Source organism: Tympanuchus pallidicinctus, unplaced genomic scaffold (genome assembly GCF_026119805.1).
Source record: "Tympanuchus pallidicinctus isolate F22 unplaced genomic scaffold, pur_lepc_1.0 scaffold4, whole genome shotgun sequence".
NCBI classification, from domain to species: domain Eukaryota; kingdom Metazoa; phylum Chordata; class Aves; order Galliformes; family Phasianidae; genus Tympanuchus; species Tympanuchus pallidicinctus.
In genome coordinates this window covers 5,365,242-5,437,330 of record NW_026294758.1, presented here as the reverse complement: position 1 = coordinate 5,437,330, position 72,089 = coordinate 5,365,242, and positions in this window count along the sequence as shown.

Sequence of the window (72,089 nt, the reverse complement as noted above, 5' to 3'; positions counted from 1 at the left end):
CAATAGAGAACATAGGGTACAAAATACAATCCATGTTCTCCATGCTCTTCAACATTGCTAAATACCACCTGCTTCCTAGACAACGTTATGTTTTCGTGTGCATGTATGAGAAAGATCTCCTACTTTCTGTGGCTGTAATTGCCAACTTTTAAGTAGCTATGTCAATAAACATTGCTTTTGGTCAGTGGATGCGGACATTGTTATGTTCCACAAAAACTGCATGAAGCTGGGCCACGTGATAACATGCATATGTTTGCTTCTTCTGAAAAGTGAAAAGGGGCACACTGTCTCTTCTCTAATGAAAGCAACTAGACGTGGACGTGGTGAACAAAAATATTTGCAGTGGATAAATGCATGTTCTACTGAAGGCATTAAAATAAGTTTCATATTGCTATCAGTCACCCATCCATGATGAAGATCAACTTGATTGACTCTTACAGACAACAGTACTAAAGGATACAAATTTTCTCCTTGTCTGATCCTTCTTTTCAGCTTTCTGTGACTCTTTATTACTTTTTTTTCTTTCCTCTCTCACTGATGTCATGATTAGGATTTACTGTTCAGGTACATATTTATCTGAAATAACATGACAAAATGTATCTTAACTTCCAAAATGCAGAACTGGTGTTTTTATGAAGAGTTACAGAAAACCTAGGATATTTTTAATTAAAAAAAATGCTAAGTGGGTTAGAGAGACCATTAGTTCAAGGAGCCTGCAGTATGTCCAAGCTTCTAATGGTAGGTAAGACCTTTGCAATTAAATGCAGTCTCTCAATCTTTGTATGAACAGACTTGCTTAAAGGCTGCTCTGGAATTAATTCCCATGTGATAACTGCATTATGGATTTATTGTGGTTTATGATTAAGTTCCAGTTTGAAAAGTGATTATTTGATTGCTTGTGTGAAATACAAGTAATGATACTGTGTGTAGCAGAGAGGTGGGGTAGAGCAGGAAGGAAATCATGAGGGGAAATGTATTTGGAAAAGTACCATTTTTCTGTGGTCATACATACTCTCCTATAGTGAAGATTAAAAAGGCATTTGTATTTTACTATCTCAGCACATGGTACATTTAGAAGTATGAGCCATCAGAGGACTTGGGGCGGTGTGGCTGGAGGACTGCGTAGAGGAAATGGACCTGGGGGTATTGATTGATGCTCGGCTGAACATGAGCCGACAGTGTGCCCAGGTGGCCAAGAAGGCCAATGGCATCCTGGCCTGCATCAGAAACAGTGTTGCAAGCAGGAGCAGAGAGGTGATTGTTCCCCTGTATTCAGCACTGGTGAGGCCGCACCTCGAGTACTGTGTCCAGTTTTGGGCCCCTCACTGCAAGAAAGATATTGAGGCCCTGGAACGTGTTCAAAGGAGGCAACAAAGCTGGTGAGGGGTCTGGAACACAGGGCTGATGAGGAGAGGCTGAAGGAGCTGGGGTTGTTCAGCCTGGAGAAGAGGAGGCTCAGGGGAGACCTCATTGCTCTCTATAACTTCCTGAAGGGAGGCTGTAGTGAGCTGGGGGTCGGCCTCTTCTCTCGTGTCATCAGTGATAGGACCAGGGGGAATGGCTTCAAGCTACGGCAGGGGAGATTCAGGCTGGACATGAGGAAGTGTTACTTTTCAGAAAGGGTGGTCAGGCACTGGAATGGATGCCCAGGGAGGTGGTGGAGTCACCGACCCTGGGGGTGTTCAAGGAAAGGCTGAATGTTGTGTTGAGGGACATGGTTTAGTGGGAGCTATTGGGAATAGGTGAACGGTTGGACTGGGTGATCTTTTAGGTCTTTTCCAACCTTGGTGATTCGATGATTCTATGATTCTATGATTCTATGATTCTATGACTCATTAGATGAAATCCTGAGCGAGGCAAGTGTGTGTGGAAGATTCCCTGCAGGTGTATGCCTCAAACATGGCACTACTAGTGCCCAGCACACCGCTCTGCTATCTCATTCTGCCAGTGCTGCAGTGACTTGCACCCAGAAATGAGTCTGAAACTTCAGACAAAGGAGTGCAGCTTAGAAAACTCTGGAGATGAGACAAACCTTCAGGAAATCCACAATGTGGGCCAAAACAGTTTGAGTGGTGGAGTCTGACTTGCCAAAGCTTCACTGTTGCTTGCTGTGTAAAGCCTTTGTAACTCCAGAGAACACAGCATCATCACTACAAGGCCTTTCTATGCAAAAGACAAATTTAATTTGACTCCTCACAATTCCTACATTACGACTCGGGCAAAAAAAGCCCACAAACAGTCAGGAGATTATTTTGTGTCATAAATAGCTAATAAGATACCTCCTTGTTTCCAGAATAGGAGACATTCTTGCATTTTAAAAATACCCTTCCTCACAGCTGTCCAAATAGAGGCAACATAAATATAAACAAAGCAATGTTTCCTACCTCTGCTCTCACCTTTGACAAATTCTTCATTCTGTTTTCTGATGAAAGAGTAATATTTCTCATGTGTGGCCTTCTGAACCAGTGAAATCTTGCTGCCTGTAAGGTTTCACATTACTAGAATGATAAAAAGGACTTAAAGATCTTAAAATGCACACACATTCCTTTTCTTTCCCCAGTTTTCTTTATTTTGTGATTTCAGTTTCACAAATTGCAGTTCAGCCCATCCCACTTTCTCTGAGGGACAGATACCTGGCCTTCCTCCTTCCTCCTCCTCTTAGGCATAGGACCAATAGCCGTGTCTAAAACTAAAATGAATCCAGAGGAACCACGCTCCAGGAGGGCATGTCTGGGGCTCCGTCTGCAGCAGGCAGGGCCTGGCCAAGCCTGGCTGCTCCTCTCATCTGCACCAGAGTGATGCTTCACTCAAGAAAGAGATTAAAAGTCAAAATGTAGATAGCTTAAGGAGTATGGTCTATTTAACAAGCAACAGCCACTTGTTTCAGGCTGATCAGCGGCTTCAGTCCATACATGTGAGGTAGAACTGGAAGAAGTGAGTCCACTCTAATCCACATCAGGCATTTACTGATGAAACATGAGTAAACTGTGTCCTCACAGAAGGCCTGTAGCGTGCTGGATTAATGTGAGTAATGATGTCTGGTATATAAAAACTGGAACACGTGAAAGGATGAAGTGTGGTTGATTATTAATCAGAAGTCAGGAAGTTCAATCCAAGGTCAATCTCGAGACAAACAGAAAGGGAATTAAGCACCATTTGATGCACTGTCACAAAAGCTATTCTTTTTGAAAGCCAGTTATGTCAATTAGCAAGTACTGTATGTTCATCTCTGAGAAAATATGATGGGAGATAAAATAACAGCCTTGAGTGGCTTCAGAAAAGTGTATCCCAGGGAGCTGCTGAGTGAATGCAAGAGAGTAAATATCCTTTCCCATAAAGACAGAAATTCACATCCTGATTACGTAAACTGTCCTAACCGATGACAAAAAAATAAGAGAGAAAGAAAGCGAAGGTATAATGGAGGCAAAGTGGTTATACTGCTTGTCTACTGGCCAAAAGGTGTTTTGAGGGAGAAACCAGGTACTCCTTGACCGTTATGTGATAATGCAACAAAAATGCTCTCCCTCTGAGTCTAAAACGCTCTGCACATGTATATCAAAAGTATACTCACTAAACTTCCACCAAGAGGAGGTTTACATTAAGTCATAGAAGTGGTTAAAATTTATGTTCAAGTGACCTAAATTCAACCCATTATCTGTGGTCAGCTGTAGCACCTACAACTGGCCAACAGTGCTGTGTAGGTTTTTAGGCACTGATCTGGTGTCTTGTAGAAGATCCAAGTGCTGGTATTAACCCTCTCTTGGACAGGTAGGAGCAGACCTCTTGTCAAGCAGCAAAGGAAGGGGCTGAAAGCCTGCCTTGGATGCTGTGGAAAACTCTACTGGAAAGAAAAGCACAATGTGGACATCCTTTGTGACACAATGTTATATTTTATTCCCATACTAAAACAAGAATGGATTTCTTTTTAAATCTTATAAGATAGTGTTCATGAAAATTATTCCTCCTTCGTTTTCAGTAAATAAGCTTCCATCTTCGTGACATTTTCCCTGATTCAGTTTAAATGTCAGGCTAATAAATAGTATGTGATGGCCTATGCCCTGTTGCTGCAATGGGATAATACTTTCTTAACTCTAGGATTTGAAACCCTGTGATTTCTTTTGGTCTCTGATTCACTTAATCACAACAGCTGTAATTAATGAAAATCTTTCTGTGAGTCTGAATTGAATCAAGCTTCTGAATATTTTTGAAATAACAGTGAAATCTGGGTTCAAGTCTTTACAGGGTGTTTAAGTCTTTGTTTAGATCTTCTTGGTAAAATATTTCCTAGGCACAAAAGCCATAACTGTTATCTGGTCACAAGAAACAGCATTGTCCTCAGTAGAAAAAGTGCAACTTTTATTGTAATTATACAAGAACCATGTACAAGGTAACACAATAGAAAAATGGAACAGTCCTGTAATGAAGACTTGTCTTTGCTGTTTGCCAGTGAAAACATGCTCTCCTATTGCTTCTGCTTAAATTCCCACAGAGGCTGTTACCCCCAGAATCTCATGGTGATAACTGGCACATTTAGCAGCCTAATCCAGGGCAGCCAAATGCAAACAGCTGCAGAATTTCGGCAGAGGGCACAGTGTTTCCCCTGCCATGCTGTGTTTCTGCAGGAGTGGGTCAGGCAGGTGCATGTCAGCGATAGAGGGGGAAGCTCATCAGGGTCTGTTCTGCATCGTGCAGATGCCTGAGTGGAGCACAGAAATAGCTTCATTAGGATTTCAAAATCTTCCAGGGAAGAGGATAAAAAGGCACTGCTACTGCTGCATATAACTGCTTAAAGTAACCTAATGGACTTGACAGGTTCTTTGCAAGAGTGATGCTGAAATAATGTGCCAATTTATAAATGCTTGCTGGAAGGAGAAATGTCATGTCAGAAGGTACTGAGGGATCTTCCCTTTCTTTGCTATCTGCAGTGCAGATATTTCTGCTCTGCCTTTTCATGCCTCATTTTTTTTCAAGCTAGAAAATGCAAGGAGAAAATCAACAAACCTGGAAGAGGCTGAGGAATGTTATCCACTGGGTAAGAGTAAAGATCAAATACTCAGCAAATAAGCACTCGTGTTGGGTCTGTACCCAGTGGAAATGAGCAGAAACCCCATCTAATTTTGCTGTCCCATGACTGCATGTCCCCGTCTGTGCATCAGCAAGCATATGCTGAGCCAGCAGCACAACTACATCGGGTGGGGACTCTGCAAAGCATCTTTTCTAAATAGAAGTGTTATGTCTACACAGGTGAAGAGATAAGCATCAGTAATGAAGAACTGTTTTTTAGAGTACTAAAAGGAAATAATATTAGGGCAGAAGGCCAGATGAAGTAGGTTTACCACATCTTTCATGGTGTGCTTTTTCCAAAAAAAATGAATGATCTTTGTAAATCAATTTTGTATTGCATGAAAAACTTAAACCTTCTGCAGATGAATTACTGCAGTACTACAAGGAGCCATTCTTGGTTAAAAAAAGAAGGGACAAACGAACTAATACCCCTTTTTATCATTTTTTGGTTGCATAAGGTATCCACTGCGCTTCTCCCCTGCAGAATTCATGCAATCACTGTGCTGAACCTTACTTTCCTCTATAAAGCAGTTGCAAAGCTGCAGAAGAAAATCACTGTGTAAAAGATTTGGATGGTGTAATTTATCAGAGTGAAATTGCTTTCATGTGAATTGGAAAGCAGTAGATAGGAGCTGGAGGAAGTCAGGGGCGAGAAAATGAAATGTTAAAAATGAAATATTCGTAAACAGAAAATCGTAAATGCTTTTGAAAGCAAACTGGCAGGCAAGGCTATCAAGGACAGGATTTGAGTCCTAGAAACATCTCTGTTTTTTCTCTTTTTTGTTTTTTATTCTTCCCCTTCTCCCTTATCCCCCCCCCCCCCCGCTTTTCACAGAATTAACTTATTATGGAAAATGTCAGGACAGGCACAACCCCTGCCCCCTTCCCCCCCCACCAGACCTGCTTCAGTTTTTTTTCCCATTACTGTTGTTCAGCGAAATGACATGACTGCTGTGCAACTGTAGTCAAACAGGGATAGGATTTTGCTTAGATTCCATTTCAACAACACTGAGCAGGCTATCTTGTTTCCAATCTTGAGCCCAACTTAGGGAGCTGACCTTAAAGAAACCCTTCAGATCAGACTATTAGTGCAGATTCTTCCCTTAAAAAGTTCATTTAAGAATAAGAAATGGGCTTATGTGGAAATTTCTACTCATTGAAAAATGCAGTGCCACACAACTAGGAAGAGTGACATTAGTAATTATGTGATTGTGATAGTAGAAGAGATTGTGGTCTGAAGAGCCTTTAAAGGATGTATTTTTTACCCTCAGAGGTTTCTGCTGTGATGATCTGGTGAAAGAGGTAGTTTGCTGCACAGTGGTTGGCAGTGCAAGCTTTGGTAGGTTCACATTACATCGTGAAAAATGAAGGATTCCTACTTTCCCTGGTTGGTAATTTCTGTTAAGTCCTGACCCAAATGCACACCTCAGCCTAGGCTTGTGGTTAATCATAGATTGGTCAGTTGGTATTGTACAGATTCCCCTTTACCAGGCTTCCTGCAAACAGAATGTCCATCTATGCTGAGAAACACCTCTTGCAGAAGAAAACAATGATCAGAAGAGAAATAGGGATAATTTTTTACCATTCTCTTTCTTCATTGGTATGGTGATTTATGAGAGAAGTCAACAAAACTCTACCTTGCAGGGGTTTACAGTCATTTCCTTACAGGCCTTACAGACATTTCTTATCTGCAGACTAAACAAACAGAGGAAAGGAGAAATATATTTATATATATATGTTTGCTAGCAAAGGCAAGACAAAAATATCTATGAATTAAAATTAAAATTGGGAAAAAATTAATTTTCCCAGACTCTGAAGACAGGCTGTTCTTTGTTGGATATGGAAGAAGAGTGAAAAAAAAGATCAGAGTTGGAAAAGATATTTCAAAAATTCTCAGGAAGAGAAGGTAGAAAAATCTGAGAAAACTCCCAACTGAAAAAGGAAAATTCAGCAAGGAATCTGCTGCGTGGTGAGGTACTGCCACATTACTTGGTTGAAGAAACTTTCGAGAAACGAATTCAGACTGGTTGGAGAAATAACTGTTTGAGATCTATGATGCTTTAATGAAAGGGAGTTTCCTTTAAACGAAAACAAAATAATGCATATGATGCTTAATGCAGAACTGTATGTGTGCTGTTCTGTAAATACATAGCTCAAAATCCTTCCAAGCTTCCACATCATAGAAGGATAGAACGGCCTGGTTTGAAAAGGACCTCAGAGGTCATCTAGTTTCCAGTGCCGCCAACCTCTAGACCAGGCTGCCCAGAGCCAAAATAAGTTAGTGACAATTAAGTGAATAAGCCCAGCCAACTTGGATTTCAAAAGAAATAATGACTGTGGAGGAAAATAGATATCTCACATGAAAAAGAATTTTTTGCTACTTGGTCCTGTACTTATATATTATATGCTTTTCTTTATGTTGCAGAATTAATATTTTATAACACAAATTGCTTCTCATCCAGATTTTACAAATTAGATACACTAGCCATGCAATTCTTCTGTGAGCTAGGAGATATTTTATCTGAAACTCAACATTCCCAGAGATTTTTTTTTAACTAATATTATCACTGCTTGGTATTAAATTTGAGACACCTTAAAGATACTGTCCCTAGAGGACAGTGTCTTACCAAAACCTCAGTGTGATAAAGCTCGAATTGAAGCTCCAAAATTGCAGCATTCAATTCTGAAACCTTCATTCTGGAAAAGACGAGAGCAAATTTATTCCATAGTCTTTCCAGAGTAGAAGCTGATCTCCTAACATCCCAGTTCTGAGACGTCTGCCTTGTCTGCATTTCCCTCCTGCCACTCACTCTCAGGATCAGTTTTATCCATTTTTCAAATTAAACACTATTATTTTTTAAAAATTTTCAACTAGAAACATGATGGAAGTAGGATATAAAATGCCTTCATCTGAATATTCTGCTACAACCAGCTCACAAGTAGAATAGACTCCTCAAAAATAGGAAGGTAGAAAAATGTCTTTTTAACTATGATATGCCACACACATTCATTTTTCTTCCCACTGAATATCTCAGCTCAGATCCATCTTGAGCTTGTTGATGATTTTTGTGAAACATCTGTACTTAAAATATTCAGACTACATCTTTACTGAGTGGAGCGCAGAGTTCAAGACATTTCTGATGAAGCCTTGTGAGCAAGAATATGGTAAAGTTGCACGTGGTGTTCTCCTCCAAGAAATGATTCTGGTTCATTCTTTTTCTCCTTATGAAGTTAGCAGATGACAAGAAGAATCAAAAGGTAATGGACTGAGAGAATGAGGAGCTTCACCTGCTCATAGCAAAACCTAATGTGTACGGGTATAATGATATCATCACCAGGAGTTCCTTTAATCAGAAATTCAGTGTAATGCTTGCTTTGTTCTTGTTAGTATCAAGTCAAAGGGAACTTAATGATTTGAGGTCTGAAACCACCCACCAGCCTCTGATTTACTCTGAGGAACAGGCGGGCTGTTACAAAGTGACCTACCAGGGAATGATCAGAATTTGCATGTCATGTTCTGCCAGTGCATCAGAATGTTTTGCAAGATGATGATGACTCATGAACTGACCAAGGTTTTACTCCAGCTTGTAAAAGGTCCTGTTAGTCCCACTGATTGTTGCTGTTACTAGCCCTATTTACAGCTGTAGATTCCAGACACTTTTTAACACCATTTTAAGCAATTTTCTTAACCTTGATCTTCCAAGCTTTGAAAGTAATGCTTGCATTCTTTATCAGGTCTTAAAGTACCAACAAAGATAGTGAGATGCATTACAGCTGTCAAAGTCATCCCAGAATTAATATTTGGAATATGAATATGAATATTTGGGGAATGATACTGTCCCCCACGACATCCTCATAACAAAGCTGAGAAGTGTGAGATAGATGAGTGGACAGTGAGGTGGGTTAAGAACTGGCTGACTGACAGAGCACAGAGGGTTGTTGTTGGTGGTGCAGAGTCCGGTTGGAGGCCTGTAGCCAGTGGTGTCCCCCAGGGGTCTGTGCTGGGTCCGATCTTGTTCAACATCTTCATCAATGACCTTGATGAGGGGATAGTGGCCACCCTCAGCAAGTTTGCTGATGATACGAAGTTGGGAGGATTGGCTGACAAGCTGTGCTGCCATTCAGCAAGATCTGGATAGGCTGGAGAGCTGGGCAGAAAAAAAACAGATGAGGTTTAACAAAAGCAAGTGTAGAGTCTTGCATCTGCGGAGGAATAATTGCATGCACCAGTACAGGTTGGGGGATGAGCTGCTGGAGGGGAGCTCTGCGGAAAGGGACCTGGGTGTCCTGTTGGATGACAGGTCGGCCATGAGCCAGCAGTGTGCCCTTGTGGCCAAAAAGGCCAATGGCATCCTGGGGTGCATTAAAAAGAGCGTGGCCAGCAGGTCGAGGGAGGTGATCCTCCCCCTCTGCTCTGCCCTGGTAAGACCTCATCTGGAGCACTGCGTCCAGTTCTGGGCTCCCCAGTACAAAACAGACAGGGATCTCTTGGAAAGAGTCCAGCGGAGGGCCACAAAGATGGAGAAGGGCCTGGAGCATCTCTCCTATGAGGAAAGGCTGAGTGAACTGGGTCTGTTCAGCCTTGAGAAAAGAAGACTGAGAGGGGACCTGATCCAGGTCTATAAATATCTGAGGTGTGGGGGGCAGAATGGCGAGGCCAGACTGTTTTCAGTGGTGAGTGGAGACAGGACAAGGGGAAATGGCTGGAAACTGCAGCATAGGAAGTTCTGCACCAATGTGCGCAAGAACTTCTTTACAGTGAGGTGACGGAGCACTGGAACAGGCTGCCCAGGGAGGTGGTGGAGTCTCCTTCTCTGGAGATGTTCAAGACCTGCCTGGATGCCGACCTGTGTGACCTGCTGTAGGGAACCTGCTTTGGCAGGGGGTTGGACTCGATGATCTCTGGAGGTCCCTTCCAGCCCCTACGATTCTGTGATTCTGTGATTCTGTGATTTTACAGTGAAAACTGTCCACCTCAGCTGCAGCTATTTAAGTGAAAAGCATCAAAGAGACATGATCAAAATGCAGTGTCACACTCATAACAGTTCAGAAGTGATTCTCCACTAGCACCTTTTCTTGTCCATTTGAATGCATTCAAATTTTCTTTTAGATTGCTTCTCTAATGATCTTTTTATCATTGAAGTACTGCTTTTTTATATCCTGTTGAGTTGCTACTGTAATTTGCAAATCTCAAATTTTGACTTACCTTTTTGTCTGTGAGCCCAACTTACCTTCTTTTATTAAGCTCTCATGAATGTAAGGCTTATAGTTAATTGTAGCATATAACAGTATCATTTTCTAAAACCTAGATTTCCATTTTCAAGAGTACTAAATAGAAATTGAAGAAACAAAGGAATATATACTGATCAATACAACAGCATAGATCTTCTTTATGGACAGCAAAGAAATTTGTCTTGAGGCCTGCAGCTGACATCACATTAAGGCTGTCTACAACAAACATCTATTTCTGGTTTTCTAATTCTCATCAAGATCTCTACTGTGCCACTCCCTGAAATCTGTGCAGCTGCACTGACTGAGGCTATGACCATGAATAATTTTGCCAGCAAGATGTTAAATAATGTTGTTTAAATCCTAATCAATCCTACCGACCCTAACCTTAAATATAAAAGGAAAGTTTGAAAGAGGCCATGTAGCACAGAGACAAGAAGTTCTCTATTGATATTTAGATGCTGAGAATATTAATAGCAACATGCAGCCTGTTTCTTCTTCAGTCTCAAAAAGAATCATTCCCTTTGAGCATTAAATAACTTGCATTTATATGGGCTGCAGTGGATAATAAGCACACATTTTGATAACATCTGTAGGTAGACATAAGAGTTGTGTACTTCTGCCCTGATACTTTTTAGAGGAAATGCTTAACTTCAATTCTTTTCAGAGTAACACTTTAATATATGCTCAACTTAAAGAAGCCAAAGCACGATGAATACAATGGGATAGGGGGACAATATCTTGGAAATAGGGAATAAAAGTGTCCTGTCAAATGCAGAGCACTGAAGAAGTAATAATCTGTATGAAAGGCAAAAGGATCAGTTCTTTTAGGCATTGTTTTTAAGTGTACTGTCAAATGGCAAGGTGCTTATTGTAGCCACCTGAGAAAGACTCTTGGCTTATGTCTGTAAATAAATAAATAAATATAAGGGGAATACAGAATGAGAAGTGTCAGTTACTCATTACATTTACAAAAAAAATATAAAAAATCAGCTGTGAGTTCATATTGTAAATTTTTAACATTTGCTTTACCCCGTTTAATGGAAATAGACAAGTCTAAACTACATCACTTAATTAATATTTAGGCCTAATCTGTGTAAAGAATAATTGGCTTATTTAAAAGCTGATTAGATTAATGCTATTATGGTGACAGAAGAACAGTTCTAAGCACAAACCATTTAAAGAAAGAATGGGAATGCTGGTACGAGAAGTAAGTTGAGTTTGATCTAGGATGCAGCAGAAAAAGAATGGAAGGATTAAGCCAAGTGAAAGTAATTACTCATTAAAATCCATTTAGATCTATAGAATGTAAACAAGTAAAAAAAAAAAAAAAAAAAAGGTAAATAACATGAAATAAAAATAAAGGCAAAGTGACTCAACCCATTGCCTTTTATGCAAGAAGAACCACTCCAGTACCTGCTGCCACCACACAGGGTCTCCCTTTGTCCTAGCCAGGGCATTCCACCTACCTGAGCCTTTGCTTTTACATCTTCAGCACATGCCAGCAAACCACTTATTTCAGACACTGATTTCATTTCATGAGTGCAAGAGGATAGATGTTAACCTCTGTCTTGTTATGACTGCTGCACATCTTCCAGTTGATTTTCCCACTGACCAGAAGGAACTCCCTCAAGTTGAACAGATATCCTGCCTCTGAGATGAATTCAGTAAGTATGTCTGTCTGTGTGGGTGGTGCTCTCTTGCCAGTGTTTTCGTTGGCTCACACTGTTGTTTTTTGTTCATGTTTGCATCATTCAAAAAATCCTGTGGCTGGTTACCTTTGGAGTGGTTGAAGCACTTAATGGTTAGAAAGATTTCTATGAGAACTAGCAAGTGCTAAAGAAATAAAACAGAAGGGGAAAAATAAAGTGCACAAAATCAGCCTATTCCAGCACATGCTTCTGAAACAATTTCTATCTTTCTATTCTCAACCAGCTACCAAGCACAGAAATACTATGAGCAGGCTGATGAAAGATGCCCAAATAAACCCATTTCTTTAATTTTTTTTAAAATAAAATATATCTAATTAATTTGTCGTCTGAAAATAGGCAGCAGCATTTCACCTCCTGTCAGTTACTTGTAGCAGCTGTAAGCTGTACTAAATGTTCTGTCCTGAGTATGACTTTTTAGATATTTGTGAGTTTTATGTGCACACATATGGAGAAAATGGTGTGCATTTGGTGTGTATACACCAAATCCAGCAAAAGATTGTTATCACGCTGTTGGCAAGAGTTAGAAAGAACTGTTTCCAGTTCTCAACCCATGCAGTGTAGCATGAATTAACTAAACATACTCTAAATGTGCAAGGTGTCTGAAAGACAAAACTTGAATTTCACAACGTACAATTACAGGACATGAGCATTCAAATCAATAATGGAAGTAACAAGCTAAGTATTTCCATGTATGTGAGGGATTGTATACAATCTATAGAAATATTTTCTTCTGGTTTAAGAGGATTGTTAAAAGAAGGAAGAAATCTCTTAGGAGAGCAATCAGTCCAAGTGCGAATTCTGATGTGGTTTATGTATGTGATTCAAACAGCAGGTTTCCTCTGTGAAAGGGCAAAACTGGAAACTCAGAGACTCTGAACTGGAAAAAAAAGAAAAAAAAAGAAAGAAAGAGAGAAAAAAAAAAAGATGTGCTATACTTAATCTACACTGCAGCTGTCAGCTGTCATGTTTCTGGTGACAAAAAGAATATAGTACCTTGGTTGTCATTTGCTTCTTGAGGGAATGTAGTGTGATCACTGGAAATCTCTGTAGCAGTGTTCACTGACTCTCAGAAGAGAAAAACAAACTGTCTTTTGGCTGTTTAAGGCCAGGTTGAATAGGACCCTAGGAAATCTTATCTAGCCTTGATCTAGCAGTTGGCAACTCTGCTACTGTCAGGGGGGATGGAACTTGGGGTCCCTTCCAACCCAAGCCATTCTATGATTCCATGATTCTATGATTCTTTGTTTATAAGGCTTGTTGAGGCATAGCTGAGCTTAAGAAGGCAAATGTTTAAGAAATAAAATTTCAAATACATATGTATTTGTAAAAACAAAGCCACAAAACCACCATTCTCTAATTGAACACTCACTACAAACAAAATTTCTGCATTTTGAAATTTCATATGATTCTTCTCTGTTTTGCTAGGCCTAAAATGTCCAACAGAATCCCAAGGGCATGAAAACCAAATATATGTATATCTGATATTCATGATAAACAGAAAGTCAAAACCCAGAAATAAAAATGAACACAGTGCAGTGCCTTGCTTCTAACCACACCACTGCCTTCCCTCAATTCTGTACAGGCAGGTAAAAAAAATCTACCCACAAAACAAATCAAAGAACAATAAGGATAACATGTGAAAATCCTTATATTCTTCCTCTGCATTTTCTCTTCATCATATTGCAATGAGTTCAGAATATAGTAACAGCTATGAAAATTGCCAATAAGGAGCCCACAAAACTTAAAGTCAGATACAATCATGGTTTGGTTTTGATCATTTAACTGACTGTTGCCCTTCATATGGCCTCTTTGGAGACACCATTAACCAGGAGAAGATTTGCCATCTTTATGTAAGAACATTCCAAGGTAAAAATACAACACAGATGCTTAAGCTCCAAATGGAGCCCTTGCTCTCTGCTCTTACTGAATGGGAAGACAAGTCTTCTCCAATAGCCATGCTTTTTTCTTTGCTTCATTGACTATTTCAGATTCATACCGGAAGTGACACTAGGCAGACAGCTCTGTATATCTGCTGAGATGTTGCCATGTTTCTGAGAATCTTAGCTTTAGTTTCTGCACTGCATTTTTTCTATAATGTGATGACTTGACTGAATACTTTGAGAACCACTGTTTTGGCCCAACCAGATGCCATTACAAATTATGGAAGACTTTCTACTTCAGCACAGTAGTAACGTGAGTGATTGCGTTTTCTGAGCCATGGCTTTTTCTCTGTAAATCAGGATATTCCCTTAGCATCTCCTTCATTCTTGCAAGTGCAGACACAGTCTGAGAGTCACAAGGGACACCTTGTTATCCCTGTGTTACCACTAGTCCATATCTTAATGCACTGTTCAGACATGCGTAGAGATTCTGACTTACCCTCACCATGCTGTTCTCAGCTATCTCACCGTGACTGGTGAGTTTTGGCTGGTTTATCTTCAGTGTCAAAACTCAGCTTCCCACAGAAGAAACAAAAGAGCAAGAAGAGACTGTATGTGGCCAGTGGCAGCAAGGGTAAGAACAGAGCCTGCTCCTGTGTGAGATCTTCTGCATGCAAACGGAGCAGCAGGATTGCCCTCAGCCACACGGGAGTCTGGCTCTTTTAGTATGTGACCTATTAAATGTGCTCTGTGACAAAAGGAAGAAGACACAAAAAGCAATTATGTCAGTAATAGTTCAGTGCTTAAAAGCAAAGCAAGAACTATAAAAATATTTTTGGGTAGGAGGCAGGAAATATTGAAACACTATTGTAACTCTCTATGTGCTACAATAAGCTTCCAGACAGAAAGCTGACAAGGATGTGCACTCCTCCTTATGAAGTGAGCAAAATCAGATCTTTATCCAGTTGAAAGAACAGGATCAAATGATTTTAAAATAAGTCTGTGCTCCAAGAGCTAATTTCTGTCAAGAAGAGTTTGTGTGTAATGTTTCGGCTTCAGCTTCTCTGCATTAGCCTGGGTAATTGCTTGCCCGAGTCTCTGGATAACTAATTGAGTGAGAAAATGGCAGAGAAAACATGTCCATTGCACACCTCTTCTGTGTTTCTGAGAAAAAGGTCTAACTGCTCTTCAGACCCTGGTTTCTATATGATCCCATTTTATTGTGGAATCACTCCGCTGACCCAAGCAGAGAAATTCCCGGTTTACACTTGTATAATTAACCCAGGATGCATCTTATGTTTTGTCATACCTTAAAAAAAGGGGATGAATATTTCCTCCTTGTAAGGCAGAATTAAAAGGACAGAAGAGCAGTTTGGAGAAAGGTCGTGGTTTTCTTCTTATCAGAAAGATTCATAGCCCAGTGATAATTATAATTGTATTAAATACTGGTTTGCTGTGGAGCCGTGCAGACACTAAGCTGTTATTTATATCTGGCTATTAGCCAACTGAAAATTCTAAAAGGGAATAAAAACCTTTTGTTATTTTATTATGTATCTAATCAGACACTAAGACTACAACAGCATTTTAATGAAAGGATACATTTACAAGGTGTTTTTAGAATTGCATGGTAGCAACCATGCAATTGTTCTGTGTAGTTTTCTACAGAAGCCTTTTAGCATTAGGATTTTTTGGCTTTAGAAAGTGCCAAAAATTATTTCCTTATCTAGGAAACTGCAAGCACGCGCTGTGCTGTGAGCCATGAGGAAGCAGGAGTAGACATGGAACTGTATTAGAAGGAAGGTGTGCAGTGAACATGCATTATTAAACTTGCAAGCTAAGCTGCACACAGGACCCTGTCAGTAAGTAGCAAGAAGGGGTGGTGGAGACAGTTCAAGTTAAGCCTGGATATTCTAATGTAATTTGGAAGGGAAAGCATAGTAGTTTAAATTATAATGGTTTTTGACAGTTTGATATGTATTTATAGCTGTTGCCAGCTCTGCCTGAATATTATATAGGATTATCTGGGATTTTCTGGGTTTATCACCACAGGCATGCAGGATTAACAACCTGATGAAGTCAAAAAGAATTACTCAGCCAATCCAATCCCTTTACTTACCTAGTGTCCTTCACACAATGTCCCAGTACGCAGTGAGAGAAACAACTGCCAGAAAGGACAGCCAAATAAAAATCTATTGAGGCTCAAAATCATCTGTGGAACTGGGCTAAGGGATATCTCCTAGTGAAAACGTTCGAAGGGCCATTGCCTAGAAAAGCAAGGAGTGAGGACTGCTTGTCAGCAACATCGTTGTTATCATTAAATACACCTATGACTTTGTGGGTGCTTGGAGCTTACATAGTGAGAGTACAAAGCATGGCACAGAGTCCCTGAGGAAGATGGAAGACAGGTGAAGGGAGCTTCAAGAGAAGCCTGATACCCGTTACATAGGATTTTCCTGTGAGACAGAACAACTTGTTGGCTGTACATGCAACTCCTGTCTTGTGTTGTTCAATCCCTGTTAATTTTTTTTCATATACAATGTTTCTAATTATTTTATGTTCATACTGTGCTATGACACCCATAATGAACATTCAGGAGATTCACATGACTTTGTTACTGTAAACCCAGCTCTCCTTTGTTAAAAAATTTGCTAACCCTTCAAATGAACCTAATTTCTAAAAAAGTAAAAAGCAAAAAATGCATGCAAGAAAAGTGCAAATAAATTTTGTATTAAAGTACAGCTCAGAAGCTTATCATAGTTACAGGACAGTAGTGGAGATCTCCTCAACACAGGTCAGATAGAAATCTTGTGTTTCACCCTAGACCAGCAGGAAGATCTTTAGTGTATTTCCATATTTCCTCTTGGAATTTCTCCAACTCCCAGCTCAGACAGCCTCTTCAAGGCTTAATTATTCCCAAATATTTTCTTTGCTGTAATCACTGGAGAGGTTTACCAGAGCCTGGCTGTCACACTGTAGTCACGTGTCAGACTTGTCTTAGACTTGTCCTGTCTAAGTTGGTGCTTCTGAAACTCTTGGTCACAAACTGTAAGCCTTAGAAGAATGGTAAAGGGCTACTTACACTGCAGGTTAAGGCAGGGGATGCCTGAAAGCCAGAAGTTGGTTTCTGCTGATACTGACTTAAAATTGATTGGGGACCATCTGTACAGATTTCAGCCACACAAAGAGCAAATGGAGAGAGAGCTTCAGGCAGCCTGGGGTGAAAAGGAGAAGGCTTCAAAAAGACAGTGAGACACTGAATGGTATTTGAGGGAATGTCTAGGACATAATCCAAAGAGTATCCATGAAATGTGATGAAAATGTGCATTTATGTAATGTCTTTAATTTTTCCATGCACACCTACCCCAAATAGCTGCATAAAGTCTAGCTGGCTACAAGGCTGAGGACAAAAGTGTTAAAAAAGTGATGTCAGATCTATAGCCAGAAGATATGTTTTACAATAGAACTGTGATAATAGCTTCTTTACCAAAAATGAAAAAGCTAAAATACAGTGCTCATTAGCATTACCCTTGCCAGCTTAGTCCAGCTTAGGCTTTTCCACACTTTTCGTGGCTTGATATGTTTTAAGTTAGTAGTACAGAAAACAAGAAGATGAGACAGTGGTTGTAAATAATCTGTGTGTTATGGGGTAGACCACAGAAGTCGCAGTAGATTCACTGCTTGAGAAAAGCTGTCAACGGTGGCATTATGGCTGGCACAGGAAAGCTAATTATTTGCTGCTTAGTAGTCATTGTGAGCCATAGTCTGCATTTGGAAGAAAAACTGCTTGGCCATTTTTTTCTTGTAAAATCAAATTTTTAACATGCAGGTTTTGACATACTCTTAAAAATAGCAATGGATTACTTGTGTTCCTTGCAATTTATTTTTGACAGCTTTCAAAGAAGTTTTTTCTTTCAGTTGTGTTTTAATGGCTAATAACCAAACACCGTTACAAAAACTTTCGCTGACAAGAAGAGATTCAAGAAGTGCATTTCCAAGGCTGCTGGATAATGACGTTTTGAGAGTTCAGAATGATTGTCCTGACTCATGGAGATGTGAAAGGGCTTTTTCTATCCACCCTCATCTGGAAGACTGCTTTGGATTATTATCTTTAGTATCTTTCCACCTGCCCTGCATGCTGTGTGAATTTGTAACACTTTCTGACAGCCAGCAGAAGGACAATAACTTGGGATCCATATTCAATTGGTTTTCTGTAGATCCCAGATTAGGAACATTATTTCTAGGTGTACATCTGGAAGAAAGTGATGGCTTGTTAATGGCACAGTACTTGTTCTACTTGCAAAAGGTAAGAATAGCTACAAAACTGTGTGGTTGAGAAATTCCTGTAAAAGGAAGCAGTAGGAAAAATAGCACCTTTATCACAATGCTTCCTTTAAGTAATATCAAAACTTTGTCTAACTTCATAAATCATGTGAAACAAAAATGACCCAAACTTCCCATTCAGACATATTTAGTCTTTTCCAGTTTTCTCATGAAACAGAAAGATGTCAAAATTGATATATTTTTTTTGCAGCAGGATGTTTTACTTTTAGCAGTTCACCATTTCTCATTGAAAAATACTAGTTAGATACTGACCAGGTCATCCACTCTCTACATGAGAGCAAAGAGGCATCAGAACTATTTTTGCAAAGTTTTCAATACCTGGAGTATTTTCAGATGATTTTTCTCCAGTAGCAATTCTGACTTGGCCACACTGTGATGGTTTTACTGTACACATCCCAAAGAGGAGCCCCCAGCAATATCTGCCATACATTTCTCTTTCATCCACTGCAGGAAAGCATTTGTCGGATTTGTTCCCACATCTACGCTAGAGTGAGCAAAGATAAGTAGGTGGCTTCTGTGCTTTGAATGGGACGGTCTGGAGCTGAGTTTATCCTTAGAGTCAGCCCCTGAGAAAATGTGTTTCATACAGAGGAACTTCACCATTGAGGTCCTCATCACTGATGTGCGCATTGTGAGTGAGCTCTTATGTTCATAACATGGTTTTGTATATACACAATGCAATGAATGTGAATGGGTGCACAGCCTTGGTTTTCAACCAAGAACCCATACACAATTACAGAATCACAGAATACCCCAAACTGAAAGGGACCCACAAGAATCATTCAGTCCAACTCATTGAATCAAAACATACACCAGCATACACGAACACAGGAGTAAGCACATGCATACGCAGGCACAGAGTCCCCCAGTGCCTCATGAAAGAAGAAAAAAGTATTATCCTCATTTTTATGAGGCTGACTATAAGGTTACCAGGCTAATAAATGAAGCATGAATTATTCATCAATCTGCACTTTGAATCTTTTAAATTACAGCCAATGAAATGGTAGAGCTGTAAGCTTCTTCCATTCTTAGAAAACCAATTTAATTGCAAACACACAATAAAGTTTCTCCTTGTCTTTTAACCATTTTCGATTTTAATGAAACTAGAGGTAGAAGCTTAGGTAAATTTCCATAATATGCAGCTAATGAGATACAAAATACATTAATAATTTAAAGGCCTGAAGCACACTGGACCATCAGGAAAGAGCATATTGCAAAGAATTATTGCACACACTATATTTGCTGCACACTTTATTTAACAGATGCCTGTATTAATGAATTTCCTACACTAACAGATGGAAGTTGAAAATATTCTGGAACCTACTAAGTGGAAACTAGGAAATACTTTTGTAATACTTCTTGAAAACAACTCTATTTTATTCACGGTGAATAAAGTGATAAAGAAGAAGCACATTTGGTGGTATGAGTTTGTTTTAGAAAGAAAGGATTTGGAAGAGTCTGATGGCACTTGTATTTCTCTTTCAAGATATGCATTTTCCTTAATTTTATTGAAATTGTTTATACATTTGCATAACAGTGCAAATAACTGTTTATGCAGTTGTTTATTTCAGTGTATGTAGTAAATAGCGAATGACTTCCTACTTTTTTTAATATGCAAAAAAAAAAACATCTAAGAGCAAGGCTAAATTGAAAATGAAAATAAGTGAGCCAGATCTCAAATGAGGTAAACAGGTCTTCTTTCATAATGGTGTAGGAAAAATATGTTTGTTTACTTCAACAGAGCTTTGCACTTTTGTAATGAGGGAACAAATAATTAGGGCACAAGGATGGTATAAATAGATGTTCTACTCTGCTCTCTTTCCTCATTCTATGAAAGCGTATAAAGGTTTGTATTTGTCCTATCACCTCTGCTTTATCAGAGATATGAAAATATTCTTAATGAATGGATGTACAGGGAACTAGTAAGAAACAGTACAGAGCAGAAAAGCTTCCCTTGCATCACTCTGGAAATACAATTCTCATATTTGGGCAGAAATGATGCTGCCATTTTAAACAAATGAGTGTCAGCCTACCCTTTATGCAGAGCTCAGAGCTGCTGCTGGTTAACTCCTGCTACCTCTCCATAAAACCAGCCAAACCCATTTCAATGCCAAAGCACACTGTTTTAGGAACCATTCTTTCTCTGGTTTACTGCTTTTTGTTTGTTTGTTTTAAAGGCTGCTTTGCTTATGCTTTTAAGCTTTTGAAACACAAGGTGGCCTTTCCATATGGAAACACCAACCTGTGTTTTCTCCCTGAATTAATCCACCTTTATCCTGTATCTAGCACAACAAAAAGTACTCCACTAGCACTGGTGTTAATTAATGAAAACCAAATATTTTGCCTGTTTTGCCATTTTTAAATCATTCTCTAGCTCCCAGCCGTAAAGAACTTGAAATAAATATCTGAAATTCCCAAGCAGTAGGATGTATCCTCTCACTGTAGGATATTGTACTGTTGTGCATACAACTTGAGGTGACCAAAAATGGTATTTGAGATGATCATTTGCTGATCAGAACTAGCGTAAATTACATTTAAATTGTTTGCAAGGGGGTTGGTTGTTCACGTTGCCTTTGTGGATGGACACCTGAAGAAGGTGCCAAAGCCTTCAGCATGCACAGTAAAGCAAAAGATGTATAGGGAAGAATGAGCGCAAGCAGTATGACTTCAAGAGCCACTGTGATATTACACCTCTGAAAGCACAAAGCATCAATACCTCCATGCTGTTGTTGCTTTCACAGTGATTTGCTTGCATCTAAGCACTCAAACTAAAAAGATATTCACCAGTCAGAGTAAACTCATTAACATAGGAAGCTGTCATGGGAAGCCGCCAGTTTAGGTTAAACAGAAGAAAAACTGCATTTTCATATCTACCTCTTCAGTTTTCTAGTGAAAAAAAAATCGCCAGAAGAACAAACTAACGAGCCCACCTTACACATCATCAGCCAAGTTGTCAGCTGAGTTCAAGCTGCCAAGTATTTGTAGTGGCAGACAACTCAAGAGGCGAAAAGATCGCAGCTTGATTTTTCAGCTCCCTGGCTGAGCTTGCTGTCTGGCAGCAGGAAAATGCATCTTCTAGCTTTTAAATTGAGCAAATTAGATATGAAGGAACACTGAAGTAGAACAAATATGGAAGCTGTCACACACAATAATTTCTTAGGACTTATTTCAGTGACAGTTACTGAACTTAAATCGAGGCTGAAAATACCATAAAACCATCACTCTTTCAGTTTATGTGTTTTTTGAAGTTGCATGTCTCTGGAAAAGATAAGGAAGCTATTCTAAGGCCTGCAGAAATCCACAGGGATGTGTTAAAAGGCAGCACATTGCTGCAGTGCACGCAGCTGATTGTGAAACAGATCACAGGGGAGGTCTGCGTGCTCAATTTCTGCCTCCTTGAATGAGAATTAGTAATAGACTCATCAATGATGCCTACTCCTTTTTTGTTACTTATTTTTCTTGGGATGTGTCTTCAGCAGAGGGGACGAATCAAAAAGCCTTCTTCGTTTGCTTTGCATCCCCTCACTTTGGGACTACAACAAGAGTTGTAGCTCTTGAGTGTTATCTAAACAGAACACATACTTTTGTGCTGTCATGGAGCACAATGTGTTTGCCGGGGGGGTAGTGCTCTCTATAGTCACTAAGTCAGATAGATCTCTTAGTTATAACCTCTAGAATGATGAGTACTGGGACATTAGACGAATCCTGGTACAACTTGGATATGTCAGCAGTGCCGCAGATATATCTTTCTTTATATCTTTCACCTATAGCAGTGGCAAGGGCTGTGGCACATCTCAGAAACTGTTATTTGTGTATGTTTACCATCCTTGGGGAGTCTGCTGGCTGGTGGTTGACATAAGGTCATGTGCTGGCATTTTCACTGCTTTTGTTATCTTTCCATATTAAATCGAGGGTTGCTAGGCTTATATTTTCTGTAACTTTGCCTTACCTTCTCTGTGTAGGCATGTATAACAGGCTTTTTTATCAAATACACTCATCTCATGTACAGGCTGTACATCTGGAGGATCAGTATCAAAGCTGGCATGCAGAGGTAATAAGCATAATGCCATTTGTTGCATTGTCTTCCTTGTCAAGTACTCCTTTTTCCACATTTTAGAAGCCATTAAAATAAATAAAATAAAATAAAATAAAATAAAATAAAATAAAATAAAATAAAATAAAATAAAAGCTTTGAAAATGTACTGATGTGGCTTTTATTCAAGATGGGCAGTTCTTGCTGCAGTTCAGTTGGAAAGGGGAGTACTGGAGCCCTTTCACTAACAGCCAGTATTTGCATTTGTCCTCTAAAATAACGCATGTTTTCTCTGTACAGAGATGATTTCCCTGCACAGCTGAAGGGAACTTACTCCTAGGCATCAGTTTTGGGAAGGAAAGATTTGTCTTTTGAGAAAGAAAGATGTGGGAGAAGATTGCAATGGAAATACATAAAGATTAAGTGAAAATTATCTTTGTGTTAACACAATATTTTTAATAAAATGCTTCAGTAGGATTAGAGCTTATCTCCCAATACGTAATTCAAACTTTTATTTCACTGTAAATTTTGTTAATTACAAAATAGATCACACTTTCTGTTTTGAGCTCCTCTGCTGCATCATTCTTCCCTTTCCCTTTCCATTTAAACTGTAAGAGATTATCTGGAGCCTACAACGTAAGACTTCCTAAGGATCAAGTAAGCCAATTATTACTGCAAATGTTTGCACAAAGGCATCTTCAGTCACCCACTCATGTTTATTTTAACATACACATGTTAAAGCAGCTGAAAAATGCCAATAAAGGGAATTAAAAAAAAAAAAAACAGAACAGGTTGTGTTGTTGGTTTTTTTCCCCACACAGATATCCCCAGATACACAAAAACATTGCAGTAAGTAAAACAAATGATGTGCTGTGAAGAGGTGGCTGTTCCATGTGCACAGCTCTTGGTCTGAACTGCTGTCTGGGTGAGCTTTGGGCAGGAGGACAGGCTGGAGGCCTCTAGAGATCCCCTCTGCAGTTTCCTATCTTCTGGCATTTGAATTGCTGTGCAGGTGACAATGTTACAAGGCACCCACGCAGAGCTAGTAGAAATGCATTAGACAACAACCCTAAATTCTTGCTGTTCGTTTCTCCAGTTTTCTGGTAATCCCCATTATCTCTTATTTTTTCCTATGTAGTTGCACTAACCAGCTCTTCCTCCTCCTTTTCCTTAACTCAGGAAAAAAAGGAGACAGGTAAAGCTAGTAGAGACTCCTACAGTGATTAGGCTTAGAGATTTTAAGATGATCAAACTGTACCTTTGGCTGGCTGGAGAAATGTTTGTTCTCCTACTTGTACCAATGCACTAACATTTAGCTTAAGTTGTGCTTGTTCCCTGCCCCTACCCCCCCCAGACATTTGTGCTGTTTTTCATATGCCTGTTAAATCGTTTTGTGCTCTTGCTTCACAACACATCATTTGAGTCACTCTCTTTACTAACACAGTGCCATTATTTTGCCAGTCAGCAGTGAAAGATGATTTATCTGGGATTCACTATGTCACGTGCATGAGCACAGGGGAAGCACAGTGTTGCTCCCTGCCTGTACTGCAGTGTGTGTACACATGTTGCTCTACCTTGAACTTTGCCTCGGTGGAGTATTTGCTTGCATGGGTTTGCATTTGCACTGCACCTGTGAGAAGCTGAGTGCATCTGCCAGCAGAGCTGGAGGAAGAAAGGTGTGAGTTCCCATATCCTGTGCTGAAGAGGACATTGCTTTGAGGAAGCCCTGAGTGGATTAAGAACTGAGTTTCCAGCTCTCAGCCTGCAGTCACCTTTTGGTCTTTGGATCTTTTTCAATCACAAGACTGGCTTTTCCACAGCCATAACCTCCCATGCAACAGGCAGGCCTTTCCTAGGAGACCCCCTGCTCCTGCTCTCTTCTCATCTCACCCACTGCTCACCATTTCCATCTAAATTGTGTCATTTCTCCACATCCATCTGAGTTACAGAGATTTTTCTCTTTTCTCATATCAGTTGTAGGCAACCAGCTGTTTGATGCCTGATCAAATAGGCTGACACTGCCACTAACTGGTGTTTGTGAAGTGGTGAATTCTTTGTAGTACTTGTGCAATCTCTTATATGTAATATTTGTATTATGTTAAATCATATTGTATTAAAAATAATATGAATACACTTACAATAACTTTAATTGCTATCCCTCACCTACAGAGATATTTTTCTGTCCTTTGTATCTTAAAGGAAAAAGAATCTTGCCTGAGTGTTCTTGCTAGCTTGTGAATGGTGATGACTACATCTGCCCACTGTGTCAGCCATTCTGAAACAAAATCAGTGCAAAATTTTGAGATAAGCCTTTGCAGCACCAGGAAAGAGCAATTTTGATATTTTTGTAACGCTGAGTCTCAGCAATGTTGCCAGTGATTCAGCTGTTGCTGTCAGGCTGCAGGATTTGTACAGAAGTGAGGGATCAAAGAAGAAAGTGGGCATCCTGAAGAGCTGGGCAAAATTCCATTCTCAGAAATCTTAGCCCTCAGTCACATAAAAATACAATATTTGCATTGTAACTGCACTTGAACAAAATACAGTCTTTTCATAAGACCATTCTGCAGTTAAATTCTGTCAATTCTTAATCTTCATTTATTTATTTATTTAGTACACAGCATTACTGGGAATATGGAGTAATTTGGAACAGTGAGTAATCTTTCCTCAGCTTACCAGTGCAAAATAATGAAATGTTTTATATCTAGATAACCTTGAGAGGAGACAGTGAGAAGGAAAAGACTGAAACAGGTGTGTCTCTTCCTTATTTATAAAGGGTTCATTGGTTCTTTGTTTGGAAAGTTGCATTCTGAAAAAGGATATAAAAGTATTAGTTGAAAAGTAGCCCACTGCATCTAAAATGGAAATGAAAATCACTCAAAGGATGTAGGTAGATGTTTCTCAATAAAATGTAATCTATTTAATAAATTGTATGAGAACAAGATTTTCCAACTGTTATGGATGTTTCTGGTTTGATGGACATTACCAGTAAAAGCTAAGAAGGAAATGAAATACTGGGAAGTACTAAAATGAAGATGATTACAATTTTTTCCTTCTATTTTAATGTGAGGTACAATATGTAGGATATTACACAATACACAAAACTTGAAAAGATCAGCACATACATTTCCTGAGTACACATGTAATAGAGCAAAACTTACAAGCAATCATGAAACAATGCATATATGATTTAATTCATTTTCACACAATGGTTTGGTTCTTGATATTTGAACATAGAGAAACATCAAATATTTTATAGCACTGGAAATCAGCTAAGGAATGGTAAATGAGAGATACAGGTGTTTTAATGATCCCTTGGACTTTGGTCTCAGCATGTGAGGGAATGGGCAGAATTGATCTTTTTTATCTCTTCACTCTGTTCATAACAAATCCCAGAGATTTTTACTGAGTTACTATTCATTAGAAGCTGCAAAAAGTTGGATAAGGTCTACTTATTTTCTAACGTTTGGAGGTATGGGATAGTGCAGCGAGGTGGATAGAGAACTGACAGACTGGCAGAGCTTAGGGTGTTGTGATCAAAAGCAGAATCCAGCTGGAGGCCTGTAGCTCAGGGGTCGGTACTGGGTCTGGTCTTGTTCAGCATCTGCATCAGTGATCTGGATGAAGGGGCGGAGTCCTCCAACAGCAAGTCTGCTGATCATGCATAGGTGGAGCGGCTGACACACGAGGAAGCTGTGCTGCTGTTCAGCAAGTTCTGGGCAGGCTGGAGAGCTGGGCGGAGAGGTTCGGCAATGGCACGTGTGAAATGCTACGCTTTGGGAGGAAAACCCCCACACCTCAGTACAGGTTAGGGGCTGATCTGCTGGAAAGGAGCCCTGCAGAGAAGGGCCTACGTGTCCTGGTGGACAGTAAGTTGGCCCTGAGCCGGCAGGGGGCCCTATTGGCCATGGAGGCCAGTGGTATTCTGGGGTGCATTAAGAAGAGCGTGGGCAGCAGAGTGAGAGAAGTGATTCTCCCCCTCTCCGCCCTGGTGAGGCCATCTCTGGTGCACTGTGTTTCCTCGGGGTACTCCGCTCTCTGACCCGGCAGTCTCAACAGAAACCTGCTACTCCAGCTGGACTGCCACAAGTTCGTGCAGCCAGATGGGATTCACCTGAGAGCGCTGTGGAACTGGTGGAGGTGACAGCCGAGCCGCTCGCCGTTACCTATCAGCGCTCCTTGTTGACTGGTGAGGTCCCAGAAGCCCGGAGGCTTGCCAGTGTGACTCTCATCTACAAAAAGGATTGTAAGAAGGATCCGGGGAACTGCAGGCCTGTTAACCTGAGCTCGGTGCCAGGGAAGGTCATGGAGCAGATTATCTTGAAGGAGATCATGCGGCATGTGTGGGACAACCAGGGGATCAGGCCTAGCCAGCATGGGTTCACGAAGGGCAGGTCCTGCTTGACTGACCTGATCTTCTATGATCTAGTGACCCATCTGGTGGATGAGGGAAAGGCTGTTGATGTGGTCTACCTAGACTTCAGCAAGGCCTTTGACTCTATCTCCACAGCATTCTTCTGCAGAAGCTGGCAGCCCATGGCTTGGATGGGTACTTGGCTGGATAAGGAACTGGCTGGAAGGCCCAGAGAGTGGTAGTGAACGGAGCTAAATGCAGCTGGCAACCAGTCATGAGTGGTGTTCCCCAAGGGTCGGTGCTGGAGCCTGTCCTCTTCAATTTCTTTACTGATGACCTGGATGAGGGCATTGAGTGCACCCTCAATAAGTTTGCAAATGACACCAAGTTGGCTGGAAGTGTGGATCTGCCTGGGACTAGCGAGGACCTACAGAGGGATCTGGACAGGCTGGATTTCTGGGCTGAAGCCAATGGGATGAGGTTCAACAAGGCCAAATGCCAGGTCCTGCACTTCGGCCACAACAACCCCAGGCGACGCTACAGGCTTGGGGCGGTGTGGCTGGAGGACTGCGTAGAGGAAATGGACCTGGGGGTATTGATGGATGCTTGGCTGAACAGGAGCCAGCAGTGTGCCCGGGTGGCCAAGAAGGCCAATGGCATCCTGGTTTGCATCAGGAACGGCGTTGCCAGCAGGAACAGGGCAGTGATTGTCCCCTGTACCCAGCTCTGGTGAGGCCGCACCTCCAGGGCTGTGTCCAGTTTTGGGTCCCTCTCTGCAAGGAAGACACTGAGGCCATGGAGTGGGTTCAGAGAAGGGCGACAAAGCTGGTGAGGGGTCTGGAGCACAGGGCTTGTGAGGAGCGGCTGAGGGAGCTGGGAATGTTCAGTCTGCAGAAGAGGAGGCTCAGGGGAGACCTCATTGCTCTCCATAACTACCTGGAGGGAGGCTGTAGTGAGCTGGGGGCCGGCCTCTTCTCTCGTGTAACTGGTGATAGGACCAGAGGGAATGGCTACAAGCTGCGCCAGGAGAGTTTCAGACTGGACATTAGGAAATACTGCTTCTTTGAAAGAGTGGTCAGGCACTGGAATGGGCTGCCCAGAGAGGTGGTGGAGTCACTGACCCTACAGGTGTTCAAGGAACGTTTGGATTTTGTGATGAGGGATATGGTTCAGTGAGAACTATTGGTGATAGGGGGATGGTTGGACTGCATGATCTTGTAGGTCTTTTCCAACCTTTGTTATTCTGTGATTCTGTGATTCCAAGATCTAGACTGGAGAAGACTGAAAGGAGATCTTATCAATACTTCAAAATATGGAATTCAAGCTCATGGTATAAGGCCCTCTTCTATGTTACCCAGTAACAGAATGAGGGGGAATGGGCACAAATGGGACCATGACAAGTTCCACCCCAACATGAGAAAGAGCTTCAATGTGTTGGGGGTGACAGAGCATTGGCACAGGCTGCCTAGAAGTTGTGGAATCTCCTCTGGAGATATTCACAGCTCTCCTAGACAGTTTCCCGGGCAACCTACAGTAGGGAAACTTTTTTAGCTGGGAGACTGGACTGTATGATAATCTCCAGAGGTTTCTTCCAACTCCTGTGATTCTGAGTGATTTTCACCAATCAGTTATTTTGTTTGGATTTAAATATTAATATTATTATTAATAATAACAATTCTTAATTTCATCTTGGAGGAGGTCTAAAGATTAGATTCAGTAATTTTCATTTTCCCCATCTTAATTTTTTTTTTTTCTCTTTTATGACAACAAAGAAAACAAAGTAGAGGAAAAGCTGAAACCAGGAAAATACCTTTATGTACAGAAGAACTTTAAACACAGAAGACTGTGTGTCTGTTCTTGTAGGAAGGGTATTTTAAACCTTCCTCCTCCCATTTAAATGAGGACATTTTTCTCAGCTATTATTTACAGACACCTGCATCCAGCAAGACATTTTGATTTCTGATTCAGTTTTAAATATTTTTATGAGTGTAGGAGATGGGTAGAGGAGACAATAAATCATCTTGATTCAGTATGCATATCTCAGCAAAAAAGAACTTTTAACAAAGATGAGGAACCTGGGTAAGGAAGGGAATAAATAGGGGAGTAAAAGAAGGTTAAAACAAGTAAAGGAGATTGTAATGAAAGCACAGTTATGTGAGAAATTGACAAATGTAACGTACTTACACAAGCTGATGACAAGAAACACTTAAATATCACCATGTTCATAGTTGTTCTAAAGTAATATGTACTATATGAAAATACACACTGGACAAGAATTAAAAATACTCTGCTTCATCAATACTGGTGCCATGTCAATTTTTTTTCATACAGAGCATCAATGTAACTTTGTTCTCATACGTCAAACAGACATGCTTCATTATGCATCTGAAAACAACAAAATAATCTGTGCAAGCTGTGAAATTGCCAGTTATGAAATGCTTGCACAGTGCTTTCACAAAATATGAAAGTGTATCAGCTACACAAATGGTTGTGCAAACTCAGAGATAGCTTTTCGGACCTGAAATGTCTTCAGATAGCTGAAGAGGAGGCAGTGATTACTAAAAGAAACTGTGTTATGTATTTATAATGTACCATTCAAGGTCATACATTTTTAAATACAAATTCTGAAAGGATTCGTAACTTCTTGGGTGTCAAGGAAGTCTTCAGGAACCAAAGGTTCGTTCCATAGACAAATTGTGTTTAATAAATGGTAGTCTCCAAGTTTGAGCATTTTCTCAGTCCAAGATTTAATTTGCAAGAACATAACGCAGAGTTCCAAGAACAGTTCCAACAGAAGCACAGAATGTTCCTACAGAAAAACATGACATTACTCATTTCCTTCTGTGTTGTCTTTTCTTTAATAATTCCACCTGATATTCAGGGTCTCAGGCTCCAAAAGAATATTAAATAGATATTTACTTTACTTAGGTGTCACTGACAGAGCTTTTTAAGCAGTGTGGTTGAAAAACCCATTAATACTTCATTCAGACCTTAAGAATACAATTTCTGAGTCCTTTCTGATTCTTTGTATCCTTTGGAAAAGAAAAATAAAATGTTGTAAATAATGTTTTTATGATTCTAGTTATTTGTGTACTTCTTCGTAAAGAAATGAGCCAGGAGTCCAGACAGTTCACTCCAATAACAAAATTCCCTTTGGCTTAATGGAAAAAGCTGCTACTAAAAAGATAAAAGTCATGTGGAACTACCCATTATAAAGTAATTTACTGGGAAGTTATTGAGATTTAAATATCTTGCAGTTCCTTCCTGTGGTTAGCATGATCCATGAAATGATTGCAGAATCCATACTATGCCTTGGGAAAGAGCACGGTAGGATAACAATGAGGAAATCCTACAGAGATGTGCAAATTTACAGACTTCCTGGTAAGAATGCACTGTGATAGAAGGACGTTATCTACCACAAAAATAGGTAAATACCATTCTGTCTGTGCTTGCAAAAAGAAAGCGGACCAATTTATCATAGAAAACTAGCCCCAACTCTTTTATGACAGCTTTATTGTGCTTTTCTTTTCAGCAGCTTTCCAATATATTTATGATGATAATGCCATTAACCCCACAGCAATTATATTGCTGATGTGTATTTCCACCTGCAAGATAAATTTTAGGCTTTCTTTGGGTTTGCTTTGAGTGCTATGAGAACAAAATGCTCACTCCATTTTTTCCCTTTGCTCTGCATTGGCTTTTCTTCACAACACACCTATTTCCTTCAGCTGATGAACTGCATTTTAACCCCTGAGCAGATTACCATCTGTGTGCTGGGAGCTATTGCAGCCTTATAGAGTGGTGTGCTGGTAAGTCTCTATTCTCAGAGATGCTCAAAATAAGCGGTGTACCTGACTCTCCAAGTCACTTTGAAAGTCTCAGGCTGTACTATCAGTGATCTTTTGTGTTGGCTCTCTCCTTGTAATTGGCCATGTCTGCAGGAAGCAGCCTGGCTCTTGCTCGTGTTGCCGTTTGCAGCTGCTGGATTTAATACTTCAAAGAAACCAGAACTACCCCATGGATCACTGATAAATCCGCTCCAAGATGAGGGTGCAAAGGTCTTTTCTGATATTTCTTTTTTTTTTTTTTTTTTTATTTTCTTCTTTTTTTTTTTTTTTATTTTCTTCTTTTATTTTTTTTTTTTTCCTGTTTGTATGAGGAAGCTTGTTCTGACAGTGGTGCTACTTCTCTCTTCAACCCCAGGGAAAATCAAATGTGGCAAAATGTGCTGTGTAGGTCAGAAACACTCTGCCTTTTAATTGAAATATAGCACAAATGAGAAACTTAAAGCTGCCAAGAAATATACAGTTCACTTGGGAGCTGTAAGAAACAAGTAGTTTCAAAATATGGGAAGAAATCCAGTTTTTCATCCATCAAACTCACACAAATGGAAAAACCCAAGATCTAAACATCCCATTATTAAAGAAGCAGTATTTTGAAAAAGCACACATGCTAGAGGGATGGCAAAATAAGCTACTGACATCACTGCCTTTTGCCTAGCCTTTTGAGAGGTGGATACCTAAAAGGGTCTAACAGACATCATTGCACAAACAATTTGCAGGTACCAATTCAAAAACTAGACTTCAATTTAGCATCGTTATTATTTCTTTCCCCAGGATTTTTATTTTGACCTTGTTGTTGACCAGTGCTCATCACAGATGGACTTGAAACATAAAATAAAAAGGAACGCACATTTATTTTGGTATGGTACTTCAATTCAAATATGATGCTTTGTTCCAGTAAAATTGTGCTTGGTGCTATTTTTATTTCTGATTCACAAATAACCTGATTGAGCACTTGTTGGAGAGATCAAAGAAATGAGCAAAATTTGTTGTGTGAACAATAAAAATGCCTGCAACAGTTTCAGGTGGAATATTTCTGTGAGAGAAATGCTACTGATGTATAGCATTCCTGACAAAGGTATTTATGCCTTGTTCTGCATAAATGCTTGGGGTAAATCAGTTTGGAGTGTATCCCCCTTATTCAGCTGTAAGATGATTCTTCACTTTGATATGGCCTATTGTGGTAGAGATTACTGAAGTAGCCACTCTTTCACATGTTGGAAAATAACCCCATCCAAATAAAGGAAAGCATGCTGAATAGTAGGTGAGAGTCATTTTGCTTTGATCCTTCCCATTAACAAATCACAGCAGTTAAGATGATGCTCTGTGTTAGAAAACAAAAACTCCACAGTTTCCTAACATATCTATCCCCTGAAAAAAATGAAAGACAAATTATGGATAGCATACATATGGACTTTTCCTGCACCTTCCCAGGGGAGCAGTTCTTTGCTTCAAGCTTCTCATCAAAACAGCCAGAAGAATGGTAAGAGAAAAAAAGGGAAACTCACAGATACATAATTAGATCATTTTTCTACATTATGCATGAATAAATGCTGGTATGCTCTTCTGTGTGTCTGTGTATGTTCAAATATATAAATATGTTTGTGAGTCTGTGTGTGTGCACACACGAGTGTCTGTATACATTTCCTAAAGAGATGATTTCCACACATGCAGATACTGTTCTCAAATGCATTTTGCTGGTTGATTTTCAGTCAGTCTTCATCTAATTAAAGAAGGCATGACTCTCAATCTGTATGTATTTCAGCACTCTATTCCTATTCACATATATCTTTGATTTTAACCATAATTTGTGCTCCTGTTGAAACCATGGGTTTTGATCCCATAGTAAATGTTATCCATAAGCTTAAATATGTTTCTGAAACGGCAATACCTTCATCTGGAAAAAATAAATGTTATTAATGCAATGAAAAAGATAAACAAAATGAACTGTTATTAAAAACAAACAGAACTGATATTTATTTATTCTGTGGAATTTACTGTGGCAGAGAACATGAAAAAAATGTCCACAGGCCATTTTTTCCCAATTATAATTGGCTGCTTTGCAAGTAGCTTAACAATATCAAAAGGATTGTTCAGTACTTAAATATCAAATTCAGTTGGATACTGAAATTCCATCAGAGCTGCTAGGGTAATCACTGAGTAAGATTTAGTGCACTAAAATACACTGACTAGGTGTTCGAAGTTGAAGGACAGGCAAAAAGTATGGTTATTTTGCAAAAACGTCGATAGCAGTAGGACTCCTGGGGAGCTGCCATGGCTAAAATTGGCTGGTTGGACCAAACGTGACGATGTTCACACACCAGATAGAACACACACGTGACACATCATATATGCACAACACAGCCACCGGAGTTACAGCAGAGCGAGCTCTGCCTGCTCAGCGTGAGGATGAAGATAATGCAATAAAGACCAAAATATCTTTAAAGTGAGTTCAGGAGACATTCAGTAACAAAATGTGTAGTGGAGGATGTATTTTACTAGCACTCATTTTGGATGATTGTAACTTACCCATTAAGACTAAGAACTGGATATTGTCAGACAATTACAAGGCAAATCGCTCAGTGAAGCAGAATACTTACATTGGTTTCTGGTGTTGTGCTCTGGGATATGCAAAAAAAACCCATCGAGCCAAAGAATGCATCTAGTGGTTAAAATATATTAGGGTCTCTTAGGGACACAAAGAGTTCCTACCTTTATGACCATCAGCAGATCTCACATCCCTGATTCTGAAGTGCCATCTGTAAGTCTGTTGTCATAACACACGAACATCCACTTTCGCTCAATATCCACATTTCCATTTACTGAGAGTTAATTTTAGAAATGAATCTGAACATGCTGATTGTTTTTCATTATTGTGGGTACGATGGTGGGTAAACAAAGTTTGTAAAAATAACTGAACGGGGCCTTCAGCAGCAGTCCACAGACTGTTGTCTTCAGTGACTACTTCTCCCACCAGCCCATCAGGACAACAGCATCTTTTGCACCCCCATCCTCCTTTATGTGTTGACTGCCAGGGTATTTTTAGCTCTTCTTTCAAATGTAGTGTTAAGAAGACTGCCAGCTAGCACTGTGCTCTGTGGAATAGCTGATCCTTTTTTTTTATTGTTGTTTACTTCACAGCTTTTCTTCTCTTTGTTACATCACTTTTGATTTGTTTTTATTTTATTTCACTCTTTTGACACCGAGAGAGCTCAGAAAACTGAGTGTGTCTCAGAAACTTCAGGTTAAGGAACTAGTTGCTGCTCACTGAGAAACCATGCAGAAAACAACTTCCTTTTTACAGGTAGTCTGGAAGACAACTGAAGGGGAAAGAGTCTACAGAACACGCAGTATATACTGATTATAAACATACTGCAGATACCTGGGCAGCATACGTGCTTACTCCTGTTAAGTTCCAGATATTGAATAAGGTGCTGCCCAAGATTTTCAGAACTCAAGAATGATTCATATCCTCAAATGATCTTTGTTTTGCAAAAATGCTGTTACTCATGCTTTCAACAGAAATATATTTATTTTATTGCTGTGTTGCTAAAAACTGCAGTGATTTTGTTTTAAAAGAGAAAATGTTTATTTAAGGCTTGTGAGCTCTGGCAGAATACAATGGTCTTTTGATTAATCCATTTCAGTAATTTTAAAGTGTTTCATAAAGCCTTCACAGAAAGCCTTCACAGTTTGGCTTCACATGTTCCTTTAGAAGGAAAGAAAAGCATAGTGTCAGAATTGAAGCATATGGGAAATACCACACTTTGAGCATCCTTACAGTTTACTGTTCAACCTGATATGTCTTTGAAAGGCCTGATTATACATACTGGAAGCAAAATCAGAGCTCATAGATAAAAAGTCTGAAAATGCTAGTCTTCTGGAGTGTTGTGGTCTGTGTGAGGAAATGCATCAGTGCTGGAAGCCAGCATATGCAGCCTAATCTTGTTCTGCCTTTTGCTTCACAAAGGTGCCTGCACTCACACATACTGTATCTCCAGACAAGATAGTCAGAGACAGCATTGCACCAAGATTTATTTTGTTAAGACTTTGTCCTCTAAAGACTAAAGACTAAAGACTGGCCACTAAAAACTAAATGAGTGGTGGGATTCCTTATCTTCTATCGTGTCAGACTTTGACCCTCTCCTAGACTGGGACATGCAAGCACATCTTCCTAGACAAACTCCTGCTGTGCTTTCCTTTTCTGATAGCTTACAGATACTCAAAGCTTTTAATTCACAAGCAACCATCATTTCTGGCTCAGATTTTCCTATGTTTGTTGATTACCAGATCTCAAAATGAAGACCAAACAATAACATTCCTGTCAGAGGAGTTCCCAGAGGGACAGTCCTTGATGGAAAAAAAAAAAAAAAAGGCAGCTGTAATAGTAGGGTCTTAGCAGGAATTAATGAAAATGTTGTGCATAGTAGCCTGCAAAGGAAACACATGGCACATAGAGCAAGCTGTATTTGCTTCCCAGCTTCAAATAGGAACAGAATTAATTTGTAATGTAAACCTGACTTTAATTTGTACAAATTGTGTGCATGTACATAGTCATATTCAGGAATGTAAAATAAAATATTATGCAAAAATACTGTTGTAATTTTTTATTCAGCCTACGAAACAGCTATGCACAGAGCAAACAGCCATTAAAAGTAGAAATGAAAAGACATCCTCCATTCCTCAAACTGCCAGTCCTTATCCTTCTCCATTCCCAGATGCTCAGAACTGGCTTCTGGACTACAGAAAGATAATTAAACAGTGAAATAAACACAATGACTGGGTACATTTGCTGCCTGATTCTAGAGCTCCAATCCTCTGTGAAATGTGAACAGAGCCTCCAGATGTTCCTGGGGAGCTGGACTGACTTGTCAGGAGTTGTCTTCTCCCACCACTCTGGGAAGGTGCTGCAGTGCAGAGTTCAGGTAGTGCTACTCCTTGGCAGGGAAGAGACTGCTGTCAACGCCGTGTGGCCTGGAAGGCTGAACAGAAAGAATAAAATAATTGTTTTAATAATATGTTAGGCCCCAGATGGAAGCTATATTGGTTTGCAAACAAGATTGGGTATGTTTGGATAAAGGTGTTAAGTTCAAGGACGTTTCATGGGATATTCCTCAACATCAGTCTCTGCCTGAGTCTCAAGCATATGGTTCTACTCTTTTTCAGCAGGGTTACAGACAACAAACTTGTCAGATAAGTGGATACTCACTGCAAGATTTTTAATATGAAAGAATTATTGTTGTCTTTACTGTGTAGAGCCCTCTGGGTCAGGAATAAATAAGTATTTCAGCAGCAAGCTGAGGTTGTATCCTGTACTTTCTAGTAGAATAAGCTAACTGGCTTTGATTTTATATTAGTTTTAATAAACTAGAAACAGTGAGTCAGTCTGGTGGCTGGTCAGCTTCGATCAAAACAAGAGAAGGACAATATGGTCATAAACAGCATGAACAGAGGCACATGTTGAAGTATCCAGCTGTTACCTCCACTGTTAATTTTTAAAGTTTATAAACAATTGATGTTCACTAGCAGAATAAATTGAAAAAGACAAGAATTTTACAAAATTCCTGAATGCCACTTTACTTAAAAACTGCCTAGACTGATTGCTGGCAAATGTCTGAAAATGGACGAAAGGTATTTCTTACTGAAATTTAACTATATTCAGCTTTAGATTTGTTATTCTTCAGCAGAAGAAAAAAAAATTATGATCCAAACTCTTGTAAAGTCACTGACCTTCTCAGCGCAGCAAAAGATTATACAAGTTGATAGACCATTCTATCTTCTTCAAGAACATTCCAGGTTTTACTTCAGCCACAATTTTCATGTTGAATGCGAGTCCCACATGCTTCTCCTGCTCAAAATTCCTGAAGCCTCCAGCATTATTCAGATTGTAGAAATTTTTAAAAGGAAGCACAATGAGCTGATGAATATTAAAGCTTAAAAAATACTGAATACTAGTGGATACGTTTTGTTATCTCCTGGGAGCAGATGAGGATGTCAATTTTCTTTCTCTTTGTATCAGTCCCACTCTCATAATCTCAAATAGAGATGTTTGGGTTGAATAAGGTTATTTGTTCAACAATACACTCCCTAATTTTAAGGTGGGTCTCATATTTTCACTGTTAGGTTCGTTTTTCTATTTTTTGCTTTTAACATTTCACTGGCATCAGCTGAAATTGTTAATATTTTTGACACAGATAAGTCGTGTAACTCTGTCTTTCACACTACTTCATGTCAGGCTTTTTTCACATTTCACTGCTTGTGGTCCCCTAATACAGCAAGGATAAGTATATTTCCTTATTTTTTATTTTATTTTATTTCTCTTTTTTTGGGAAAGTGGCAGTGGCCACATCCTGGACTCAATGAATTCTGTAGGAGGCTGATGGTCAGCCTTGAGTCTTTGATGAAGCTGATACATTTTTAAGCACACATCAGTCCTAAAACAGAGTGTTTTTTGCATGTGAGCTTGTAAGCTTACTTCATGAAGACAAAGTTTCCGTTGTCCACCAGCCTGGAAAAGGGGAAACAGGGAAGAGTAGAGAGGTGGGAGCTGGACCTGGAAACAGCAGTGGCAACAATCTGAGGAGGAAAGTTAGTTTACTAAATATGGTATCAGAATGCAAGATAACACAGCATAATGCAATATATAATTGGAAATGAGGGTAATAAATAACATGAGAGAGAATGTCTGAAACTAAAGGCCTTACTCTGAACTGAAGGCGTTATGTCTGGGGAGCACGCCCACAGGCAGCAAGAGAAAGACCCATGACTTGCCAACTTTGTCTTCCCCTCTGAACACAGAGTCCTTTGGGGTAGGTAGTTCTTCTTTTCTGAGAGCCAGCTATTTGGGAAATCGGCGGCCCATGGAAGTGGGGCATTGACTCTTTAACTCCCAGCAATTTACGTGATGTTATGATGTGCAACACTGATAACAAAAATCATAAAACCATGACAACTTCCTTCTTGCATCTCTTACAAATGTGCAGCAGGCATTGTTCACATTTTAGGCTGTGATTCCTGCTCACAGCCTTAGCGACATCACCACATGCACACCAAGAGATGATAGTAGGACCCTCCCAAGTGGACAAGGTCTAATGCAGTCCAGCAGGTCACACAGTTTGGCAGAATTGAGGCTGGTAGCAACAGTTTACCCTGAAAAGGCAGAGTGGGGAAAGAGTTTTGTTGAAGTTTTGTTCTTGGGCTGAATTTATTTTTCAGATATGATATTTTGCACATATAAACATATTATCTCCTACCCATGTAATTATTTACAGTTTTGGAGCTCTTTATGATGCCCTGAATCAAATTGAAGAAGAAACTGTTAATATATTTAATATTTCATACGCACATACCCAGTGAACGATGTTTCCTATTTGTATTATGAGAAGAGTGTCTGTGCCTTCTAGAAGAATGGAAGGGTCAAAATCAGACAAAAACAATTTTCCTATTCCAAATTATTTCTTAATGTGCTAAGACTGTGTTCCAGTGATTTAGTTGATCTTGCGCTTACGTGCCACATTTTCAGGCTGTTCCTATGTTCTTCACTATGTTCTTTGCACCATTGCTGTCTTTTTCTATTGTGATAGTCTCTTCACTAAGTGAAAAATGTTTGAAAACTAGGCAGTCTTTGTATGGTTTTTGTAGGTATCTTATTAATTTTCACATTCTGTTTTCCTGTGTTCATAGTAGTATTACTATAACTAGCCAAAGTATAAAATGATTTATTAGAATCGGAATTCTAGCATCATCAGAATTACAGACCAAATAACAGCTGTCTATCTTAGATATATATTTGCCATCACTGTTTTATCTTCAGCATCTTAATATCTCTAATGCATTGACCTCTATGAGACCATCAATTGGAGCTGAAGTACCATAGCAGAAGAACAAGAAAGTTGGTATCAAATAGAAGGCATTGTGCTGGGAATGAGCAAATGTGAGTATCCTGAATGGCATGTTAACAACTTAATCTTGGGCTCAGTCTTCTTTTGTTAGTACAGCCCACCATAGCTATAATTAGAAGTTCCTCTGTGCTTTTGAGTATTACAGGCATTTCACAGAATCTCAGAATCAGAATATCCTGAATTGGAATGGAGGCACGAGGAGTTCATCAGATCTAGCTGATGGTACAAATGACAGCACCGCTCAAGCCCAAACGCTGTGTGTGAGAGTGGTGCCCAAATGCTCCCTGAGCTCCAGCAGCTCAGGGCTGTGCCTGCTGCCCTGGGGAGCTGTGCCATGCAACTGCCTTCTGGGCCACAGCCTTTCCCTGACCCTCTGACCCTCCCCCGACACAGCTCCGTGCTGTTCCCTCAGGCCCTGTCACTCTCACCAGAGAGCAGAGCTTGGTGCTTTCATGAATTCTTTTATTTGTCTTCTTTATTCTCAAGATGGCATTTTTATGAAGAGAGCCATTTGTGCTGCTACAGTTGTATTGAAATGAAAGCACAAGTGTTGTGGTTAAGGATGCGGATCCAACTTCTGAATGCTCAGCATGCTTTCTGCATCACTTGGTAATAGGCGGCAAGCTGACAAGTCAGAAAACAAGTTACTCCTTTCCAGAAGTGAGTTTGTCAATATTCACTGGGCTGTTTATAAGTGTATATCTACTACTCATCACTTCTTGTGTACGTATTGTGTTGTTTAGGTACCTAGGTTAGGAATAACCTTAGGTTATCTGCTGCCTATGACCTGAGAGGGACTGCAGAATAACCTGGATGCTAGAAAAATCTATGATTTTCCCTTTAGAGCTTTTGCTGGTTGCTGTTAGTTCAGCTCCGCTACTCATGGGAAATGCAAATGACAGCTGGGCCACATAAATCTGCTTTGACCTCAAAGAATGCCTAAATCTCAACTTGCTCAAATTAGGAAATGCGATCACCTAATTGAGAGAGGTGAGGAAGTAAGTGTTTTGAAAATGAACTCTGCAAAAGCAAGCATTTTCATTAGAGGCCTAAAGACTTCTCAATGTTGTAACCTGGGAAACAGGGAAGGATGGCCAGTCTAATGGAGGATCCTGTCCTTAATGTCAGGTGGCTGCTTCAGTGTCATCTAGTTCTGTTTTATTAATGATTATGGTGTAGTGTCCTAGAGGATGCTTGGGACTTACCTGCTGGTTTCATCTGCATGGCTGCAGATGATATAGCCATGCTCTGCTGGTGAGGATTGAGGAGGTGACATACGCAGCTTCACGAGAAGGTCCTTCACAGTCCTCAGCTGTGCAGCACCAGCCCTCACTAATTGCTGTGAGGCAGCTTGACAAGAAAAAAAGAAAACACAGTTGGTCACCAAGTTTAGATTCATGTTTTTATTTGTCCTCTCAGGCAGTAAACAAGCAAAGAAACAAACAGAAAACAGCAACCAACACAAACAGAAGGGTTGCCCAGACATTATTATCTAATTTTTTGTTATTATTATGTAACCAAGATCTTTTTGGTTTTTATTTTCAAAGCTAGCCTTGTCCAGGCAATTAAATTGGTGGGAAAGGGCTGACAGGTTTATCACAGCATGCTTTCCTCTATCTGCAGTGCAACTTGCATCTTCCTTTTTGTTATCTATCATCTGATGGGAAAATGGAGCAAGCTGATTTTGGAACACCATATTCTGTGTTTTGTGTTCTGCACTGTCTGTTTCTGCTTGCCAATAAATGTGAGACTAATGAACTGTCCTAGCTAGTCTGTGCTATCTATATCTCTCCTCCTGCAAGTGCTTGCCAGTAACAACAAAAAGGGGGGGTTTGGCTCATTCTCAGATTGGAATTCTAAAGGAGAAAGACAGCCACCACCAAAAACAAACAAGAAAATGAAACAAGCAATTATATATATATATATATATATATATATATATATATATATATATATATATATATAAAGAACAAAAAACATCCTATTGTTTTGGATTTATTAGTCAGGGCGTTAGAACGTGTTGAGAGACGGAGGTCAAGCTAACTTCACACATCTTTCCTTTTTGATCTTTTTCGAGGTAAAACCAACACTTGGTTTGTTCCAGTATTAAGGAACTTCTGCAAATCACCACGACATTTCAGAGATAGCTGAGAGTAGCATCATAATGCCATTAGCCAGCTCCTAATTCAGCTTTTGTGGATGCAGCCCATCAAATATCATTGACTTACACACATGCCGTTAGTTTATGCACTCCCTCACCTTGTTGTGCACCAGTGTGGATAAAGCTTCCTTGTTCAGAGATGTGAGATTCCTGAAGTCTGGTCTTACTAGTAAAGCCAGAGATGAAGAAAACATTGAGGACACCAGCTTCTTTTCTGCTTTTCACCATGATCTCTGCATCATTTTGTCAGTGGGGCTGCAATTTCCCTACTCATCCTTCTGCTGATCATGTTTGTAGACATCATTCTCATTGCCTTAGACATGCCTTGCCAGATAAACCTCCAGCTGGACCTTAGCTTTCCTAACCCCATTCTTGCACAGTGTCTCTGCACTCCTTCCAGGTCACCTGGCCTGCTACCACCTCTTCTGTACCATTGCTTTATGTCTGAGTTGGGCTTCTTGCTGGCTTTACTTCATTTTCAGTTCACTGTTCTTGAGCTTGGAAGAAGTGATGATTGGATATCAACCAGCTCTCCTAGACTCCTGGATCCCTCTTCTCTCCAGGGCCATGTTCCATGAGAGGTGATTAATGGTTGCCAGACCAAATGGAAGGCATTTACAAGTACCCAATGGCTCTTTGATTTCAAGAAGTTCCAAGAGTGCCAATGTGAATAGATACTTTTATTGTGTTGAATTTTTATTTTTTTTAATGCTTGAGCAGGAAAAAGCAAAAGGAATCACTGAATTCAGGCTAGTTTGCATTCATGGCTTTGTAAATCTGTTCTTAGCTAACTATTGCAGAGCTGGAAATGTTAAAAAAGAATTCATTTGGAGTCTCCTTACTGCTGTGCTCCAAATGTAAAACACATAAAGGAACAAAATTAGGAATCTGCTTAACTCTTAAATAGATTATATTTGTTGAAGCTGGAATTATATTCTGTAATTGCATATGTCTTATACATATTCATGCCTGCTGCTTTCAAATTAAACTTCCCAAATTCAGTACTCTAATGCTAGGTTTGCTAAAATTTATTACTCTTTTTGGATTATACTTCTAAAATTTCACATATCCTGGCCCATTAGGAAAGCTTTTGTTTAATAAACAGGCTCTACAGTCTGCAATAACAGATCTTCTGTGCTGTAGAACATTCAAATGAAAAGTATTATCCTTATCATCTTGAAAAGGTCACTTATGTCAGGATAAATTGTTACTTTGTGCCAGTCTCCACAGATTTCAATAAATTCTCAGGTGTAAAATGAGAACAGCCCTAAATGAACTATCATAAATATAACTCAAATCTAATAAATATAAATTGCCCTTTCACTTTACTTTCAGGGATGACACCTAGTTTGAAGAAGGATTAATAAAAGATGAACTAAAAATCAATGTTATATTTTTTCTTTTTAATTTTATCTGACAACTATTGTTTTCCAGACTCAAGAGAAGATTGTTATTTTTTCCAATGATGAGCTTTCAGAAGCAATGTTTACAACAGACAATTCGCAGAGAAGAGATAGCAGAGAATGCTTTTTTCAATCAGTGTCAAGATCCTTTGTCATTAATGACAATGGTAAATAGAGACAAAGCTTGTACTGCTGTGTTTTAGGTATGCTGGTATAGAATCATAGAACCACAGAATGGCAAAGTATAGCTGTAAAAGTTATTCTCCAAAAGTTATAATGAAGACACTATATCTTTAAATTCTAGTTTCAAATACTTTAAGTTCTGTAGAAAGAACATTACCTGAAGGAAGCATATGGAGCAGAGGTGAAGGATTTGGATGTTCCCATTTCAGTAACATTAATAAAACTGAGACATACAAATCCTTTATTTGGCAATTATAGCTTTCCCATGCTGTTCGATCTGGCAGTGTAGTAAGAGAAACAAGCAAGAGTACAAATTTTTGGACTTCAGTAAATCACGTGGATCAGTACAAGGACTGAATGCCACTGAGTTTAACTTAGCTCCTATCCCTGTGACTACTAAATGTATGAATGACACTGGGATCTTTTTGTCCATTCAACCAGCAGGGCTGATGCTGAGATTATACACCTAACTTTAGGTAGAACTTTTAAAAAAGAAAAGTGTATTAGTGTCATTTAAAATCCAAATCAATACTCCATTATTTTCTGTATCGTATCTTGAAAACGTATGCGAGTCTCATTGCTAGTTTTCTAGGATGACCTGCTTCATTTGTGATTTTACCATTTAAGAATCCTGTATACTCCTTCAAGTCATGATTCTAAAATCATTAACATCTCTATTATAGCAGACCCTGAAGACGCTATCAATTTGCCTGCGTAATGCATAGCAATGAACCTGTCACCATCAGTAGATGGGTTACTGTAAACAGTGAAAATGTGTGATATGGCCAAGGTTTCTGTTGCTTTATCTGAGACAATAAGCATGCTAATGAGAATAACTAACGCAAAAACCAGGGGACAGCAAAAATGAATTCTGTTTTTTCAGCCAGCATACTGAATAGTGAGTGCTTATCCTCACTGGATGAGTTTTCTTCATTTATCTGCCTGCTTCTGAAGGTAAGAGACATCTCCTTGTCCTTGTTGCAAAGCACGTCCATACTGCAAAGCATCCTTCATCTTTCTTTCTGTTCCCATGTCTCTTTTGTGCTGTTTGTTCTGCTTCAGTAGGTTTTTTGCAGCTATAGAATGGACATAGGGTGGATAGTGATAGGACAAGGGGGAATGGTTTTAAACTGAGACAATGGAGATTTAGGTTAGATATTAGGAGGAAGTTTTTCACCCAGTGTATTTCTTAGAAATTTCCAGTGGGGAGTTATTTGCTCATGTTTAAGCTGCTTGGTTTTCTTTCCTCTTTTTGTTCCTGCTGCAGTTTGTTTGGACTGGTAGCAAATTTGCTCCAATAGGGATTAATTTAAGCTCTTAGAGCTATTTCTTCCCCCTGGTTCAAAAAGTGAGAAGGCATGTATGAGTTGTAAAGGAGGGCCTTGATGTCTTTCGTATAGCAAGGGATTCAGAACTGAACGTAGTACTTGAATTGCAGCCTCACAAGGCTGAGCACAGGGCAGTGGTCACTTCCTGCTGGCTACACTATTTCTGGTACAAGCCAAGATGCCGTTGGCCTTTTTGGTCACCTGGGCACAATGCTGGCTCGTGTTCAGTTGGCTGTCAACTAGCAATGAAAGGTTAGCAATGAAAAGAAAAATAAGACTACAAAAAAGTAAAAGATAACCCCTGTTTTTGTGGATGAATTTCAGTCTGGGGTGGGAATGTTGTGTGTGTGCGTTGGGGGGGGGGGGGGGGAGGAAGTCTCTGACAATGGAGGGCTTTGTTCTCTACACAAACTCACAAGTGTGGTCACAGTTTCATCTTCACCTGTTTATTCAATGTGTCCAAAAGCCAGACTTAGCTAGTGAGATGGAAGAGAATTCAGAATCACTTCTTGTGAGATACTTCTGTTCCTTTTTGGGAGGCAGCAACATTCAAAGAAAGGACAGCAATGTTCAAAAAGTTAAAAAAGAAACCATTTGGCTGGATGTCAGGCACACACTTTTGCCTCTGGTACCTTATTAATAAAGAATCTTCAATCACAAGTTAGACTGTCTGAACTAGCAGGGTGCTAATAACCCTGTCTGCTCTGGATTGCCTGTTGAAAGAGTTCAACTATGTTCCCAGAGTGGTGCAGAGCTTTTATACTGAAAGTTCACTTATAGAAGCAACTACTGGATGAATGTAACAGAAAGCAGGAATTGATTGGACAACAAAGCTTGGAAAGAAGTGATGCTTATACCTTGCAGAAGCCTGCAAGAAAGGTCCTTTGGAGAAACAGTGATTATGTGGGAGAATAATGTTCATTGGCAGGAAGATTTCATAGATACATCTCACTTTTCCAAACAAAATGGCAGTAAACACATCTTCACAGTAATAAACGTTTTATATAAACATGCCTGGATGGTGAGTCTGACAGGCAAGCAGACATCTGTGGTTGGTCACATCCCAGACTGAAACAAAGAATTGCTTTAGCAGGGTATCCAAATTCCTGCCTGTAAGGAGCTGCTAGGTGCCTTTTAGCTGGTGAAGATGCTCCACATGCTTTATTTTCTGTTTTTATCTAAGGACCCTCCACCATTAAATCTCTTGAAGAGAACAGCATGGCTGTTTTGGAATCTCATTTTCTGCTTGGTGATAATAGAGATTTGTAATGCCTTTTGCTTAACTGAAGGGCAAAAAATATAACATCTTTAAAATGTGCTGACTGCTCCTATCGTTCAAGTGTTTGGGTCCAGAATTGGAGACAATAATACTGTGTTGTGTTTTCCTGAAAATTTGCATCATGGATGCTGCATATTTGCACTTATCACTTTGAATGTAATCTAGGGAGAGCAATTTTCTACCTACAAAAAAAAAATTTCTTAGGAATTAGAAAAAACAGCCAGAGAAAACTCAGTTTAGTCCTTGGTAGGTCCTTCTGAATATCATTCAGAGACTTGGGAAGCTGTGTGATGACATCCCCAGGTTCCGTTTATTAGGCATTCCTTTTCCCACTTTTTCCTTTAGTGGTTTCAAATGTTTATTGAACAGAGGCTTTGACAGTAAATTTGTCACAGAGAAAATGCAACACTGTCCTGCTCTGGCAGTTGCCATACCGAAATTGTTTCCCTCCTGCTTATATGAGATTTTTTTCCAGAGACAATCTGTGTGGCTGGGAGGCACTCTAAAGCCTGGTCATGCAGAATCCAGCTGGTCTTTTGCCATCAGTTTCTCTGGAGTCAAACTTTCACACCTGCTGTTTAATTGTAGAAGTGAGCATATGAATTCAAAAGATACTCATTTATTGGCCCCTTGGGGAGCAATGTGGTAATAAAAACTGACACAAGCCAAGATACTCATCACTGAAGTATCCAAGTGCAAAGTGCATCTTACCACTAGTAAAGGAATACATTTTACACCTGTTCTGTGATATGAAATAAGAATTCAAATTAACTCTTTTCAGGTCTTTGAAATATTTGTTTGTCTTTGCACCTAGGATTGCTTACTTGCAGATACATCTTTTAGCATCTCTGTCTTTGAGATTTGCTTTAGGGTGCTTTCAGACAAGAGGAAGTTAAAAACCACAGGTTGCAGTCTCATTTGTGAACATGAACACTCTGTGCTGCAATACAGGCAGTCTGAGAAGGGTAACACTGCAGCATTTCACTGCTTGCTGCATCCATCAAAAGCTCTGGGATGAAATGACACTGACTGGAGACCATTGCTGTTTGTCTATCCTGTTGTGCTAAGAGACCATAAAAGAGTGTGGATTGCATGGCTAGAGCGTATGCTCTACCCAATTTAATGACAGAAACCACGGGAAGCATCAGTGGGATATTTAGTCATGTGCATACATCAGAGATGGCAAGGAAAAAAAAAAACAACACCACAAAACAAAGAGAGTAGGCAACTAGCTGAAACCAAAACAAAAACAAATGACATATAGGAAAGCTGATGGAGAGGTAACTGCCTTGCTCAGTAACAAAAATATGAGAACATTGCAACCAGCTGAAAATCTTGTGGGAGTTGAAGTAAATCTCTGGGGAATCCGATTACCTACAGTCCAGTTACTGCCTTGATTGCCTTTATCTGAGCTGTTTCAGTGTCTTAATGAAATGAATGATTTTCAGTTGTCTGCCTGTTTTTATCTTCTAGTATTCTCAACACCCTGTGCAGATTCTCTATTTTCCAAAACTCTTTCCAAAGAAGGAGTTTATTAAAAGAGTAATGAGCAAAGTCAAGCAGAAATGACAACCTCTGTGCTGCCAGGTGGAGGCAGCAATAATCCCATGCTGATGTGTAGATAGTAAGCAATTTAATTACCATTTGCAGGTACTTACAGCCAAGTAAAAAGGAAGGAGGCAGCGAGGTGTGTACAGGGACTTAAGAATAAAGGTTCTCTTTAGGAAAAATGACAATGAGCTGTCTGTAATACTGTGCAAGATCCAATGACAACTAGTTTCTTACATCATTTGTGTATGCTTTTTCAGTATTTGCATGTGATCTTGTCTACCTCTACTCCATCTGATTCTTTTTCATTTGTTTTCCTTCCTTTTCTTGCAGCCGGTTCATAATCTTAGCTCTACCTAATAGCTAAGGTTGTTTAAGAAATGCCCCGGTGGTTGTGATGGAATTAAGCTCAGAAGGGGTAAGGCCCAATTGTGTTACAACAGATTAGAGTACTCAGAAGCTGAGGACGATTCTGTTCATGCAAAGTAGACAGGAACTTGGCTGTTATGGCATCACCTACATGAGTTTTACACAGACACAGATTAAGGATTCTGCCTGTTTTGATGTTTTGATGAATAATGTAGTGAATCATTATTCTTACAAAATATTTTGACGATAAGAGAAATGTGGAGATATATGTTAGAATATAATTGAAGCTGAAATGAATTTAAGAACTAGAAGATGTATGCAGCTTTAGAAGGTTTAAACAATTACATGGCTGTAGGTCACATGCTGCCCATGAAGACCTAATGAGCATTACACTTAATGGAAACCCTGGAGACATTTGAGGCCAGGCTGGACTGAACTCTGGGAAAACGGATCTAACTGTGCATGTCCCTGTTTGTAGCTGGGGAGTTGGACTACATGATCTTCAAAGGACCCTTCCAATTCAAAAGGTTCTCTGATTCTCTGATTCTATTAGACCATCCTTGTCCTTCAGATTTCTAATCATTCTGCTGCCAATCTCTAACTGAAAGCACAAAAGAAATATGCATTCATTTACTAAATGCCCCCTTTTGCAAAAGCATGAAATAAATTGTGATTCATAGTAAATCCTGTCTGAGTCTGGACTGTTGAACACGAGCATTTCTCACACTATATAGTCAGAAAATTTGAAAATTGTAATTATTGTTTTTAAATTACTGGTCTTCTTCTGCTTTTATACCATAAGGTTTAATCCACAGGTTAATTAGAAAAATAAAAAAATGAATTTATCTTTTTGTAGATATATGTCATTTTCTAAATATTACCTTATGCTATTACTTTTTTGTTGTTTTCTTTCCATATTTTTCACCAACACAATGAATTATTCATTTCTTTCAAATAACAGTGTCTGATAACATTTTAAAAAGCACTGACTGCTTCCTGTGAAAGTAAGCTAAGTTTATTACAGTGTGAAATCTTTTGCCTTTTCAACAATTGATTGATAAAAGGAGCTGAAAACTCATGATATTCTTAACATCATTCAGTGATGTTACTGAATTGGTTGAACTTTCTCTGCCCTTCAGGACTGCCAGTTTAAGTAATTTGCAATAGTGTACCTTCAGTTATACCATACATGTGTGCTTATGCTCACCATGCCGTATCTGTATTTGCTGTCATTTCCTCCCTCCCTGCCTCCCTCCTTTCCTCCTTCCTTCCCTCCCTCCCTAATTGGCAGAGATATTAGCAAAAGGATATTGACTGCTGAAATTGCTGGGTAAGACAGACAAAAAATATCCTATCTGGCCTTCTCTGAAGAAGAGATAAGCTGCAGTCAGAAGTCTCTTAGAGCAAAGACAAACAAATGCTGTAAATATGAAATAAGATTTTGCAATTACAGTCAAAGTTACACATTGGAGAATGTTTTTGAAAAGTTAAACAGGAAGAAATGTCGAATTGGTAACAGACTTTCTGTTAAGGGATGTGTTGTACCAATCTAGGCACTTCTGGGTTATAAAATAATAAGCCTTTCTAGATTTTTTCACACCTTTAGTCATCAAAGGACTCCATAAGTCCTGAAGATGAAGTGAAAACTGATTGTGGCTACAGTTTTCTTCATCTAATTTCTAGTACTGTAAGGGAGGGAAACTCCTGGTTTTATTTGGCGTTGGATGTGATTTACTAGACACACAAATTTTTATGCCATCCTATCTTTGGGTTCTTTGTGAAATGTGTTAAAAACTGATTTTGAAGCACGTACGTAATAACTTTTATTTTTTTATTATATTTAATTTGGCAGCAAAGTCCAGATTTTTGCTCTGGCCAAGGATAAATCCCATGGACTTCCCAGTTCATACTACTGTCTGTGCTCTATCAAACTCACCACCTGGATAAACACAATTCTTCTGGTAATTTGAAAATCATGTACTATTTGAAGTAACTTTGGAGTAACCTTTTATTTTTCTCTTTAGTGACTAAAAGTGCAGTGATTTCTTTGGTGACATTTCTAAGTACCCTGTGCAGTGTTTCAGCTTTCCATCGGATCTTTGGCTTTATGTTCAAGAGATAGATAAAAAGATAAGTTCAGAAGTAGGGAGGATTTTGTGCTAAACTGGATGTTACCATTATAGGCTCAGGATAGAGGGTACTGGTGATGACTTTGCAAGCAAAAGCTGCACGTCTTTCAGCTGTGGCTACTTCAAAAAGAGTATAAAGAGCAACACGCAGGGAAGAAGAGACATCCATGGAAAAGAAGGTCCTTGAAGTGCTAGGAGGCTGTTCAAACAAAAAGATTGAAAGAATAATTCACATATGTTGTTCTTTTTTCCCCCTACAGCTCTGTTTTGTCTCCAGTAAAACTCCAGTAAAAATCTGGATCAATTCTGTTACAGAAGTGATGGGGGGTTTTAGCAGGTATGTTTTTGTATGGTGGTAACTTGAAACTCAGAAATGATGTTTCCTGCCTGATCAAATGAAGCATTTCATTTGTCCTTAATAGAACTAAACATTTTTTCTTGAGTCAGACCAATATTTTGTCTTGAGTCAATACAATATTTTGCCGTGGCAAAAATCAATTTTGAATTCAGCTTTTTGGTTTAGCTAAATATCCAAAGGTTCCATTATTCAAAGTGCTCTAATCTTTCTCCTCTGCCTGCCATATAATTGATTGCACTTGTAATAATTTAAATATAATTATATAACACACTATGGCGTACTGGAACCTTTCCATTTATTGAAGGCTTTCTTTCACTGCTGACTTTGGACTGGAATTAACAACTGAAAGCACAATGTTTACCATTTCTTAATATATCCAGACTTCTGCTGAGAGCCTTTCTGTTGATTTGTTGATTCAAAAACAAATGAATAGAACTTTTGTTTATTTTGGTAATTACTCTTATTTGAATAATAGTAACATTTAGGAGACCAACAAATTGAAGCAAGCATCCACAGTACCTGGCATAGTCTCTACAGCCAGTATTCCCAACTCAAACTAATAAACTCAAACTCCACAGCTTTTCAAATAGTTAACAAAAGAACAAGAAAGTTAAGCAGGATTTTTGTAAGGTTCACAGTATTGCTACAGAAATTGCATGGAGTAGTTTTGAGAAGTATATAAATTGACTATCTATAAAACTGAAGCAATGAATACTTATCCTGAACAATGTTTTTCAGAAGCTACATTTTTAGTTCAGAATTTGTTGTTGCAACCTTATGATATGAAATTGATTTGAAATCTTGAAACTTGAACCTAACTTCTAAGAGCAAGGCAAGTGGAGAGATTTCTACTGTGCTGAAAAAAGTACATATATTATCCTTTCTTTTTGTAGCAAAGGTGTATCACGCAAAATGAGGAGCTCAAGGAATGTTGAAGAGGTGATGACTTTATTCTGAGTTTCAAATAAAACATTCCTTCTGAAACAGTAAAGAGTTAAGAAAATACTTTGTCTCTAACCTATGTTTAAAAGTTTATGAGTAATTTCAAAAGAAATAGGATAAGGAAATTCTCTCTGTGGGTATTCTCATAGTCTGCATGAAAAATTTAACAGAAAAAACTTCATATTCATATTCAGCACTTCAACAAAAAAAAAAAAGAAAAATCACCATTGGACTGATTATGATTAGAAAGGTGTGCATAATGCTGTTTTGTTTGAAAAGGAAAAGTAAAGAACAGAGCTACTGAATGTGACAACAGCACCACAGATTCAGTTTTTATTTCAGTGTGCCATACTCTAGCCTTAACAATAAATAAATATCCGTGTAAGAAAGGGATGGAACAGTTAGCTTGCTGCTAAGAGTAGAACGGTGTGATTTCTATCACCAGTTCTACTGGAGCTTAGTGTGAGAAATTTGTAAGCCAACTTAAATCTTGCTTAACAACCATGAGAAAAACGTTATTCTTCAATACTTAAACAAATTTTTTAATGTTTGAACAGGAAATTATTTTTCTGCAGGCTAAAATAGGTGAAATAATAGTTTAGAGCAGTTCAGAGAGAAATAACAATAAATAATAGGATAAAATTCAGGAGAAGAAAGGAGGATGAAAACCAGACAAAGTATGTAAGTGTTCAATTAATACATCATTGTTTCTGCAGTTGGGAGGAAAATGGATCCCTGCAGTTCATAATATTTAGTCTAACTTAAGTAACTGATGATACTCTATACAGTATAATTCTATACGAATTGTAAAAGAAATAAGCCTGACATACAACTTAGCAAGTTCAGTACTTTCCTGTCTATGAAATTTTATTTCAGTCCTAGGACCAGCATATGTTGCAGCAACATTAGCAATTTGGTGTAAATTTTGCCCTTCTAAATGCTCTATGACACCTCTGAAGTCAGCACTACAGAGGAGAAGTCTTCTTCATCCCCCAAGCTTCAGATTAGACAAAACATTCAATACTGATCATGATTTAATTTCTCAGACTGTGATTTTCAAAATAGCGTATCCTGGGAATTTCAAAGGAAAGTGAGCATTTGAATTCTCAGGGCTGTGCTGAACACTGCTTTTTAACAGAAGAGTGACAGTGACAAGTCCTGGTAAAGTGTAAGGCCCAATTCTGGCATTCTTTCAGATATCCAAAGCCCATTCTGGCCTGTTAAAAGCTCTTCCTTAAAAGCAGGGCAGTAACAAAATTTCTACAAGACTTTTTAACACATGATTTGCTAATCTGATTGGCTGAGCAAACGGCTGCCAGGCATATCCTTCCATATTTGCCTGTACTGATGTTCTCTGTATCTCTTCATGGTGTTATTTAATACGCAGCAGCTGTTTGGTCTTGCAGAAATCTGTGCAAATCATTCACTCTGTTCAGTCCATAATATTTACATCTTACAGATTTAATTTTGGTTAGTTTAATCATTCAGCACAATACTTTGTCTGTTTCTGTGATGGAACTTTCCCTCATTTCTGCTAGCAGAACCATGTGCCATGATGGTGTAGATGTGCCTGGTTCCTCCCTATTTTTCTGTTGTGACTTATTTGCTCTATAATGGTCTGAGCAGAGGTAGTAGCAAGTACCTAGGGGTGTCTTCTGCAAAAAATAAATTCCAGCTTCCATAGGAACACCAAAGGTGCAGACCACAACCTTCCAGAGAGGTAGAAGTGCTGACCCCTCACGTCTGCATCTGAGAAGATGATGGAGCAGATCCGCCAAGTAGATCTGCTAAGGCACATGAGGGATGAACAGGTTATCCGAGACAGCCAGTACCACTTCACCAAGGTCATGCTTGACCGATCTGGTGGCCTTCTACAATGAAAAGACAGCATCAATGTACAAAGAAAGAGAAAGAGAAACTGATGACATCTATGTGGACTTATGTCAGGCCTTTGCTATGGTTCTACATCACATTCTTACGTATAATTGGAGAGAGATGGATTTGTAGGGTAGAGTATTAGATGGATGAAGAATTGGTTGGTCATAGGCAGAGAGCTCAGTGGCTGTCAGTGGCTCTCTGTCCAGGCTGATCTCAAGCGGTGTCCTCCAGGGATCCATCTTGGGACTGGTAACTCTTCAACATCTTGATTAATGACAGACAGTGGGATAGAGTGTATCAATGAACAGCAAGTCTATTGATGACACCGAGTGGTGCAGCTGACACAACAGAATGAGGGGATACCAACCAGAGGGACCCGGACAAGATAAAAAAGAGAATTGAAGTTAAAAGAAGGCACAGGAGAACCTACTGAAGTTCAACAAGGCCAAGTGTGAGATGTTGCATTTAGGTTGAGGACATTCGAGATACGAGTACAAACTGGGAGAACTAGAGAGCAGCCCTGATGGACAAAAACCCTGTGCCCTGATGGACATAATCTTGTGCATAAGAGAGCAGCACGCACTTGCAGCCTGGAAGACCAACAGTATCCAGGGCTGCATCAAAAGAGGTGGCTAGCAGAGAGAGGGCAGTAGCTGTCCCTCTCTACTCTTCCCTTGTAAGACCTCACCGGGACTACTGAGTCCAAGCCTGGGGCCCCTAGCACTGGAAGGATGTGCAGCTGTGGGAGTGGGTGCAGAGGAGGTGCAGATGAAGATAATCAGAGAGCTGAAGCATCTATCATATGAAGAAAGGCTGAGGGATTTGGGCTTGTTTAGCTTGGAGAAGGCTCTGAGGAGACCTTCTGGCCTTTTAGTGTTTGAAGAGAGATTACAAGCAGGCGGGGGACACACTTTTCACATGGTCTGACAATGACAGGACTAGCAGGAATGGCTTTAAGCTAAAAGAAGGGAGATTTAGGTTAGACGTCAGGAAGAGGGTAATGAGGTTCTGGCACATACTGCCCGGGGTGCTGTGGTTGTGGATGCTTCATCTCTAGAGGCATTCAAGTCCAAGTTGGATGGGATCCTGAGCAGTCTGGTCTAGTGGCTGGCAACCCTGCCATGGTAGCAGGAGTTGGAACTGGATGATCTTTATGGTCTCCTCCAGCCTAAGCCATTCTATGGTTCTATGATCCTGTCATGTGTCACAAGAGTAAAGAAGGACTACAAAGGAAAATGGAAAAAAATGCCCAATTCCCCTTTACAATGTTGTCCACAAGGCAGCCCTTTACTCTTGATGTCAGCAAGACTGAAATATCATCTTAATACATCTATGTGCCAAAAATCTCTTTTAAGCAATGAGATACAGTGAACAAGATTCATTGTCTTTGAAGAATATCCTTATGGGTCTCTTCCAATTCAGAATGTTCTGTGCTTCTATGATTCTATGAAGAGTACGCAGTGCAACAAACCAAAATAGCGGAAAGAATTATTCTGAAAAGTTATATTGCCACTTCCATCAAAACCATAAATGGGACTTTTTCCCACCAATAAGATTATGGAAAGTCATTATTAATGGAGCAGATAAATACTGCTTTAGATACACAAGAAAAATGTGTTTTCTACAGAGCTCTTTTTCCTCCGACTTTCACATTGTTGTTGAAGCAATACATGACTTCCACCTGAAATACATGACTTTCACCTGAAACATCCTCTTGTATAGAAATAATGACTTAGAATAATTTTGTAAAGACAAAGATAAGTGTAAATATGTCCTTGAAAAAATTCTCAAGTCTGGCAGCCTGTCTTATTACTGTATAGAGTCCAAGGAGCAGTGAAAAGTGGTAGTTCATTGGGTGGGTGGGGAAAGAGAAAAACTATGCATGGATTGTGAAAGACTGGCAGGATGCTGCCAGCAAGATCCTTTTCCATCCTTCTCCTGAACCTTCAAAAAACATCCCTCAAGGAGCATTTTCAGAAATAGCAGCTGTTGGGCCACAGTGTGACAGCCACAGTGTGACTTGCCTTCAAATGGATGGTGTTGCATGAGAGCAAATCACTGCAACAGGTGATGCTGATATGAGGGCACAATTGTTTCACACTGCCTGGTTCCTCAATCCATGTGATCTTTGCAAGATCGAGTGTTTGTTGTGTCTATACAAGGGCTGTTGTTATTTGCAGTGATACTTTGTAGTTAGCAGTTTACAGACTGCCTTGCAGTGAAAACTGAATGTATACATATACTTGCAAATTCATTGGCTTCCTTCTCAGATCGTCGCCGTTGTGTTTTTCTTTGTTAAACCTATCTGCTAGCTCTCTGCCCTTCCCCCCACTCCCGGAACGTGCAGACCGCGGTGCGTCTTGCTGCGGGGCCGGGACCGGCTGGATCGCGCAGCAAACTGGTACCCTTTTTTTCTTTTTCCTTCGGTTTTTGTCTCCCTTTTTGTTTTGTTTTGTTTTTCCTTATATTTTCTGGACCTGTGCCCCCCCTGTCATGGACTTAGACCTAGGGATAACACAAATAGGATAGCACTGATTGAGAGCAAAATATGGATGGGGAGTTGCATTGACTACTCTCTCTTTTTTTTTTTTTTTTTTTTTTTTTTTTGTGATGGTGATTGCAGTGCATTCCTTGCTTTTGACCCACTTCTCACTTTCTCTGATATAAATACATTATACTCTCTGATAGCAATCACTAGTAATTCAGATTTTACAGGCCCCTTACCAGGAAATAAAGCAAAACAGAAAAGCTAGATAATCCTGGTGGTAGAAATGGCTCTTCTCCTTTCTCACAGGCAAAGGAACAATCAACATGATGAAAAGCTCCATTTGGAAGAATAAATACTGACATTTTATGCTTAAATCTTAAATTAAGTGGGTTTTTATGGACTTAGAAATTAGGTCTGAAAGGTTTTCTGACAGAGCTTCAAGCCCCGAATTCATGAAACCAAAGTATTTGCTTAGCATTGACATAAGTCCAGAAGGAATTGGAGCATGGATTTTCAAGGGATAGAACACCTCCCGTCTCAGGACAGGCTGAGAGACCTGCGGATGTTCAGCCTGGAGAAGGGAAGACTCCACGTATCCTGTTGGTGACCTTTTAGTATCTAAATGGCGGATAGGAGAAAGGAAGAGAGAGACTCATGAGCAGAGTCTGTTGTAGTATGACAAGGGGAAATGGCTTCAAATTTGAAGAGAGATTTAGACTGGATACAAGGAAAAAGTTATTTCAAGAAGGGTGGTGAGGCCCAGGAACAGATTGCCCAGAGAGGCTGTTGATGCCCTGTCCTCAGAGTCACTCAAGGTCAGATTGGACTCTATTCTGAGCAAATTGATGTTTCTGTAGGTGTCCCTCTTCATTGCAGGAGGGGACTTAAAGGATCCCCGTGTCCTGACAGGCACAGGCAGACTGTGCCAGGGGAGCAGGCCCAGAGCTGGAGAGGGCAGAGCTCCTTCCTCTGCTCGCGCCTGCCTTTGGCCCCTCTACAGTGCTGCTCACTCTCTTCCTTGGTTAGATGCTGACTGGCTGCCTGTGTATGAAATGGAAAAGGAAGCCGTAGATTTCATTGAAGACTACATCATCAGCAGACGTCTCCGTCTTGGTTGTGCCTGCTTCTCTGGATGGCTCTACCTTCTGCAGGAGGGCTGTGGGCTGGGCAGAGCTGCTGCTGCCCTGCAGGCCTGCCACACTGCTCCACACACTGCCACACTCGGTCCCCCTCACCGTTGCTCTCCACGCTCACTCTCCTGCAGGGCTCCTGGCAGGGCTCCCCATCCATCCCGGGGAGCCCTGCCCAGGGGAGGACCTGTTCCACCCCTGCCTCAGAACCGAGGCACTGCTCCTAACATCAAGCTCTTCCTACTTGCAGTGAAGTGAACACAATTTCAGAAGACGAAATGCTACATCTCTTAAACGTGTGCTGCAATGTCATCTTCTACCTTCCTCCAAGGAGAGTCTTGAACATTTGCCTCTACAACCATTTTAAGTAGTGAGAAAACTACTGTTGACCAACTGGGCTGCTCCCTTGATTCTTTGTGTCCAGACATTAATGAAGATATTTGCAGGACAAGGTAGAAGCCTTGCTTCACTGGTCTGCGCACAGTGGCTTTGCAACCCCAGGGTTGCATGGATATGTGGGTGTCCTTCCTTGACAGCCAGAGGGTGTCTCGCTCCAATTTATAGGAGGGAGATGAGGTTCTTTTAATGTCTGTACACCCGGCGTGAGATTAAGAAACAACAGTTCATATGTTGTTCCATCCAGTTTATTACTAAACCTAATCAGGGAGACGGGGAAGGGAAGGAGGGCAATAGAAAAGATGGGAAAGAAGCAAGAGTTGCGTAAAGCAGGGATGGTCACCAGCAGGATCCAGCAGCGTCCTGTTGCACGGCGTTTGAAGGTGCCAGGCAGACGCAGCGGGGGTGGGGGGGGGGGAGGGGGCTGGGAGGGCGAGAAGCAGCAGCGTGGCCGGCCTTGGGCAGCAAGCAGGTAGACGGGGAAGTCGCAGAGCCAGTCCTTGAAGCAGCAGCAGCGCTCCGGCAGCAGGCACAGGAGAGTTCAACAGCATGAAGGAGTCACCTCACGAGGAATCTGATTGTCAGGAATCCCTCTTCCTCATGAGGAATGTGCTGCCAGAAACCTCTGTTCTGCTTCATGAGGAATCTGCTGCCAGAAGCCTCTCTTCTGCTTCATGAGGAATCTGTTTCCAGAAACCTCTGTTCTGCTTCATGAGGAATCTGCTGCCAGAAACCTATCCTCATGGTTTTCAGTTCCTCTTTTATCCTCCTTGTTCTCCTGCCTGGGTGACAAGGATGGGCCTTGAGCAAGAGTCATTGAGTACCCCCTGAGATGGCCATCATCCTGAGATAAGTCCACACAAAGGAGCACTTCACAGCTATTTAGCTGCAGCTCATCTCGCTCTCCTTGCCCCTGGCCTTGTCCATCTGCGTCCCCCAGACAAAGGATTTCACAGTCCTTGCTCGGGACTTGTCTGGACTTGAACAAGTCCATCTGTGTCCCCAGCAAGCTTTGAGACACAGAAGTTAACAGAATAATCTCTTACAGAGGGGATCACAGTACAGCCTCTCCTGGCAGTGAGAGCAATCACTGGAAGACTCCCACAACCCACTGTTCTCTTTACAGACCCTGGAAGCTATGGACTGTATGCTGCAGATCATGCTAGACAGCCATCCCACCAGCAATGTTAATAATTGGCTGCAGAGAATCATCCAGGTCTGTCTACTGTAGAGCTCTGCCCCCAGAGGTCCCTTTGGTAGAATTTAAGCTCTCTCCTTGGAGCTCTGGCAGGAGCTGGAGCCGGCAAGTGGCCCCAGTGGCTGTAGCCCCATGATGGCCTTGGCTCGAGCTCTGGGGAAGCCAGTGATTCCAGCCAGACCTTGGTAGACCTGCTTCTGCTGGAGTGGGCAGCATCAGCTTCTAGACTAACCAGCTGCTCCTCTTCTCACAGGTACTGCTGCCCTTCACCATCTCGAAGAGAAAAAATGTGCGTAAGAGTGCTTTAAGGCGGATATGGAAGCTTTGTGGTTTCATGGCCAGCAGTTTCTGGCAGCAGGTGGGAGACATGAACATTCCAGCCAGGCACTCTCATTCTTTGCATCTCAGAGCTGCCTCTACAAGCTCAGGGCTACCTGGAAGACAAGCTTGGACACCGGTGGGAGCCCTCAGAATGCTTTTGACCAGAAGGCAGGGTCTTTATCCTTCTTCTTCTTGTGGTCATCCCACTCCAGACATAATTCTCTGACTCGGTTTAACAGGTCTTCCCTTCTTTTTCATTCTTACTATAGCCACTTGGAAAAAACCTTCAGCCTTCTCAGAGGACAGACATTGTCCTTGTGAGCCTTGAAAAGATCATTGGAGACTACAGTTTCAATGAAAAGAAGTGGCAAGCAGTCCAAGGCTATATTACCATGCCTTGCCTTGTTCTCCACAGCTCTTGGGAATCAGAACCCAATATAAGGCAGCAAGGACCTGTGGGAAGGACAATAATAACAGAGGCCAGGGGAGCAAATAGCTGCAGTACAGCAGCAGCAACAATCATCTTGTGTTCTCAAAATAGGTGCCACAGATTCTCTGGTCGATCCAGAGAAGCCTGAAAATTGAGAGCAAATCAGTTCAGCAGTTCCTATTATCAGTGATAGATTTGTTGACCATCCAGTTTCTGAGAGAGACACTGAGGAGTGTTTTGATCGACTGCACACAGCCTTTGTACAGAATGTGACTCCAAAGCATCTACTTTTGCATCAGCCATGCCAACGATATGCTCTTCCCTCCACTGCTGTTTGGGATCTGAAGCCATTTTAAACCAGCAAAGAGCAATGTCAAGGGCAGCAATAGCAGTGGCTGGAGAGCAAATGGCTGCAGTGACCGCAATATTCTCCCCGTGTTCTTGCAACAGCTGCCAGATATTCTGGGGACCATCCAGAGAAGCATGAAAGGGAAGAGCGAATCACCTCAAGAGATGCTCTTCTCACTGCTTGACAGACTGACCATCCACTTTCCCAGAGAGGTCCTGAGGAGCGTGCTGACCGACCTCCCACAGACTGACAGGTACCAGCCCTGACAGCCCCGCATGTTTGTTCCATGAGAAGAGCAGAGCTCAGAGCCGCTCCTGCCGCCAGAGCCAAGGAGAGCTGCAGGACACCCCGAGGAGCAGGCGCTCCATCCCACTGTGCTTTCCAGTGCCGGTGGCCCGCTCAGGGCTGCAGCAGCCAACGCTGACCATGGCAGCCCAGAGCTCCCATCCGGGAGCATCCTTCCCCTCGGGGAAGGCCACCTCAGCGCCTCCTGCTTGCCCAGGCTGGGCCCCCAAGCCATCTCAAGCACGCGGGGTGGCAGGGCCAGGGCTGCAGCACAGCTTGGGGCCTGCTGGGCCTTCCTGAGCCATGGCGCTGTGGCTGAGGCAGCTCTGCTGACAGCTCTGCTCCTCCTTTGCAGCACTACCCTGGAGATCTGGAAGATGGTGCTTACCATGCCACAGTCTTCACAGAGGATCTTGAATGAACTGTGCCGCCTTCTCCAGGACGAAGGGCCATACAGGATCCCCACAATGGGGCTGGGCTTCCTTCGTCTAACTGTGAGTTACTGGGCAAGGCAAAGTGCTGTCCTTCAGGGCTCTCTTTGCCCAGCTCCCTGCCTCCTGCTGCCTTCCTCCCCAGGCTGGAAACTTGGGGCAGGGCACGGGCTGAGTTGGGATTGTGACTTAGGCTAGGGAGAGGCACAGCCTCCGCACAGGGTGAATAGGCTGCAGGGCCAGGGAGGGAAAGCTCACATGGCCACCCACGTCTGTGCCATTTTTGTGCCAGCTTCTCAAAGGTCAATTGCTCTTCAAAGGTGTGAGAGCAAGAGGCTGTGCTGGTCTGAGAGTGGGAGCAGCAAGCCTCGTGCCTGGCAGCGCAGCTTGGTTGCTCTCGATGATGTGAGGCCTCTGTGCTGGGGCCCAGCCTGGCAGCTGTGCAAAGCCTCTTCTGCCAAGGCTTACTTTCAGACCCTCCAGTGCTCCCTTTCCTACCAGCAACAGGCACTCTCTCCACGTGCCACAGTAGAAACGTGGAAGCCAAAAGGGCAGTGAGCGCCCCAAAGGCATTGCCATGTGCCCCCAAGGCCAGCCCTGTCTCACCTGTGGTGTGGTGCCTGGGAAGCTCTGTGTTGATCGGTGCGATGGCTGGGGGAGCACTTGAGGCACAGGCACCCAGTGCTGGAAACCTGTTGCACTGCTTTGCACGACCGCACAGCACCTTTGTGCAGAATGTGACTCCGAAGCATCTGCTTTTGCATCAGCCATGCCAACGATATGCTCTTCCTTCCACTGCTGTTTGGGATCTGAAGCCATTTTAAACCAGCAAAGAGCAATGTCAAGGGCAGCAATAGCAGTGGCTGGAGAGCAAATGGTTGCAGTGACCGCAATATTCTCCCCGTGTTCTTGCAACAGCTGCCAGATATTCTGGGGACCATCCAGAGAAGCATGAAAGGGAAGAGCGAATCACCTCAAGAGATGCTCTTCTCACTGCTTGACAGACTGACCATCCACTTTCCCAGAGAGGTCCTGAGGAGCGTGCTGACCGACCTCCCACAGACTGACAGGTACCAGCCCTGACAGCCCCACATTTTTGTTCCATGAGAAGAGCAGAGCTCAGAGCCGCTCCTGCCGCCAGAGCCAAGGAGAGCTGCAGGACACCCCGAGGAGCAGGCGCTCCATCCCACTGTGCTTTCCAGTGCCGGTGGCCTGCTCAGGGCTGCAGCAGCCAACGCTGACCATGGCAGCCCGGAGCCCCCATCAGGCTCCTGCCCTGCCCCTCGGGGAAGGCCACCTCAGCCCCTTCTACTTGCCTAGGCCAGGTCCCCAGGCCTCCCCAAGCACGCGGGGTGGCAGGGCCATGGCTGCAGCCCAGCCTGGAGTCTTCGGGGCCTTCCTGAGCCATGGCGCTGTGGCTGAGGCAGCCCTGCTGACACAGCATCACTTTCTTTGCAGCACTACCCTGGACATTTGGAACAGCGTGCTTCCCATGCTGGAATCTTCAGAGGGGATCTTGGAAGAACTGAGCAATGTTCTCCAGGACCAACAGTTGTGCGAGATATTTAATGTCACCACAGCAGAGTTGGGCCTCCTTCGCTTCACTGTGAGTTACTGGACAAGGCACCACGCTCTCCTTCGGGGCTCTCTTTGCCCAGCTCCCTGCCTCCCCCTGCCTTGCTCCCCAGACTGGAAACCTGAGACAGGGCTGTTGCAGCATCACAGCCATGGCTGGGACTGGGGAGAGCCATTGCCTCCATGCAGGCTGAGCAGTCTTCAGTGCCTGTGGCCACCTATGGCTGGTGCCTCTTTTGTGCCAGCTCCTGCTGGTCGAGCGCTCCTCAAAGGCTTCTGAAGGTCAGAGGGCAAGAGGAGCAGGCCAGAAAGTCATTCTGCATAGGGGGAGGCCTGGGGCACAGAGGGATGATGGGGCCCTCCAAAGGCGCTGTTGCCCCAGGCCAGGCTGTGTCTCTCCAGTGCCCAGCTGGCTCCTCTGAGCTGTCAGAGGAGCCAGGGGCTGCAGGGTGCAGGGAGTCCTGCTGCCTCTGCCTGGCTCTCACTGCTGCCTTTGTTTCAGATGATGCACCCTACTGAAGAGATCCTGAAAGAGCTGTGTAAGCCAGCAGTCCTGCAGAAGCTTCTGAAGATTGAAAGGCTGCCACTGCTCTGTCTGGTGCTCAGAGGCCTGGTCCTGCTGTCCAGGAGACCTGAGATGGTGAGCAGGACCTAGTCAAAATGAAGCCCTGCTGGTGGCAGCCTGGCGCTGGGGTGGTGGGCAACGCTGTGCCTTGGCCTTGCCTGAGAGTCAGGAGTTGGGGTGATGTCTGTGGTGGGGCCTGGTGGCTGCCTGGGGAGATTTCCAGGAGCTTTCCAGACGGGTTGCCTGGGGCCTTTTGGGAAAGGGGGTGGCTGAGCAGGGGGCGTGGCGTCCTTGCTCACCTGCCCTCCTTCTCCTACCTTCCGCATCCCTGTAAGCGCGCGCCTGTGACAGCTGCCAGCAAGCAAAGCGTGTGGCTGTAATCAGAGCTTTTAGGCCGGGGTGGCCACTGTCCTCTTGGTGAAAAGAAAATTGCGTGTTTTGCAGGCAAGAGAAATACGGGTCCTGCTTCCAGACATCAGGGAGACCCTGCGGTTTGCCAACACGCCCGTTATTCTGAAGGTGCTGAACATCTTCAGAAACGTAATGCGCCATCTGGGCAAGAAGCATGCCAGTCCCATTGCTCTGGAGCTGGCTGAGAAGATTCTGCCTCTTTTTGATCATGTAAGTGTGATGTGGGAGGCTGAACTCTGTGGGCGAGTGCTCGACCGGAGGGCCTTCTTCTTTCTTTGCCTCTCCAGCTTTTGAGAATGAGATGTCTCCTGGGTTCTGCTGCCCAGCAGGCCTTGTCCTTGGCATCACAACTCCATTGTTCTTGGTGGTGTGAGGTCCCTGTGCTGAGGCCCATCCTGGCCTCTGTGCCAAGCCAAAGGTTACTTTCAGACCCTGCCGTGCTCCCTCCTCTAACAGCGTCAGGCATTCTCTCCAGGAGCCATGGCAGGGAGTTGGAGGCTGAGTGGGCAGTGTGTGCCCTGGAGGCACTGCCGAGGGTCAGCCCTGTCTCCTGATCGTCCTGGTGCCTGAGGAGCTCTGCTTTCACCTGGTGGGGTGGCTGGGGAAGCACTCTGAAGCCCAGGCACTCTATGCTGAAAACCTGTTTCAGTGCTTTGCACGACTGCACAGCACCTTTGTGCAGAATGTGACTCCAAAGCATCTCCTCAACGCATCAGCCTCGCCTACACTCGTGCTCACCATGGGCAGTGAGAGTGCATTGCTGAGGTCTGCTTGTTCTCCTCCTCAGGTATCAAGTGAAGTAAGAGAGTGTTCCATCCACCTCTTTGAAGATTTGGTGGACGCTGTGCTGTGGTTTAAGAAGGGAAACATTAAGGAGACCGTGCACAGGGCCCTGCTGCCTCTGCTGTTTTAATAGCGGCAATCAGGAGGTGCTTGGTAAGGACAATCACACAGCCCCCACCTTTTTGCTGGGGAAAAGGGGATGCTGGCAGGAGGGCTTGCAGCAGCATCTGGGGAGGCTCTGCAAGTCCCATGCCTTTCTGCTTTTCTCCAGCTGCACCAGAACAAGAGGACAGTGGAAAGTAGGCACACACATCCCCTCTCCAGCTGGGGAGTCTGGTCTACACCACTGCAACGGGGGCCCGGAACCAGCCCCACCCGGGCGGGGCAGCGCGTCACAGTGGAGCCCTTTGTGACCCGTCCCTGTGACACCCAGGGATAACCGGCACCCACACGGCGGCCCCTCATTGTCCGGCAGGACAGCGAGGCGACAGGCAGAAGTGTGCGGGTCTGGCGAATAGCCCCCGAGCGCAGCCCAAGTCGTTTCTCTCTACCCTTTGCAGTCCCACGGCTGCCCCCAACCCTCATCCCACAGGATGGTGAAGAAACCTCCTAGATGTCCCAGGATGGCCTGGGCCAAGAGTGGGGCTCCCCAGGAGGGAAGATCTCCACCGGAGCCCTACCAGGTGACCGAGGTGCACCCACTGCGTGCTGGTGAGTGAAGGTTCCCAGCCCAGGGCTGGGGAGGGCAGAGCTCCTTCCTCTGCTCGCGCCTGCCTTTGGCCCCTCTACAGCGCTGCTCCCTCTCTTCCTTGGTTAGATGCAGACTGGCTGCCCGTGTATGAAATGGAAAAGGAGGCCATAGAGTTCATTGAAGACTACGTCATCAGCAAGGAAAAGGTAATAGCAGATGTCTCTGTCTCAGCTGTGCCTGCATCTCCAGATGGTCCTTCTGGCTGCAGGAGGGCTGTGGGTTGGGCAGAGCTGCTGCTGCCCTTCAGACCTGCCGCATTGCTCCACACCCTGCCACACTCAGTCCCCCTCACCGTTGCTCTCCACCCTCACTCTCCTTGATCTCTTGTGTGCCTGCCAGGATCTGGTGCAGAAGATGCAGTTTCTGAACTGCATCTGCTCGCTGTGCAGCACTGCTGGAAAGATGGGCTTGACAGATTACCTGGATGTCTTCTGCTTCCTAAACGATCTGTTGGATAACATCGAGGTGAGGGGACATGGTACCTGCGCCCTTGAATAGCACAGGGCATGGGGACAGGGAGGCAGGGACACTGTGCACAGACACCGATGTGCCCCCTGTGCACAGACACCGATGTGCCCCAGATGGGACTCCAGGTATTGCTGAGACCTCAGCAGTGGAGGTGGACAGCAGCATCTGTGTGCCAGAAGGGGCACTGGGGCTACTCAGGCCTACCAGCTGGTGCCAGGTTTGCTGGTGCTTGATGCTGGTGGCTGCCAGGTGCCATCCCGGTTGTGCTTTGCAGGCTCTATTGTGTGAGGAGCCCAGGGAGCAGCTGAGCACAGCACTGAGATACCACTGCATGAATGCTATTGCTGCCTTGAGGTACCTACCCAGCCCCTTGTTATGCCAGCACATCCCCAGGGCACGATCCTGGTGGCCCTGACACAGCTCCCCGCTGGGTCTTGGCTCTTGCCCCAAAGCTGGTGGCATCAGGACTGTCCTCTGACCCAGGCCAGCCCCGTGGAGGAGGAGGTGCCTCCTGGCAGGGCTCCCCATCCATCCCGGGGAGCCCTGCCCAGGGGAGGACCTGTTCCACCCCTGCCTCAGAACCGAGGCACTGCTCCTAACATCAAGCTCTTCCTACTTGCAGTGAAGTGGATGCAATTGTAGAAGATGAAAAGCTACACCTCTTAAACGTGTGCTGCAATGTCATCTTCTACCTTCCTCCAAGGAGAGTCTTGAACATTTGCCTCTACGACCATGTACGTACCAGGTGTAACTACTGAACTTCAGGTCTCTGCGCTGCTCCCTGGATTCTTTAAGAAAGATCCTTGCAGGGCAGGCTCCTGGCCTTGCTGCCCCTCACCCCTTTCCTCTCACACTCTGGGCCTGGCAACACCGTGTGCTTGAAGCCTGCTCTGCGCACAGCAGCTTCGCGGCTCCGCAGCCCCTGTGCGTGGATATGTGGGTGTCCTTCCTTGACAGCCAGAGGGGATCACAGTACAGCCTCTCCTGGCAGTGAGAGCAATCTCACAACCCACTGTTCTCTTTACAGACCCTGGAAGCTATGGACTGTATGCTGCAGATCATGCTAGACAGCCATCCCACCAGCAATGTTAATAATTGGCTGCAGAGAATCGTCCAGGTCTGTCTACTGTAGAGCTCTGCCCCCAGAGGTCCCTTTGGTAGAATTTAAGCTCTCTCCTTGGAAACGGCTCTGGCAGGAGCTGGAGCCAGCAAGTAGCCCCAGTGGCTGTAGCCCCATGATGGCCTTGGCTCAAGCTCTGGGGAAGCCTGGATGGATGCTGTGGTTCCAGCCAGGAGCTCGGCAGACCTCCTGGCTTGTGCTGCAGTGAGCAACAGCAGCTCCCAGGCTAACAGGCTGCTCCTCTCCTCACAGCTGCTGCAGTCCTTCACCTTCTCTGAGGTCAAAATTGTGCGCGAGAGGGCCAAGAAGCAGATCTGGAGGCTTTGTGGTTTCATGGCCAGCACTTTCAGGCTGCAGGTAAGGAGACATGAACATTTCAGCCTACTCCCTCTTCCTCTTTGTGTACCCCAGAGCTACCTCTACAGCTTAGGGGTACCTGAGAGACAAGCTTGGGTACAGGTGGGGGTCCTCACCATGTTTCTGCCCTGAAACAAGTGTCTTCTTTTGCCCTTTTCCTCTGGTCTTCTCCTTCCACACCATGTTCTCACACTCAGTCTGACTTGTCTTGCCTCCCTTTTCTCCCTCCTACCATAGCTGCTTAGAAAATTCTTCAATGCTGATCAGACTACAGGCATCGTCATCATGACCCTTGAAAAGACCATTACTGACTGCAGCTCTGAGGACAAGGAGTGTGCTAGGATAATGCTGGACTTGATTTTGAAAGACCCTGGCACCTGGCTAACAGAAGTAAGCACTCAGATGCTCTTGGGCATCTGTAGCCATTTTAAGCCAACACAGAGCACTGGGAAGAGCAGTAATCTCAGTGGCAGCAGAGCAAATGACTACTGTACAGCAGCAGCAGTATTCTCCTTCTGTCCTCCCCACAGGTGCCAGAGATTCTGGGGTACATCTGCAGAAAGCTGAAAAGAAATAGCGTGGCAGTTCAGGCAGTCCTCCCGTCACTGCTTGCCGTGCTGGCTTGCCAGTTTCCCAGCAGTGTGTTAAGAACAGTGTTGACCCAGCTACCACACAGTGACAGGTACCAGCCCTGACAGCCCCGCATGTTTGTTCCATGAGAAGAGCAGAGCTCAGAGCTGCTCCTGCTGCCAGGGCCAAGGAAAGCTGCAGGACACCCCGAGGAGCAGGCGCTCCATCCCACTGTGCTTTCCAGTGCCGGTGGCCCGCTCAGGGCTGCAGCAGCCAACACTGACCATGGCAGCCCAGAGCTCCCATCCGGGAGCATCCTTCCCCTCGGGGAAGGCCACCTCAGCGCCTCCTGCTTGCCCAGGCTGGGCCCCCAAGCCATCTCAAGCACGCGGGGTGGCAGGGCCAGGGCTGCAGCACAGCTTGGGGCCTGCTGGGCCTTCCTGAGCCATGGCGCTGTGGCTGAGGCAGCTCTGCTGACAGCTCTGCTCCTCCTTTGCAGCACTACCCTGGAGATCTGGAAGATGGTGCTTACCATGCCACAGTCTTCACAGAGGATCTTGAATGAACTGTGCCGCCTTCTCCAGGACGAAGGGCCATACAGGATCCCCACAATGGGGCTGGGCTTCCTTCGTCTAACTGTGAGTTACTGGGCAAGGCAAAGTGCTGTCCTTCAGGGCTCTCTTTGCCCAGCTCCCTGCTTCCTGCTGCCTTCCTCCCCAGGCTGGAAACTTGGGGCAGGGCACGGGCTGAGTTGGGATTGTGACTTAGGCTAGGGAGAGGCACAGCCTCCGCACAGGGTGAATAGGCTGCAGGGCCAGGGAGGGAAAGCTCACATGGCCACCCACGTCTGTGCCATTTTTGTGCCAGCTTCTCAAAGGTCAATTGCTCTTCAAAGGTGTGAGAGCAAGAGGCTGTGCTGGTCTGAGAGTGGGAGCAGCAAGCCTCGTGCCTGGCAGCGCAGCTTGGTTGCTCTCGATGATGTGAGGCCTCTGTGCTGGGGCCCAGCCTGGCAGCTGTGCAAAGCCTCTTCTGCCAAGGCTTACTTTCAGACTCCAGTGCTCCCTTTCCTACCAGCAACAGGCACTCTCTCCACGTGCCACAGTAGAAACGTGGAAGCCAAAAGGGCAGTGAGCGCCCCAAAGGCATTGCCATGTGCCCCCAAGGCCAGCCCTGTCTCACCTGTGGTGTGGTGCCTGGGAAGCTCTGTGTTGATCGGTGGGATGGCTGGGGGAGCACTTGAGGCACAGGCACCCAGTGCTGGAAACCTGTTGCACTGCTTTGCACGACCGCACAGCACCTTTGTGCAGAATGTGACTCCGAAGCATCTGCTTTTGCATCAGCCATGCCAACGATATGCTCTTCCTTCCACTGCTGTTTGGGATCTGAAGCCATTTTAAACCAGCAAAGAGCAATGTCAAGGGCAGCAATAGCAGTGGCTGGAGAGCAAATGGCTGCAGTGACCGCAATATTCTCCCCGTGTTCTTGCAACAGCTGCCAGATATTCTGGGGACCATCCAGAGAAGCATGAAAGGGAAGAGCGAATCACCTCAAGAGATGCTCTTCTCACTGCTTGACAGACTGACCATCCACTTTCCCAGAGAGGTCCTGAGGAGCGTGCTGACCGACCTCCCACAGACTGACAGGTACCAGCCCTGACAGCCCCACATGTTTGTTCCATGAGAAGAGCAGAGCTCAGAGCCGCTCCTGCCGCCAGAGCCAAGGAGAGCTGCAGGACACCCCGAGGAGCAGGCGCTCCATCCCACTGTGCTTTCCAGTGCCGGTGGCCCGCTCAGGGCTGCAGCAGCCAACGCTGACCATGGCAGCCCGGAGCCCCCATCAGGCTCCTGCCCTGCCCCTCGGGGAAGGCCACCTCTGCCCCTCCTACTTGCCTAGGCCAGGTCCCCAGGCCTCCCCAAGCACGCGGGGTGGCAGGGCCATGGCTGCAGCCCAGCCTGGAGTCTTCGGGGCCTTCCTGAGCCATGGCGCTGTGGCTGAGGCAGCCCTGCTGACACAGCATCACTTTCTTTGCAGCACTACCCTGGACATTTGGAACAGCGTGCTTCCCGTGCTGGAATCTTCAGAGGGGATCTTGGAAGAACTGAGCAATGTTCTCCAGGACCAACAGTTGTGCGAGATATTTAATGTCACCACAGCAGAGTTGGGCCTCCTTCGCTTCACTGTGAGTTACTGGACAAGGCACCACGCTCTCCTTCGGGGCTCTCTTTGCCCAGCTCCCTGCCTCCCCCTGCCTTGCTCCCCAGACTGGAAACCTGAGACAGGGCTGTTGCAGCATCACAGCCATGGCTGGGACTGGGGAGAGCCATTGCCTCCATGCAGGCTGAGCAGTCTTCAGTGCCTGTGGCCACCTATGGCTGGTGCCTCTTTTGTGCCAGCTCCTGCTGGTCGAGCGCTCCTCAAAGGCTTCTGAAGGTCAGAGGGCAAGAGGAGCAGGCCAGAAAGTCATTCTGCATAGGGGGAGGCCTGGGGCACAGAGGGATGATGGGGCCCTCCAAAGGCGCTGTTGCCCCAGGCCAGGCTGTGTCTCTCCAGTGCCCAGCTGGCTCCTCTGAGCTGTCAGAGGAGCCAGGAGCTGCAGGGTGCAGGGAGTCCTGCTGCCTCTGCCTGGCTCTCACTGCTGCCTTTGTTTCAGATGATGCACCCTACTGAAGAGATCCTGAAAGAGCTGTGTAAGCCAGCAGTCCTGCAGAAGCTTCTGAAGATTGAAAGGCTGCCACTGCTCTGGCTGGTGCTCAGAGGCCTGGTCCTGCTGTCCAGGAGACCTGAGATGGTGAGCAGGACCTAGTCAAAATGAAGCCCTGCTGGTGGCAGCCTGGCGCTGGGGTGGTGGGCAACGCTGTGCCTTGGCCTTGCCTGAGAGTCAGGAGTTGGGGTGATGTCTGTGGTGGGGCCTGGTGGCTGCCTGGGGAGATTTCCAGGAGCTTTCCAGATGGGTTGCCTGGGGCCTTTGGGAAAGAGGGTGGCTGAGCAGGGGGCGTGGCGTCCTTGCTCACCTGCCCTCCTTCTCCTACCTTCCGCATCCCTGTAAGCGCGCGCCTGTGACAGCTGCCAGCAAGCAAAGCGTGTGGCTGTAATCAGAGCTTTTAGGCCAGGGTGGCCACTGTCCTCTTGGTGAAAAGAAAATTGCGTGTTTTGCAGGCAAGAGAAATACGGGTCCTGCTTCCAGACATCATGGAGACCCTGCGGTTTGCCAACACGCCCGTTATTCTGAAGGTGCTGAACATCTTCAGAAACGTAATGCGCCATCTGGGCAAGAAGCATGCCAGTCCCATTGCTCTGGAGCTGGCTGAGAAGATTCTGCCTCTTTTTGATCATGTAAGTGTGATGTGGGAGGCTGAACTCTGTGGGCGAGTGCTCGACCGGAGGGCCTTCTTCTTTCTTTGCCTCTCCAGCTTTTGAGAATGAGATGTCTCCTGGGTTCTGCTGCCCAGCAGGCCTTGTCCTTGGCATCACAACTCCATTGTTCTTGGTGGTGTGAGGTCCCTGTGCTGAGGCCCATCCTGGCCTCTGTGCCAAGCCAAAGGTTACTTTCAGACACTGCCGTGCTCCCTCCTCTAACAGCGTCAGGCATTCTCTCCAGGAGCCATGGCAGGGAGTTGGAGGCTGAGTGGGCAGTGTGTGCCCTGGAGGCACTGCCGAGGGTCAGCCCTGTCTCCTGATCGTCCTGGTGCCTGAGGAGCTCTGCTTTCACCTGGTGGGGTGGCTGAGGGAGCACTCTGAAGCCCAGGCACCCCGTGTTGAAAACCTGTTTCAGTGCTTTGTGCAGAATGTGACTCCAAAGCATCTCCTCAAAGCATCAGCCTCGCCTACACTCGTGCTCACCATGGGCAGTGAGAGTGCGTTGCTGAGGTCCGCTTGTTCTCCTCCTCAGATGTCAAGTGAAGTACAAGAGTGTTCCATCCACCTCTTTGAAGATTTGGTGGACGCTGTGGTGTGGTTTAAGAAGGGAAACATTAAGGAGACCGTGCACAGGGCCCTGCTGCCTCTGCTGTTTCGCATGAGTGACGAGAGCCCGAGTGTAGCACAGGTACAAATGACAGACCTGACCAGTATGCAGGCAAGGGTGTGCCGCCACCTCAGCAGTGGCAGCGATGGTCTGGGATTTGAGAGTGAGTTCAGCAAGAACTCAAACGGTGGGAAGTGTGTCTGTGGTGCCATCTCCCTGCATCTGTTGTTGTGTAGGCATCTGGGGAAGCCCTCGTGGCTTGTGCCAGATTCCTGAAGTGGAAGGAGCTCAAGCATCGGGCCCAGGAGGAGTACATAGCGGCGATCAGGAGGTGCTTGGTAAGGACAATCACACAGCCCCCACCTTTTTGCTGGGGGAAGGGGGATGCTGGCAGGAGGGCTTGCAGCAGCATCTGGGGAGGCTCTGCAAGTCCCATGTCTTTCTGTTCTTCTCCAGCTGCACCAGGACAAGAGGATAGTGGAAGGGTACCTGTGGCAGAGCCTGCCATACCTGAAGGATTCTCAGACCTCCGTGCGATGCGAGGCTGTCAAATTCATCAGTAAGCCCAACCCCTGGGTCCCTCTTTAGGCCCTATTCTGGCAGCGAGGTGCAGCCCTGCCCATGCTAGTAGCACCAATGGGTGCCTTGCTCAGGTCCCCCTCGGACACTATCCCTGCCTGCGGCACAGGAGGGGAAGCAGCTGGGCTGGCTGGGCTGCAGTTTGTGCTCTACGGAGCGTGTTGGGGAGTGGGGGTCTGATGAGAGCTCTTTCCCCAGGGCTGGCTGTGCAGCGCTCCGGAGAACAACGTGAAGAAAAGCTGAATGAAATCTGCTGTGGTGAGTGAGAGCAGTGCTGCGTGTGCTGGGGCTGGGAGCAGGGGGCAGAGCCTGGGCAGCGTGCATCTGTGTCTTGCCTTGCTGCATGCAAATGCTGCAGGGGGGCAGAAGAGGATTCCTGGGGCAGGTGGGGCTCTCCTGAGCAGTGGCTTCCAGCTGATGCCTCAGTCTCACTTGCTCCTCTGGGCCTGGAAAAGCAATCAGTGCGGATGGTACGGTTAGGGGGGGATGCTGGTGGCTCTCTGCAGATCGGTGGGTTTCAGCTGTGTTCTGTTTCCTTCTGTTGCAGCCCTTCAGCCCTTGGAATTTGACGTCTCTGTGGCAGTCCGTTCCCTGGCAGCTGGGACTGTGGAGACTGTGAGACATCAAAGGCAGCAGGAGGCATCAGCACAGAGCTGGCTCACAGCACTTTGCTGCTGGCCTTGCAGAGCCATCTGAAATGTAATTCTGGTACAGTGACTTTGCCATGACACGCATTCCTGTCATGCAAGACAGACCCCCTTAATAACGCAAGGAGCCCAGGAGTACGGACATCTTGAGACAAAGAATGGAACCTAGCTGGCTCGAACTGGGTCTGTAGTTAGTGACTGACAAAGGCGAAAAGTACACTAGAAAGCCTTCACGAGAAAGACTAGAAGACCTCTGCCTGTGACCACCAGAGAGCAGCACGCATGCCCGCAGAGGTGGAACGTATCATAATGATTTTCCCAACCTAATTGGAACATTATGATGAGATCTTGGAACTGTTCAAGCAACCTGTTGTGTCATCTTATCTGTATATATCTGTATCTATGTACCAACTATATCTGTATACCAACAAATGTTTTGTTGTGCGAGTTAGAAGTCATCACCCTCGCACCCAGCACCATAATAAACATACCAACTTTATAACCTTGCTTGCTTTACGAGGTTTGATTCTGTACGTCACATCTGTTCTTACAAAGAGGATTCGGATTGCAAAGCCGTTTCCTTGGTGTCCTCCTGTGCTGAGCTTACGTGCAAGGTTTCTGTAGTGGTGGGCTGTAGGAGTGCACCCTCAGTACGTCTGCTGATGGTACTCAGCTGGGAAATGCTGTTGATTCTCCAGGAGAACTGGTCAATCAGCAACAGCATGCAGCTCCTCTGAAGAAAATAAAAAAATTCCCAAACCGGCATCATCATTGCTTTCTTCATGGCCTTTCTTCACGGTCTGTCAAGGCCACTACCCCCTCCTGTGGCGGACACATGCGCAGCCTTGAGCAAGATACCTGCTCATTTTGCTGGGCCTGTGACAGGTACGAAGCAGGAAAGTAATGTTTCTCCTAGCTTCTTGCAAGGCTGAAGTGCTGGGAAGCAAAGCTCCTGCTTGCTCAGTAGTGCTGTGTGCCTGGGCATGAGCGTCATGTGGAATAAGACAAATGGGTTTGTGCTTCAAGGGGAAAAATCATCTTTTCTTATATCTTGGAGATCCAGCAATCCAGACTCAGAGCTCTATCTTTGGTTTTCAGTTTGCTTTTCAAAATAGGGGAAAGAATGACTCTGCAAACCTTCTTTGCTGACATACAACTCTTAAAATAACATTATTTTTACTACTACTAATGAAATCAACTCAACAACAAAACGGACGATAAATAAATGCGTAGGGAGAAGAGTCCCTTGAGGAAATTTCTCACATGAGCCGAATTTGTAGTCTGGTGGGAGGGCCCTTGTGCACAAGAACAGAGGAAGGAACAAGCTTGTTTTGTCTTCT